Source organism: Myiozetetes cayanensis, unplaced genomic scaffold (genome assembly GCF_022539395.1).
Source record: "Myiozetetes cayanensis isolate MyiCay16 unplaced genomic scaffold, myiCay2020 scf22, whole genome shotgun sequence".
Classification (NCBI taxonomy): Eukaryota; Metazoa; Chordata; class Aves; order Passeriformes; family Tyrannidae; genus Myiozetetes; species Myiozetetes cayanensis.
In genome coordinates, this window is record NW_026087434.1 from 9,048,717 (window position 1) to 9,119,498 (window position 70,782).

Consider the following 70,782-nt stretch of genomic DNA (forward strand, 5'->3'; position numbering starts at 1 on the left):
TGTCATTTCCCGGGGGATAAAACATAAAATTTAGGACTGGATGTGCATGAATCTACCCTGGTGCCTGGATGGTTCAGACCTGGGTTCAAGGGTGGCTGGGGTAGAGCCTCACCCTCGGTGCTGGTGGCCTGTGGAGGAGCTCGTTGCTGGAGGCTGCCTTTGCATTCACATCTCCCTCCTTTGCCATGCAAAAGCTGAGGGTGGGGAAGGAAGGGAGGACCCTGCTGGGTCTGGCCTCAGCCCTACCCTGCTCAGAAAGCTGCTGCAGGGCTGGGGAGGTGGGTGCTGGGGCTCAGGGAGGGCAGAGGGGAGCTGGCACAGTGGAGGAGCAGCAGGAGAGGGAACACTTGCATCTCCCCAGGTAACCAGCAGCTGAGGGGAAAGCTGGTCACAATGGAGGGGGTCACAATTTAGAGGAAAATAAAACCATTTTGGAGCATGAGGAGTTAAGAGAAAGGATGTTATGGTGTATTGGAGGAAAAAGTGACTCTCTGAGGTGGTCATTCCAGCCTGGTACCTCTGATACCCTCTAGAAAAAGCTTCAGGCTTTTGACAAAAATTTTGAAATTTTGTAATGTTGCCCAGAGCCCTGTGTACCCCTCTCCTCGCTCAGGTGGGCTCCCACCAGCATTACATTCCTGGGTTGCTGCTGGTGGAAGGGAGGTAACAAGCCCTGAGGGTTTGGAGCATGCTGGAGGCTCTTCAGGGCATGGAGGTGGGTTGGACATTGTTCACTTGTCTTTATTATCTACAGACCAACAGGTCCTGCTGGCTGAAGTTCTACAGCCTGAGAGACATAGGGGCCATGGTTTGGTTTCACCCAGCCTGGGTGAGTTTTTTGGCTAGCAGAAGGTCTTTCCTGAAGTCTGTGCTGCTCAAAGAGTTTTGAGGGGCTGGTGGAGCCTGAGGGAGTGAAGGCCATTTTGCTATGCCCAGTGCTCATCTGCAAGTTCAACGTGCTCCTTAAGGTCATTTTTTTAGGCCAGCTTTTCTCAGGGGACAGAATCAGGACTCCAACCATGGCTTGTTCCAGCTGAGGGTCCCTATGGTCCCCTCAGACTCAGGGGAGTCTCATCCCCAGGGGCTGGAGGTGTGGGAGGAGAATTGAATTGGCTGGGGAGCCTGTTCCTCTTACACCTCCCCACTAAACAGCTCCAAAGCCTCAGGTTTAACTGATCTCCCACCAGTCCTGCTCTCCCACACCCTGATCCCAGAGAAGAGGCTGAACACCAGTCAGGAGCTCTCCCATCACCTTATTTCAACTAAGGGCTGAGTTTCCTTGCCTGAACCCACCAGGATGCAACTCCTGACCCCAGATCTCACACCCCAGAGCAGACAGCAAGAGCTGTGGTCCCCCTGGGGCTGATACTGGGGTTTATAAAGCCCTGTGTCTTCCTTTGGGCATTGCAGGGGAGGTAACACAGCTCCTGCACAATAGGAACTGTGCCTGGGGAGGCATTTGGTCCTTGTTAGCAGATGCTCAGTAGCTGTTTTGTCATTTTTCTTGTTTGTCATAAAAAATAAATACAGTTTAATGGATGATCTTACAGAGGCAGGTTTTGGCAACAAAATAGACCGTGTCCCACTATAAACTTGATGTGTATAATTTAAAGCAAGATGGAATATAAAACCATTTCCAGCTCAGAGGAGGGAGAGGGAGACACAGATTTAAGTCTTGATTGTGCTGAAATGAAAAACAGCACATTCTTGGATAGTGTATTAAATCAGGCATTTTATTTTATAGAGTCCAAACTATAAACAGCCTTTTTAAGAATAATTAATCACATAATTTTTTGTTTGTTTGTTTACAAAATTCAGGAAGCGGATTTCTTTCATGACTTTGTGTATATTTCTAGAGATATTGTGTGCAAAAGAGCAGCTCTAAACACCAAAGATGATTATTTGGAGAGTGGGGAGGACTTTTAAGGGGATGTTCCTGACAAAATCCCATCCATTAGCAGAGATTTAAGGAATGCTCTGAGGAGTTTTTGGGAATGATGCCTCTGATGGGGAAAGCTGGGCTCTGGAGCCAAGGGCAGGGATGTGGTGTGGTGGTGGGGAGGTGAGTGGAAGAGGCAGCTGGTGATGTGATGACCATCCCTGCTGTCACAGACTGCATTAAGGAGGTTGGTGGGGACTGGGGGGCTGTCTGTTTGCAGAAGATGCTCCTCTTCTGACCTGTGGGGTGTTCACCTTCCATCCAGATGGGAAAATCCTGCCCACTGATGTTACTTAACCTGGACAGTTCATTCCTACTGGGTTCAGAAACGGGACAGGTCTGTGCTCTCAGCACCATCTCCATCACCCCACAGAGCTGTGGGCAGAGCACCCCATGCCCCTTTGCTGCAAATCACCCCAGCTCTGCTCCAGCTGGAAGAGGGACGAGGATTTCTGCCAAGGAAGAGAGAGATCCAAAGTGCATTTCCTCCATGCTCCTGTTGTGTAAAGAGCCCAGCCCCGCTGGTTTTGGAGCCTGGCTCGCCTCACTCTGCTCTGGTGGTTCAGTTCTGGTTTCAGCAGAGCCAGTGTAAATCCAAAACAGCTCTAGGGAAGTCAGTCAAGTTCCCAGAGACAGGAGGCTGGAGGAGATAGGAAACTATTCACAGCTTGTCTGTAGCTGCTGACATGACACATAAAAAGCTGGCTGAAGGCAGCTCGATGTGCTACAGGCGCTAATCTCTGCTGTTAGTGGGTTTCCTGACACTTCCCATTGTCAGAGCTTCTTTACAGTTGTTTGCAGGACTGCAAAACTTCAATCTTTTCGGTTGAAATGCATCCCCCCTTGTACCATCCATGACACAGGTAGTGCCACTGGGTGAGATTCTGCTTTTTCTTGATTTTGCTATGACCTAAGGAGCTGCCCAAACCCCGCTGTGTTAAAAATAGCAAATGATAAAGCTTTGAAGTCTTGCACCCTGGAGGAGTTCAAACCAATGTTCCTCCTGCCTGAGCAACCCTTGTGCCAGCCTAGAGAAGAGAAGGTTCCAGGAAGACCTTAGAGCCTAAAGGGGCTAAGAGAGCTGGAGAGGGACTTTGGACAAGTGCATGAAGGGACTTTGGACAAGAGGGAATGAATTTGAGCTGAAGGAGGGTAGATTTATATTGGATATTAGGAAGAAATTCCTGACTGTGAGGGTGGGCAGGCCCTGGCACAGGTTGCCTAGAGAAGCTGTGGCTGCCCCATCCCTGGAAGTGTCCAAGGCTGGGTTGGACGGGGCTTGGAGCAACCTGGGCTGGTGGAAGGTGTCCCTGCCCATGTCAGGGGGTGGAACTGGGTGGTCTTTGAGGTCCTTTCCAACTCAAACCATCGTGTAATTCTATAATTAAATAACCCACCAGGTCCCATATGAAACCCACCCTCCTTCTGTAGCAAGGGGCCATACACTAATGTGCATGTAGCAGAAGGTAAACTAACCTTTTTTTCTCAGCTAAAAAGTGATGTTTTACTGGAAAACCAAACCAGTTTTCTTTGGCTGTGCTGCCACCCGTCCTCATGGCAGCTGCACTGCTGCTGTTCCCTGGTTGGGGTACTTATTGCTGGAGGTGTTGTGGCAATATGTTGGAGCTGAAACATATCGGCTTCATGCCAAAATAATTCGCTTCAGGCTGTTTGACTCTTTTTTTCCGATGAAAAATCAAGATTTCCTCTGCAAGATGAGACATGATTTCAGTGGGGTGCGGGAGGATTGAGTGGTGGTGGTGTGGGAAGAGGAAATAACTGTCATTTAAAAAAAAAAAAAACAACGAAAAAACCAAACCAAAACCAAACTAAAAATTACTTTGCTTTTGCAAAATAAATTCTGTGACACATTTTTTTTTTTTTTCTACCAGCCCTAATTTTGAACAGTGTTTGCTGTTCGGTGCCAGCACGATGAGTGTTGGAGCAGCTCACATTCCTGGAGGAAAAGGGTATAAATTCTAGCACCAAATTTGAGGCTGGGAATGGACTTTACTCGCTGGGACCTTGTGCCACCAGCAAGGCATGGAGCCACTGTGGTGTCCGTGGTGGGACCTCTCTGGACCCTGCTGGGTTTCACCAATAAGCCAAAGGAGAGCTGCAGGCTCTGGGTGCCCTTGGATGGGTCAGGGGGTGTGTGCATGTTCTGAGCCTCCCTGATCTCCAACCATTTGTCATCCCCAAACCCAGGAGGAAAAAAATCACAGCTTTCAGGACAGAAAGAGCAGAAAAGGTTTCACCACTCGCTGGTTTGCTTGAAGAAAATGGATCAATAATACTTGTTACTTAACTAAATAAAACCAAGCCAGACTCCAGCTTGCTGGATCTCCAGGGGTGTATTTTGTGGCTGAAAAGGTGCCTTTTCTCCTTGGAAATGGCATGAAATGTTTTCTATTTTGTGTGGGTATCAGGGGAAAGAAACAGGAACTTTTCTTCTTTCTGGTTTGTCCTGACTTGTGATGGATGACCCCCTGAGTGCTGTTTATCAGCCCCTGAGCCCCTGCCCCTCTTTGCAAGGCTGGTGCAATGTCACTGTAGTTGCTTGTCCATGAGCAGATCTGATTCTGAGGAGTGATGTTTCATAGAAGGTTTGCTTCAGAGAAAGAACAGCTGATGGTTCATCACATTTCCTGTTGAAATTTGTGGAGAGAAAGGAGGTATTGAGCAGGTATTTCTGCAGAAATCATCTTGTGAAAGTTTCCAGTTTGGTATTTTTTTGGTAGAGTTTTTTGTTTTCTTGAAGCGGAGTTTTGGTCAATGGACTGGCTTTTTTCCTACCATCGTGGGACTACTTTTCTTGATCAAAAACCTGTTTTTAATTCATGCTGCTCCTTCTCAAAGTGCTGCCCAGAGCAGGGCCTTCTCAAGCTGTACCACGGCTTCCTGATGGAAAATGATGTCCTCCAGCAGTGAGAAGGGCCTACACATTTATCACACAACTGCTCCCATGGAGCCATGACAGGAGGCTGTTTTACCACCAGGTGAGATCTCCCTAGCACTGACAAACGTGGTTCTTTTGGTGGGTCTGGAGACCTTCCCATTGTGGTGGAGCTTCCAACCTCCCCCTCCCTGGATAGCAGGACAGCTGTGGCTCAGCCCCTGTGTCCTCCCCATCTCAGCTGTGCTGTGCTGTGCTGAAGGATGTGAGCAGGGAGCTGAGAATTCCACAGTGATGGTGTTCATTCTCCCTCTTGTTTCCCGTGGAGCAGCTCAGGAGCAAAGAGCCCGAGGGGACCGAGTGGTTGTGCTGAGCTGATGACAATCTCTGGCGTAGGAGCTCTGAGGATTCCCCCTGCTCTGTGCTCTGCCCCCAGAAGGAGTAAATAAAAGCCTCCTCATTTATTTATGATGCAAATAGTAACTGTGTGTTCAGCTCTAGGATTTGTTGATTATTTATTTAGAGCCTCTTGTCTCAGGGGCACTGGCTGTTTGCGTGCAGGAGGCATCTGTCTGGCCTTATTACCCACAAATAGACATCTTGCTCCTCAGCCTCTGGCTGCTAATGTTTTGAAAGTCTGCTGTGAAAACATAAATCCTTACAGGGAGACACAGATCCCCTGGTCCTTCCTCTTCAGAGTCAGTAGGAGCAGCTTTTCTGAAAATCCCACTGTGTCCCACTCCCAAAGAGCAGGTGAACACTGAGCTCCTCTGGGCAGGAGTGTTTCTACTGGGGTAGCACCAAAGAGGAAAGGCTAAAATCTGGTTGCTGTAGGTCCTCAGCCCCAAAAAGCTAAAGGGAGGATGGGTGGGAGGTGGATATGGGCAGGTATGAAAACAAGGAGACAGTATTTGGCCTAAAATACCAGTGAGGGCTGCTGGGATCCCCTTCTTCAGTGTTGCTGTGTGCCAGAGGTGCTGGGTTTGTCTTGTTCCACAACCAGACACAAAGAGGAGCTCTGTTGGGTTCCAGGAGACCTGGGAGTGAATCAGTGCTGCCTTGTGAATGGTGTCCCAAGGTGCCTTTAGATACTCCTGGTTCTTCTCAGGTGGGTGGCTGATTAGGTTCTGGCATTTGGCTTTGGGAAGCTGATGACACTCATTTGATCCATCTCGGGTCACCTCCTTGGCTTTGACAGCTGATGGAGCACAAGCATTCCTGCAGAGAGCATCCGTCTAATGATCCAGGGCATGGAGCAGCTCCAGAGCTTGATCAGTGCCACCCTGACAGTATTTTCAATGGGTGCAAAGGCAGGGAGGGGAGGGCTTGTCCCAGCAGATGGATGAGCCCAGAAGGGTTAGGTTGTGATGAAGGAATTCTGTCCATCCCAGCTGGCCACAGCTGTGGCACCAGGACAGGGCTCTGTGAGGAAAGGCACTGACAGCTCGCCCTGACCCTTTGCCACCATCTCATTATCCACCAAGTTATACTTGCTGAAATGCCCCGTGCAGGAATCCCCTTCTTCGTAAAATGATGCCACAGTCAGGGGTTTTAGAGGCAGGAGTTGGTTTTTTGAGATTTTTTTTCAAAAAGCATTATTTACCCTTTTATTTGACTGCCTGTCTTGCAGTCTTGGGGCCCATAGGTAGGAATTATTTTTCCTGGTACCTCCATGGTTTGGTTTTTGCAGAGTAAAATCATTTACATCTGTTAAGTCTCAGAACTGTGAGGCAGAAATAGAAGAATTAATCCCTATCCCATAGCACAGCTGGCCAACCTGCAAGAGAAGACAATTAAATCCAGACCTAAATGATCAAACTTAGCACCTAAATGAGTGACCAAAGGCTCAGGTCCAAGCTCAGATCGTTGTAGGTCTTGGATCTCTTCTCTTACAGACTGAGAAAAGGTTGCTGTGAAGCAAGACAGATTTTGCTTGGCTCCTTCACTCATGGCAGGATTTCCAGGGTTTTCCAGGACTTCAGCCATTCTCACGGGTCTTCTCTGAATCCTCCTCCAGTTTCTCAGCCTACATTTCAAGGTGTGCAGCTGCCCAGGACTTCACAGACAGGATCCTACCTGAGTTCTGGATCTCTTGTGGAGACAGCCACCCCTGTGGTTGGTGGTGGAAACTACAGCTGCTGATGACAGAAGTCTTTTAGAACTGGCAAAATTGAGAAAAGGGGGATGTCCAGCAGCCCCTGGGCTTGGAGAAGGTATTTAGGGATTTGGGGTGGTGTGGCACTGCTGTGGCAGATCATCAGTGTGTGTCCTGGAGGGACAACAGGGGCTGGGTACAGGTAAAGAGCAGAGTGGTGGATGTTGTGTCTGCTCTGTGCGTGTCCCCAGATGTGCACACATCTGGAGGGATTTGGGAGGTATTAAAATACTGAAAAAAACTTACAGGGGTGCACAAACAGGCCTTGGTGAGTGTCAGAGTCTCACCACAAACACATTATCAGCTGCTCAGGAGAGCTGGGGTGGGCCTGGGCTCTGCAGCGGGGCAGGATCTGAGTGGCTGCGTTCCATGGGCAGCTGGGATGCACACATGGAAAACCCTGGTGCTGCAGCTGCCACTGGGGCTGCAGTGGGTTCTCCAGCCTCTTTGGTCTCTGGGCTTGGACTCAAGCCAGGGTGAATCTCATGGAGGGGCTGAGATGAGGAGGAGGGGAACAAACTGTTTAGAGGGCCATGAATAGGAGCTTTCATGAGCTGTCATTTCCCATTACAGCTGACTCGACATGGAAACACAGCACAGGGCCCTGGCAGGAGAGGTTCCCCTGCCTCCAAATCCCAGCCAACTCCATCCACAGCCTCTTCTAGCTCTTTGGAGACTGAACCTTTCAGCTTGAACCCGCTACAGTGACTGCTGGACCCACCAGCTGCAGGACACTTGCTCAGCTCTTGCTTGGTGACCTGGAGAGGGGGTCAGAAGGACCAGGACCTTGCTGTGCTGGATGTGAGTTGATGTGGGTGATACAAGGGGTTCTGCAGCACCTACCCTGAGTGCAAGGATGCCAAGTGCAAGAACCTTCAAACAAGACCTTATGTAGTGAGAGCCTCCTGCCAAAAGGTAGCAGGGAATTCGATGTAAAACCAGAATTTTTCTCCATTTGCCTTGGAACACAATATCCTCCTGAGCTGGCTCCCCTATTGCCTCACAGAGATCAGCTGTCCACCAATCTACCAATACCTCCCAAACTTGGCTGCATTTCAGTGCTTGTGGGATGTCATATAAAAAGAACAGGAGGATGATTGAGAGGCCCCGTTTCCGACTGACTGTGGCACAAAGTGCCTGAATCTGAGCCTGAGGATGGAGCTACACCCTGTGTGTGTGGATGGCTGCAGGAGTTCTTGGTGTCATGTCTGGTTGGACACGGGTGTGGTGGTGCTGGAAAGGAAAGAGAGCTTGGAAAAGGAGTTTCCAACAGGGAGTAGCCAAGGGAAACTGGTAGTTCGGATGCCAATAAATTGGAACCGAGATTACAAAGGCAGGGAGTAATTTTAGTGCCCTGAGGCTCATTCATCTGCTTAATTCTGGGTTCAGGTGGTTGGTACAGGAAAGGATGGGGGCCAAGGGCTGAGCATGGAAATCCCCAAAGCCTATCTCTGGCAGAATTAGTCCCTGTTCCTCCCTGAGCGGGGCGTGAGGGCAGCTCTGAGTGAGCAACATGCTGAGTGTGGGGCTGGTGCTCCCCAGAGCCCTGAGATGCTGTGGGTGCATGGGGAGAAGGGCTGGGAGGAAGGACAGGGTGGAAAAGCTGCACTGCTCCAAGGCCAGGCTGAGGATGGAGCAGAGAAGGGGTGTGAAGCACAAATGACACCTCTGCAAGGGCGAGCCTTGCAGACACAGCTGCTGCTCTCCAGTTCTGTGGTGTGTCCCCACCTGCAGCTCCCTTCAACCTCCCCTTTCATCCCTCCAATCTTTATTTCACTTGATTAATAAAAAACTCCTTTCCTCCTCTCAGCAGAGATACTGGAGCACAGCCCACGTGTTGGGAGGGGAGGGAGGGAATAGCTGCAGCTTGGCTTCTCTCCTCTGACCACCAGCCAGCTCCCTATCTCGGGATGGATCCAACAGGAGCACAGGAGCTCACATCCAAGAAACCCCAGTGCTCTGCCAGGGCCACACAGGTAGCAGAGAGCCTGATAGAAAGTCAAGTGAAACATCTGGGAGTCTTTTTTTTTTTTTTTTTTTTTCTGCTGCCTCCTCTGTATTTCAGGGCAGGAACTCTCTGATGTGCACAGTGGATTTGCAAAGCTCCAAATGCTCCAGTCTCCCACATGAACCCCCCTGTGTGGGCACAAACTCGTGCCTGTGTCTGTCTAGGAAATCTGGATCACAGGACAACAACAATATTCTGCAGCCAAATGTCAAATGATTTAATAGAATCACAGAATCAGAGAATGGTTTGGGTTGGAAGGGACCTTAAAGATCATCGGATTTCACCTCCCTGCACTGGGCAGGGACACCTTCCACCAGCCCAGGTTGCTCCAAGCCCTGTCCAACCAGGCCTTGGACACTTCCAGGGATGGGGCAGCCACAGCTTCTCTGGGCAACCTGTGCCAGGGCCTGCCCACCCTCTGAGTAAAGAATAAAACACTGGTTCAAGAAACCATCAGATCAGATGCATTTTTGCCCAGGGCAGTGGTGGAATCACCATCCCTGGAAGTGTTCAAAAATGTGCAAATGTGGCACTTGGGGACATGGGGGACCTGGTAGTGCTGGGTTAATGGTTTGGACTCGATGGTCTGAGAGGGCTTTTCCAAACAATGATTCTGTGATTTTAGGAGGGGAAATAAAGCATCAAAAATGCACCCAGTAAAGCTTGTTAGCAACTCTTTCCCCCTTCTTTCTTCCTGAGAGATGTCTTATCCAGCCTGGGAATGGGAGTCCTGCCATGTAACATGACTGAGTAATCCCTAATACCAACAAATAGCTTAAACAGATAATTTCCTAACAACACAAGCAGCAAATTCTGTTCCTGTGAGCCATCCAGCTGAGAGACAGTGAGAGAAGTGAAAAAAACTATTTCAGGAATTAATTGTGAGCAGAGAAGGACTCCAGTGTCAGCAGTGCAGGAAAGAGAGAATAAAAACCCCTACAGAAAAATATAATTTAAACATCCACAGAAGACATGCAAATGCAGGCACAATGAGGGGCCTCTGGATTTTTCCTAATGAACTCTAATGCAAAGGGGAAATTAAAGAACTCTGTTTTCCACTCTGCCCAGTTGCAGAGTGCCTGTGCAGGAGCTGGAGCGTGAGGAAGGCTGTGGTGCTGGAGGGTGAGGGATGGGGCCAGGGAGGGACTTTTCTGCTCTCAGCCTGACAAGCAGAACTTGTCAGGATTGTATTTTTGATGGAATATTCTTGTTTGTTAAGCAAAACTAACAACTCACTCAACAAAACTGGAACTTTAAGCAGGAGAAGATCAGCCTGGATAAGCTTCTTGACTGAGTGTTTTTGTTTTTTCATTTTTTTTTCTAAAAGGGTCTTCAAGATGGTTCAATATCTGAGGCCATTTATTTTTTGAAATAGAAACATCCATTTTTCTACTCCATAATGCTTCTCATTTTGAATCATAAGCCAAGTATAGCATGAATGGGCCTTCTCTGCTGAAGGCAGAATTGAAACCAAATGTTTAAAAATTATCTATTCAAAACGCTTGGCTTGACTCGACTTAGACAACTGTTGCTTTTTTAAACTATAAACAATATTGAAATTCTGGCTGTTTATCCCCAGATGACTTGAGGATTGTTTACAATTTTTCGACGTTTCTCAGGAACTCAAAACCTGTTTCTCATGTATATTTATGCTGGCAGCTGCTATCGAAAGGACAGCTCAGCTCCTCGAAAAGTGGAAGCATATGACAATTTTCTCTTTAGTAAAGCTGGTAAAATATGGGGTGTCAAAGCAGGATGAATTTCCCTGGCCAGTTTGGCTGTCCAGGCAGCTGTTGCATCTGGGCAGGGTCCTTGGGGTCGTTCCCCTCAGGGGTGATGGTGCTGAGGGTCCAATGTGCACCATGAACCCCATGCTCTCCTCACACCTCCCCCCCCATTCAGGGCACGTTGTGTCTGAGAGGGGTTTGGTGGTTGAAACATAAAACTCTGACTCTGGGTGCACATTCCTGAGCTGCCTGGAAAATGAGCTACTGTTTGACAGAGGCAGGACCCACACCGGGGACCCCAGAGAAGCTGTGGTTGCCCCATCCCTGGAAGTGTCCAAGGCCAGGTTGGACAGGGCTTGGAGCAACCTGGGCTAGTGGAAGGTGTCCCTGCCCATGGCAGGGGGTTGGAAGAAGATGATCTTTAAGGCCCCTTCAAGCCCAACCCGTCCTGTGATCTGGCCATGCAGAAGTGCAGGTGCTCTGCCTGGGGCCAGGATCTGCTGGAAATGGGTCAACTCTGCCATTAATAAGCTTTTCTGAGGTGGTGAGAGCTCAGATGTGATCCCTGTGGCAGCTGTGATGAGGTATGTGGGCAGTCCATTGCTTCTTCCAGACATCTCCTGCGTGAGTCTCTGCTCCTGCTGACACGGTTTGTGCTGGCCGGGGTCACTGAGGGGCAGGCAGAGCTCACCCCTTGCTCAGCAAGGCATACAGGAGTAGCATCCAGCTCACATGAGCAGAGCTGGCCATGTCCTGAGCCCCAGCCCTGCCAGCAGCTCCCCTGGGTAGTCACACAAATAATTTTGTCATTGAACCTTGAATCTTCTCATTGTGGAAGATGGAGGAGTTTGGTCTCAGGCCAATACTGGGTTTGTCACAGGAAAGGGTAACAGTGAGGGGTTTTTTAAATCATGGTGTAGCATTGCTGTTGGTTTTATCTTTGTAATTCCCATGGCAGGTGGCTAGAGACGTGCCTGTGGTATAGGATGGGCTCCTAAACCACAATCCTTGGATTGTGGAGGATCAGCCTACTCTGATTGCAGAGGGAGCCTGTGCTCAGAGCACAGCCAGCTCTGCACATCCCAAAGCTGTGGGTCCTGGAAAGCTGCTGCAGCCTTTTCACACAGGCAGAGCCCCACGAGCTGCAGCCCAGGCAGCTGTGGGAGTGCAGAGAGGGGGGTAATTAGATTGTTTGCCCTGTCGATATGATGCATTCAGCCACTTTCCTCTGTGCTCTTGAACTTGTCCTCCTCAGGAGAATGTTTTCACTCCATTGCCATCTCCTCTGTGCCCCGCCCCGGGGGTCCCCAGCAGTGAGCTGGATAGAAAATCTATTGATTGTGTTCCAGAAGCCCTGTACAAGGGAAGGTAAGTGCTCCCCAGCCAATACCTCTCAGTCATTTCCTTTAGGTTGTTGCTCACATGCCCTAAATCACAGCAGGTGGTGAAAGAACAAAAGAAATGAGCTGGAGAAACACTGGCCCAGCAGGTCTAATCCCGTCTGCAGCACCACCATTGCTTTGGCGTCAAGGAAGGAACTCAGAGAGGCCAGATGCTGGTGTGACTGTGGAGAAGGACCCTCCATTTCCAAGAGTGTTCCGAGTTTCAGGAGAGGCAACAGCAAAGAAAGCAGAGAGATGTACTTGGGGCTGATAAGCTGTGTGTGAAGTCCCTCTGCTGCACGCTCACACCGGAGCGTTCGGCCTCCAGAAGTTACACAGTTGCCTTAAGAACCGTGAGATGATGACGACCATCATTATTCCTAATTAACCGTGCTGGAAGGCCGGTGCCGAGCCTTTCCCGAGGAGCTGCGCTTGGCTCCCAGCATCTCTCCCGGCGAGCCGGACGGTCCGTGCGGCATTTCCCGGCCAGCGGAGCGGGAAGGTCCGGGGCCAAGCGGCGTGGTGGAGGCTCAGCAGCGCTGGCCTCGGCTCTCAGCTCCACAGCCAGGCGGTGATGATGCCGAGCTGCTGTCGCACAGGGCAGTGCTGAGCCCGAGGGCAGCGCTGGCGCTGATTGAGCCGGAGCTTTCCCCGCGGAGCTCGGAGCTGCCTCTGGGATGCAGCGCTGCATCCCCCGCCCAGCCGTGTGGACAGGCACAAGATGAAGGAGGTATAATTTTTTTTTTTTTAACAAAAGCCACGGCTGGCCAACGTCTTAGGTAATAAATGCTGTGAGCTGAGGAATGCAGCCTTGTTATTGCCCGGCCGAGGGGAATTAATTCCGCGCGTTGGCTCCTCCGGAGTTTTCTGCCCAGGCGTCGCTGACTTCTTACCACCACATAGATATTTCTGTGTTTCAGCAAAATTCCCCACTTCTAATCTGGATAGTCCTGGCTGGGTGGAGTGCAAAACCCACATTGTTAACTCCGGATAACGGTAATTAAAAGAAAATAAAATCAAAGGTGCTCAGAAAAGAAATGGAAAATTTTTCTGTGGAAGCCAGAAGATTATATTAAACTTCAGTGGTTTAATAAAATATTATGAAGTTTGGGAGCGTATTTTCCCTGGGACCTAATCTGTTTATACATCTAAAAAAGTAAATAGAATATCACTTTACTTGACCACACAGCAAACCTGATATGGGGGGGGGCTGTATATATTTCTTGGGGAATTCCTTCCCCCTTGGGTTTCGTGCAATGCACCATGAGCTGGGTCCATTCCTGAACTACCAGGTCAGAGGAAGCAGGAATTCATCCAGCTCGGTGGAGAAATGCTGTGGATGTGGCAGGGCCAGGGCCAACCAAGGGGTGAGTGTTGGGGGAGCTGGGAAGACCCGACTGCTCAAGGATTTTTGCAATTTAAGAAGTAAGACACTGACCTTGCTGGGGAAACACGTGGTGGAAGACAGGAGGTTGTGGAAATGATGCCAGCAATGCCACTGGAGAGTTCATAGGGTGAGTTAGGTTTAGGAGAACTGAAATCAGACACAAGTGGGCAATTTTGTGTTTTTTCCCCCCTCTTTCCAGGTTGCTGCTGCCAGCAAAAAGAGAGCACAGCCTCTCAGTACCCGTAAACTTTATTAAACGTGTGCTTTTTCATTCTTAAATTAAATTAAAATCAGTCTGTTTCATACTGAAATGGCACCAAAGGGAGAAGGATGACAGTATCACCAAGAGAAGGGGAGGGAGGAGGGAAACCCCAGAAACTGTTATATATGATCAAGAAATTTTTTAATGGTTAAGAAAATGGGAAATTTCCCCCCTCATCTAGAGACCTGACACTATGTGGGTTAGTGGGGGAGAACCAAGGAAGCTGAGGATCAGCGTGAGCCAAAATCACTCTGAGCAGGGTGGGCAAGGCCAAATCATCACTGGGAATTTGACCCCAAAGACCACCCTGGCATCAGGCAAAGGAGTCCCCAACACTGATCTTCATGGCACCTTGGTGGATATATTCCTTCAAACTGTGTAAATTATTGACTGGCAGCATTTCCAGAGGAGTTGGTTAAACTCCCCACAGCACAAAATCAGCTCCAAGGTCAACGTGGGCACAGCAGCCTGGTCCTTGCCTTTCCAGGAATGGCAGCAATGGAATTTGCAGCAGCAGAGGGGCCTGGTTTTGTCTTGCCAAACTGCACTGGTAAAGAAAACCCCATTTCTCTGAAATTTTTCAGGTGTGGCCAGTTGAAATAGAGTGCAAAGGACCTTCCCACAGCTCAGGTTTGGCTGGAAGCTGCTGCTGCACTGGCTTAAAGGGAGGTCTCACCTTCAATCACCTTTCTGAATCTCTGAGCCTGTCCAAAGCATGTCACCAACACTGAGAAAAACAGTGATTTTTGGAGGACTTGGGGGCAATCCTCGTGCTCAGCACCCCTGAGCCCAAGCTCCTGGTGGTTTCAGTGCAGGAGGGCTGTGGTGCCATTTGTGGGGCTGGGCAAGGTGCTGTGCAGACCCCCAGGGGCACCGGTGCAGTGCTGCAAGCTGGGGGGATGGGGGTGTGTCTGTCTGCTCAAAGATCAGGGAATCACAGAATGGTTTGGGCTGGAAGGGACATTTACAGGCCATGGGCAGGGACACCTTCCATTAGACCAGGTTGCTCAGAGCCCTGTCCAGCTTGATCCTGAACATTTCCAGGGGTGGGGCATCCACAGCTTCTCTGGGCAACCTGTGCCAGGGCCACACCACCCTCTTTGTAAAAAATTTCCTTATGATGGATTTGGCACTTGATGGTGACAGGATGCCCCTAAAGGTGGGTGGGGTTTTTGTTCTGGTCTTAAAACAAACATTCTAAACTCCAAATGTCTCATGGCATATAACCCTAAGCTTCATCAGTGCCTAATAGCAGATTTGATAATTGAGACCTGAAGCATTTAACTACACCTAATTAGTATCTCATAGTTAATGTATTGGTTTTTCTGCTCTAAATAAATAAACAAATAAATAATCACTTTACAGGTCACCTTTTCATTTCTAGCTACTTTTACTTTCCCCTCCAATGCACATGCTCAGCACTGCAGGCCCACAAGGGGTGCAGTTTTCAACAGTTTACTTCCAATTCTTCTTAGGTTAAAATAATCTAAACTTCATGGCTGGATTTTCAAATAAGCCTAAAGAGTTTAGGGGCTTAAATGCTATTAGAGTTCAAAGCAATTTGCTTGCATGACCTCCTTTTAAAAGCCATTGTTCATACGTGGAGGGATTTTCGAAAATACTTCGGGCCCAGATCAAAACCAATCAATCACAGTCTCAGATCCCTAAATAGTTTTACAAGGTGTGCAGCAAGGGATTCAAACCCTCGGAAATGAGGGGAAGTCAAACATTCAGGCATTTAGGGGAAAGTATGTCTGTGTGGCCAGGCTCAGTGTGCTGGGAAGAGTTTTTTTTTAAAGGCACATACGATGGCCTTGGGTGCCATATCAAAGCTCTGCTGATTTACTGGCAGGGATTTGGTGGCAATTGTAGAAACTCGTTTGTATGACTGTGCTTGGTATTGCTGTGGCTCGTGAAATATGGGCAGAATGATCTGTAGCACTTCAAAGCTGCTTTGTGCGAGTCTAAATGTGGCTGTATGGGAGGCAACAGCAATATAACTATATTGATTTTTTTTTTTTTTAAATCATACTCGTAAGTGATATTTATCCTGGTGTGCTGGTTTTGGCTGGGGTGAAGTTAATTTTGTTCACAGGAGATGGCATGGGACTAGGGTTTGGATTTGTGCTGGAAATAGTATTGATAACCCAGGGATGTTTTCATTGTTGCTGAGCAGTTCTCACATGGAGTCAGAGCCCTTTCTGCTCCTCACCCCACCCAGCAGGGAGGAGGTGGGGATGGACAAGGAGCTGGGAGGGGACACAGCCAGGACAGCTGACCTCAGCTGAGCCAAGGGATATCCCAGACCACATGGCATCATGCTCAGTATATAAAAGTGGGGAAAGAAGGAAAGAGGGGATTTTTGGAGGGATGGTGTTCATCTTCTCAAGTCACCGTTACGTGTGATGGAGCCCTGCTGTCCTGGGGATGGCTGAGCACCTGCCATGGGAAGTGAGGAATGAATTCCTTGTTTTGCTTTGTTTGCATGCATGACTTTCTCTTTACCTATGAAGTGTTTTTATCTCAACCTGCAGGTTTTCTCAGATTTAATCTTCCAATTCTCTCCCCCATCCCACCGGGGGAGCGAGCGAGTGACCATGTGGGGCTGAGATCCCACCTGGGCTTAAACCAAGGAAACTTGTCCAAGGCATGTACTTATTATCCCATCCTTAATTCTCCTTGAAATACCAAAGAAATGGCGCACTTAAACCTTTTTGTCAGCAGTGAAGACCTCAGACTTTGTGCCTCACTGGTGCTGGCACACTTTGGTCGTGCCTGTGAGTGAACAATGCCTTGTCCCTCTCTGCCACCTCTACTTTTGCATTTGAATGGAAGAGCACAGGGTGGGAGGGACGGTGTCCATCTCCCATTCCTGCTCCAACAAGCCTTGCTTTCAGAATATTTTTCCCAATAACTGCCTCCCATCCTTTTGTCTACATCAGAAGCCCATTCCCCCTTGATCTGTCCAGCATGGGCAGAGAGCAGGTTGCTCCCCTCACCTCCAGTGACACATTGGGGACACCATTACCAAGAGCCCAGCAATCTTCCAGCTTCTTCTGATTTGAGCTGCAGAGGTGCTGGGAGGGACCATGACCCCACAGAGCCAAAGCTGTGTGACCATCTCTGATGTTCTCGTGTCATTTCTTGCATGAACATTGAGGGGCTGAAGGGAGAAAGGGCTGTTGGGGGTCTGTGTGGTGCCTTTCTGCCCTAAGGTGTTTCCAGAAGGCAATTAGGCAGGATGACCATTGCCAAAAGGGGGTTAAAAAGGGACACAATGGAACAGGAATGGTGGGGAGGGGGTGAAGGGATCAGTGGAGGTGGTGAGGGTGGTACTGAGCTGTGCCAGGCCAGGACAAGCTGCTGAGCACAGCCCAGCTTTGGTGCCACCAACCCATCACTTCACCAGTTAGGACACAGAAACCTGGGCTCAGGTAGAGCTTTGGGAGAAGCTCCTGGAGCCTTGCAACACTAGGGGAGTTATTTTAGAAATGGGCCTGCCTTGGGAAAACCCTGTGGGTTTGTGTCTTCAGGGGATAGGAAGGTCCCAGGACTCTCTGCACCCTTGGGAACAGAGGGAGGTGTGTAAGGATGAGTTGGAAGGTGGCTTGGGGTAGCCAGGAGGGGATGTGGCTCAACACCTGCAGTGGACTCGGTACCTTGAGGCTGAGTGACCTCCAAGCTGTTTTCCTTAACTTGCCAAGGTGGAAATGCCTCCCTCATGGGTTAACTCATAATTCCAGATACAGTTCTCTTTGGACTCCTTGAAATCTCTGCTCTGTTGTGATTTTATTAAGATCCTGGCTGGTGTGTTAGCAGCCAGTGAGTTTCATCCTCAGGCTTCTTCTTAACCACATTCCCAGACAATCCCTGACTTTGTTTTACCTCATCAGGGTCTTTTGAAGGCTGGACTCACCCTCCTGTTGTGTTTATGCAGCACAAAGCAACAATTGGGTGCTCCTTTAGTCCAGAAAATGCTGAAGATCAAGAACCAGCAGATAGATGAGCCCATGGTAACACAAGATCCTGCTTCACTAATAAATTTCTATCACTGAGACATTTCCACCAGCCAGAAAAAGATAATAAAGGAGATTGGTTTTGCCTGACAATTTTTAAAGCCCTTCACAACCAATGTTCTTGTTCCTGCTTCCCACTCAGTTCTCAATTAGGGAAGAACTATTATCTTCTCATTCCCCTTTCTGGACATGCATTTTGTTGACTTTTTCCCAACCAACCCTTCCTCTACTGTATTTAAGACTGGCACAACTTAAAATATTCATCATTAGGGATTGAATTGGATCTGCCAGACACAGAGAAGTTTCCTACATACGTGTGGTGGGATGGTGGGTCCCCCATCACCTTCAAGACTTGTGTGCCATGAACATCACCTTAGTGTGGACCTTCCCTTCCCATCCCCAAAATCCCTTCAGAGGGGCCCCCCTTGGAAAAGGATTCTGCTGTCAGTGTAGCAAAAGGGATGCAAAAGGGAACTCTGGTTTAGAGCCAGCTCCTGTGAATGAGGCCTTTTGACTACCTGGCAATTTTCATCACAGAGTCAAAAGAATCATTTGTTTCCTTTCACTTTTGGCCACCAAAATTATTTTGTCTGAAAACAAAACAAAGGATTATTGGTTTTGGCTTCCATAAGAGGAAAAAGAAGTTTGGTTGATGAAAAGAGCTTGATTTAGGGGGGTTAAAAGTAAAACAAAAAATTGGATAAATGAAGAAAAATTGACCAAATGTTTCATGCAATAAAAAATCCCCTAAGGTAAGGTTTGGAAAGCCAAATTAGGTATTAAGCCTCCTTTGTTTTATTGTCAGAAGTGGTGAGGTCGGCTTAAAATGGCAATTGCAAGCCAAAATCTGGATGACCTTTCAGGAAGACTCTGAGCTCCCCCAAGGACCCCGTCACTTCTAAAAACTTTACACCTGCATTTCTTTTACAGGGGCAGTGCTAAACCCTGGACCCACTGAGGGAAGCAGCCAAGCTGCAGGTGATGGACAGCACCAGGTTGCTCTTCACAACCTCCTTTTTGTGGGTGGACACATCACCTCTTCTCTGAGAGAAGCAAGAAAACAAAGCAGCATTGAAAGAAAAGAATAAATCAGAGCAAATCATGTTTCAGCACGACTATTATTTTTTTTTCTGTATTCCCCCCCTCTCTACTGATACGTAAAAAAAATATATATTATATTATATTTTCCTTTTCTTAAATTATTTTTTTTTTTTCCTCAGCCTCAGTCCCAGCCAAAGTCCTGCCCCGTCATCTGGTAGAACTTCATGTTGAAGGGCCGGTAGAAGTCCCGCAGCCTCTGCACCACCTCCTGGTCGATGTCGGGGTGGGTCCTGCCTTTGGTCTTCCCCAGGCAGTGGGGTTTGCTGCTGCCTTCCGCCTTCTTCAGGCACGGGAAGCCCTTGGTTTTGTTGAAGTAGAAGTGTTTGTCGGTGATGATCCTCTTGAGGCCCAGAAAGTCCTGGACCCTGCCCAGCTCCCCCGCGGGGTCGCTGATCAGCCTCTCCCCGCTGACGAAGAGGATCTGCCCGATGGGGAAGTAGAGGAGCCAGTTCTCCAGGTGCTTGGCGTAGATGCCAATCTGGATGGCGCTCCACGAGGTGTCGATCAGGCCCGTAGTCCTGTTTTTGAAGGTCAGGCTCTCAAAGGTGGGGATGTCGGGCTTCTTGGAGAGCGTCTGGGTGTAGTCCGAGATGGCTCTGGTCACGGGGTCCCGCACCACCACGATGAGCTTCGTGCCCTTGGACATGGAGGAGATGCGGGCTGGGGCCTCCTTGGTGACGAAGTAGCTGGGGGTCTTCTCCATGGTGATCTGCCCCTCCAGCGTCCTGGGCATCAGGTCCCTGGGATAAGGGGAGAGAGGGGCACGTTAGTGCCAGAACTCCCTGGGTGGGGTGGGGGAGCTGGCTCTGGGCAGTGCTGTGGGCACATCCCAGGTATCAGGGGCAGGATGGTCCTGAACCTCACAACTCCAGCCCAGCTCTTTCCTCTTCAGGAGGCCCATAATACTCTGAGATTCTGCAAAGATCTGAGCTCACTGCTGATTTCCCACTTCCTTTACCTGCCTATTTACCTGGAATTAGACCTGAACTCATTTGGCCTCTTCAAAGCCTCCCCTCTTGATGGGATCCCACCTCCCTCCTTGCAATGGCTCTGTAAGAACACAGCACACCTTCACGATCCTAATGCCCTATCCCTTTAAATTCCTCCCTGCCCACACTGGGGTTTTCTGCACAGTGGCTTAAATTCCCTGGAATAACAGTGAATTCCTGGAGTAACAACACTCCCTTCCTGCCGGACAGAGGGATTTTCAGGGGCCCGGATGCAAGACTTTATCTTTTGGTATTTTCAAGGTGGAAGCAAGTTGATGCCACATAAAAATGTGCAACAGCAGCTCCCTGACCTCAGCAATTTCCTTCTTTCAGCTAAAGACATCCTACACACAGGTTGCTTCGGGAAGCTGTCCTAGATGGAGTGGAAGGGCCCTGGGGCTCAGGCCAGGGTTCATCCTGTTCCAGCATCTCCATGAGAGTTCAGAGCCCTCCTGGCCCAGGAATGGGTGTGGTTTGCTAAAGGACCACGGGATTTGGTGGTAGGATAACCTGAGGATAAACAAGGCAAGCCAGGAAGGTGCAGGAGCCATATGAGCATCCGACTGCTCCTCCTGGGCACTCCCAGCTCCTCTCCTTGCTCCTCCTTGCCTGCCACACCACATCCCATCCCCTCACACACATCACCCTGTGTATCACCCCCAGACAGGGGCCAGCATCTACAAAACACCAGTGATTCACACCACCATCACTTGGTTACACGAACCCATCCTGCCTTCCAGCCTCTCAGCAGCGCTTCCCTCTCCCCAGCTGACATTCCGACGGTCCCGTCCTTCCCAGGGGGAATGGGAGATGGATGGGAGCTGGTTGCTGCACCAGTGAGGTTCACTGCCGTGCCACCAGCAGTTCTCATGGCAACTGCAGCCCCCCAAGCCCTGAGCCCTCAGCTTTGACCCCTCTGAGGCCGTGACACCCGCGCTCAGTGATGAACTGCTCCGTCCCTGCTTTACTGCCACCGTCCTGCAGCAGCAACAACATCTGCTTTGCAAACCTGTGCAATATGCCAGCAAAATTAAACTCATCTATCAAAAAAGCAACAATAAAAAGCCAACAATGGCTAAAAACACCAATAACAACCAAACCCCAGGCTGTTATGTTACAAATGAGAGAGCAAGGAATGACCCTACCCTAAAGCAATTCCCTTCGCAACCATATTACACAGAGGCTGAGCAAAGGCATGGTCCTAGAGAAGCCAAATCTTTGCTGAGGGTTTCTCTTTAGGGGAAACCCCAAGAATTTGGGGCACTCAGAATGGAGAATAAATGAGCTGAGAGGTATGAGAGAGCCCTCGCACGGCCTGAAGGCTGTGAAGACATAAAGGGAATCACTGCTGAACTAAAGATGGCCTTTGCCAAGCAGACACATAATTCTGCGGTGGAATTTGCCATCAGTTGATGCTGAGAAGGCCAAAAGCATAACTGGTTCAGAAACAGACTGGCCAAATTTATGGTGGCTGAGATGAAGTGGTGGCAGTGAAATGTGGGAGTCCCAGAGCCACTTGAGCCATGGGGAGAGCCCCCAGTCCTGACTGCCCTCAACTGGGAGGAGGTAACAGGAGGAGATCTCCAATCCCCAGCCTTCATACACTTGTCTGTGGATACCTGATACCAGCCACCATCTGGAAGGAGGCACTGGGCTGGAAGTCTCTTTGCTCTGGCCTGGTGCAGCTGGTTGGATGGGGTTTTGCTCAGGGCAGCCTCACTTTTGACAAGGGCATGGAGTGATAGGACAAGGGGTGATGGCTTTAAAGTGAAAGAGGGCAGGTTTAGATTGGATATTAGGAAGGAACTCTTCCCTGTGAGGGTGGTGAGGCCCTGGAACAGGTTGCCCAGAGAAGCTGTGGATGCCTCATCCCTGGTTCAAGGTCAGGTTGGACAGGGCTTGGAGCAACCTGGGATAGTGGAAGGTGTCCCTGCCCATGGCAGGGGGTTGAAACAAGATGATCTGTAAGGTCCTTTCTGACTCAAACCATTCCATGAATCATTCTATGAATCACCTTTCTCCCCCATGTGCATCAAACTCCCATTTCTCTGATGTGGTCGTGTTGCCCTGCAATGACTGAGTCATCTGCAAGCACCTGAACCCTTGGAAGGGTGAAGGAACCAGGTCATACCCCCTTCCCCACTGCCTGCCAGCTCAGTCCCCACTGTCCCTGCCCCTGTAAGAGCCTCCTGCAGCTCAGAGTTGCTCTTGAGCAAGAGCAGCAGCAGGACAAGGGCAGCAGGATGGCACTGACTTCTGTTTGTGTTCTGGTAAGTGTTGAAATCTCAGCTGTGCCTTCCCAAGGAGCAGATTAAACCCCTTCCACGGCAAGGCTGCAACACAAAGTGTCCCTCAGTGCCCAGGAATGAACACACACCTCCACTGCCGGGCCAGGACACCCCGGGAGCCCCGGGAATGTGCTACCACAGCGTTGGGGAGATTAATTAATTACAAAGGGCATCTTTCATGGACATAAACAGTTGCCTGGAGGCCTCCTTGGACTAATGGCATCTGGGTTTTATTGCAAAAGAGCCACTTGAAAAGACAAGAACCACAAAAATGTTTCTGGCAAGAGCAGCCACCAGCGAGCCCTGCCAGAATAAATGGATTCTGTTATTTTAATTTTAGTAGAGCCCGGAGCTTTATTTAATTACTTAATAGGGGAGGAAGACTTTCCTCAAAGACAGCATTTCAGCCAGGCATGTATATTCATATCTGGCCTTCCCCAGGTCCACACTTTCTTCCCAACACCAGTGTCCAAGGTCCAAGACGGCTCATCCTGTGTCTGGCCAAAGACCCTGGAGGTAGCTCATGAGGGGGGTTGTGACCCCTTCCTCACCCCAATGAGCTTTGCAGGACTTCACTCTGGTCATGAAACAGCTTGGATTTGTCTTCCCTGGGAGCTGATGCAGCAAAGCCTCCAGCCCCTGGCCAGAGCAAGACAGGCACAGCTGTAGGGTCAGCAGCCCCAGAGGATCAGGATGGGGTGGTGCTGAGCAAGGGCTGAGCGCCAGGATTAGGGTGACAGGTCCAAGTGATGCACGTGGGGCTGCTCAGGGATCTCCTGATGCACTTGGTTTGCCAGTCCTCAACACAGGCCCCACTGGGGCATCCCAGTAAATGGTTCCCAACCCTCAGGCCCTGCAGGTGTGGGAGCTGACCTTTGGTGTCATGTTTATTATGGCTTTTGTAGCTCTTTGTGGACTCTACAATGCAGCCCTTCAAAAGCTGGACTCTAAGTTTCCCAGGGTGTTGGCTCAACCCCTGCCCCAGAGATCAGAGTCCACAGAGACACCCTCTGATCTCGAGTCTCTGTTCTTATCAAGAGCACAACTCCAGGGAAGAAATCATGTCCAAAAACCTCCCTCCTCACAAGGCTGAGCACCCAAGGGTTGTGTTTCTGGCAATTTAGCTTGGAGGAGCAGAAGCAATGATGGGTGTTGGTGGTGTTTGCCACCAGCTCGTGCTGGGAACACACCTCGGCTCCATCAGGGGCTGGGAAATGGGTCAGAACAGCTGGTTTGCCCTCAGCTGACCTGTGCTGCTGTCCCACCAACTCCAAGCAGCAGGAAAAGCTGGTGACTGGCAAGAAAACAAGCACTGGTTGTTCCAGAAATGGGATTTCTGGGAGGGAACAGCCTGTTCCATGTAGGAGGAGCAGCCCTGGGCTGCTGTTTCCCACAGAGGTCGGAGCAGCTTTTGGTCACTGGATTCAGAAAACCCGACGTGAGTTTGCTGTTTGAAGTCCATCTGCTGCTTTGCTCCCAGCTGGACCGAGCCCTGTCCTGCTCAGGACCTCCTGGGCTCCTTGGCAGCAGGCAAGGCACGAAGAGCAGCTGTGGATGGACTCGCTGCAAACCTTTCCCACATAAATCTAGTCCAGCCCTCTCTCCAAGGGAGGCTGACGTCAGTAGATAAGGGCAGCTCCTCACCAGACCTGATGCCACTGCAACCCAGAGCAATAAATAAAGCTGCTGTGATTACAGGTCAGCCCCATGGGCTCTCTGGGCTCCAGTAAAACCTGCCCTTGACCATGTGCTGAGGGCAGGATTCATCTCCTCTTAACCCCAGAAGGTGAGTTCCTTCTTCCTGGCAGTGCTTGTATGACTTCTTAAAAATAATCAGCCTGCCAGAGCCTGGGTATCCAGGCTGGGTGGACTGAAAGGATCATCCAGAAGGAGGTGTGCCAAGCCTGATGCCAATGATGGTGTCATCTCCCTGCCCTGTGCTGGCATGGAAGGGTCTTGCACCCACCAGCCTTGAGCTCAGCTGCAGCAGAGAACTGAGTCTGTGCTCTGCCTGAAATGGCAATAACAATGTCCCTGGGGAGGAGGAGGATGCAGGGAATGGGTCTGGACCAGCACTGGGGTTTGCATCCTGCAGCAGCACAGCTGCAGTGCCAGAGCAGGGAACAGTTCAGGAGGAATGAGCAGTGAGCGAGAAATATCATCAAATGCTGATATCCTGCCCCAGCCCCAGCAAGCTGGGGGTGGCACACGCTCCCCCTGACAGGCTCTGCTGTCCCTGGGACAGTGACAGGTCACTGGGTGCAGGAAGGTGAGCAGAGGGGTCTGCAAGCAAACACAGCACAGGTACAGCCTGAAGTGCAAACCCACCACCACCGAGCCCTGAGATGCAGAAAACTCCACAGCCTGGGCATGTGCCTGCCAGTGGCAGCTCAGGGACAATGCCTGTGTCCCTGGACCCCTCCACCAATGCTGCTGGGCCACCTGAGTGCTCTCCCCACCTGCCTGAAGCAGCAGCAGGAGCAAAGCAGGAGCTGCTGTGGCCGAGTCCCTTCTCCCCACACTGATATTCACCCTTATCTTTGGCCATGTTCCTGCTGCTCTGGCCTCAACCCCGAAAGGGCACACGGGACAGGAACTGTCCACAGGATAAAGGATGGGAATGAAGCAGAAACACAAAGCCAGAGCTCCACAGAGTCTGTTTACACAGCCCTGGGCTTTCCCAAAGGTGCTGGTGACTTGGGCTATCAGGATCTTCCCATTACACAGCCTGGGAGGTGCTTTGGGCTTATGAGACACGGCAGAAGAAAGAGGACACTGCTGACCCCTACCCTGCACCCCAAGACACCTTCCCTGGCCAGCCTGGCCTGGGTCACCTTGCTTCAGGTGCTTTTCCCATCTTTGCCAGTAGCCTGAGCTACTGGTCCAAGCAGTGGGATACACACAAAGAAATGGTGGGGAAGGAAAACCCCTGGGCAGGTATTAGAACATCTCAGGAGCCTCCTTGAGTAGTTGTCAATGAATGGGATAACAAACTTAGGGCAAACTGCAAAGGAAAAATCTGCCCCCTGTTAGTTTTTCCCTGCTCAGCTGGTTTGCTGCAGTTTGGTTTTGCTCCCAAGGCAAAGTCCAGGGTTCAGTTGGGATTTGGAGCTCCCTAGCCTGTAGCAACAGTGGGAAAGGAAGTCTCTCTTGGTGGCAAGTGCTGTTTTTAGGGAAGTGCCACTGAAGAGGTCATCACAGGAAAAACCATATCAAAGAACTGTTGCTCTTTCTGAAAGAACCCGACAGCTCTGCAATCAGCTGTGGGACCTTGGATCCCATAGAAGAGCCTTCCTGGCAAGGAAGGGCCAAATCTGCTCCCAGAAATGCAACACATGCTCACAGGGAGGACTGGACAGAGCTAGGGAAGCAGAGCAGAGAGGTAAAATCGGCTGTCGGAGGGGGTTTATTTCACGTCTCACTTCTCTATAGAAACACTGCCAGAATTTCTGTCCCCAGGAAGGAGCAGGACACCAGGGTGATGGGCAGGTGACACAGCTGACAGTCCTGGGGGAAATACAGAGCACTCTCCAGCATGAAGAACAAGGGGGATGGGGAAACTGAGGCACAGCCAGCACTGTGGCTTGGTGCAGCCTCACGCCCCCGGCGTGCTGTGCATCCTTCCCTGGGCCACTGCAGCCACCAGCAGGTTGTCTTCTCCTCCCCCCAGCATTTCTCTTTTTCTTTCAAATCATTTTTAAGTAGTGACTCTGCAACAGAAATTTATAAAAAACCCCGAAGTTGCTCTCACAGGCGCTTCCCTTCCCTCCCCCTCCAGCCCACACTCCCAGAAGTACCATTACAGCATGTACAGGAGATGATTGAAAAGAAAGATGCTCTGGCAAGAGTGATAACTTGATGTAACCAGGAGCGGGTATGTATATATAAATTAGAAAAACACTGCCTAAAGAGATGAATTCCTCCCTCCCATGAGACCAGTGGCTCAGCCCAGGGGCTGTGCTGCCCTGGCAGCTCTAGCAAGGCTCTAAATTTGCTTTGATGAGCTGTGAGGGTACATCGGAGTTAGCTGAGCCTCCTGCTCTGCCTTCCTTCAGATCTCAGGTGAAATCAATACATGGAAAGAAGCATTTCAGGAAATGGAGAAAAATGAAAAAAAAAAAAAGCAACCCTCCAAGAAAAGCTGTGGGACTGAGGCAGCTGAAAGGAAAGGGGCAAAGGATCAGAGAGGTCTGCAAGGAAAAAAGAAAATCACTGGTGTTGCTGGATGTAAAATCAAAACCAACTGGCACTGAAATAGCAAAAGGACACCATTGCCATTGCTTTTAATGAGGATGGATTAGGCTGAGCTTGGAGCAAAATAAGAGGCAGGAATAGTCCTGGGAGAGGACAGTGGAGACCGTGGGTCTCTCCTACCCCTACCCATCCTTTTATCTGGGTAAAGATAATACTCAGGGAAATCTCGGTACAACACAGCCATCATTTCCTGGAGGACACTGCACCCTCACAAAACAACTGCAGTAGAGTCAAGGGCCTTGAGATTTCCTCTGGCTCTGCCCTTCTGCCCCCACAGAAACAGTGCAAACTGTGCAGGTTGAGCTCATCACCTGCTAGGATAAACGTGGTCTTATTCCCTTGGCTGTAGTTGGAAAGGTGTCCAGGAGAACTCCTTCATTTCCACATGCAGGGAATGACCCTGGGTTATTTGCTTCCCCAGGATGTGCCCCTAGAACACAGGGTTTTTATCATGCCCAATATTCCAGAGGGCTTAAAAAAATTAAAGCAAACATGAAGTGTGAAGAGAGTAGGTTTGGAGTGATTATTAGGAAGAAAGTCTTGCTTGTGAGGGTGGTGAGGCCCTGGCAAAGGTTGCCCAGAGAAGCTGTGGCTGCCCCATCCCTGGTTCAAGGCCAGCTTTAAGGTCCCTTCTGACCCCAAACCCTTTTGGGATTCTATGAGTACTGGCCCTTGTTGGACTGGGCTGTGCTGGGATGAAAAGGGCAGTTCTCAGAGCGCACAGGGAGTATCACCACTTTTAGGAACTCGAGAAAGTAGCCCAAAAACCAGACCTGGTGGCAGAGCCGAGTGTGGGCATCACCCCCTGTACCAGAGCCCAGGCTGCAGGGACAGTCACTGCTGGGTGCTGCAGGCACAGCCCTGGGCACAGCCATCACTGCTGGGGACAAACGTGGCACACCACTCATACAGCACCTTCCCAAAGACAGCACCCTGGAAGAGGCAGGGCCTCTCCTGCCCCCAGCCCCCAGATGTGCCCTCCCTGTGCTTGCTGCTGGCACACAGGAGCAGCCTCAGGAGCTCCCCGGCTCGTCCTCACGGCGGATGCTGGAGTTTATTTGAGCAAGGCCTGGTGTTTAGGTATCTCATTACATCTGCAGCCAGCAGCAGCTGTTTCCACGCTGTATCTGTCAAGCAGCATCTTATCAGCAGAGCTGCCTTCCCGTCCCTGCCTCCACTCCTTCCAGTTAAGATCCCTCTGAAGTCTAGGGCTGGCTGACAGCCTGACACAGGTGCAAACCTCTGCCTAAACTGCAGCCCACAGGGCCCCCCAGGTGTTTTCCCTGTCCCCATCCAAACCCCCATGGTCAGCGGTGCCAGCCCCAAATCCAGCCCGCCCAGCAGGGCAGGGGTGACAGAGGGACAGGGCAGGCAGCTGTGCCCATCCAGGCACCCATGCTGTGCCCATCACAGGGGCTGAGCCAGGCTCTGGGGGGTCCTTAGTCCTCCCCGTTGCACACCGAGCACGGTGGGCAGCTCCACTCACTCCAACAGTGGGTTTAACCACCTCAGCAGTCAAGAACAAAACACGCCAGGAATCTCTGGGACACTCAGCTCCCAGTGCAGCATTTATGGGGGTAACATCCAGAGTCACCCCATCCCCAGGTCACAGCCAGGAAGCCTTTCCCCTTCCGAAGGAGCTGGGAAACCCATCAAAGGAGCGCCGCGGAGAAAACAGCTTGTTTGCACGGAGCGTCCCTGATAACTCCAGAGGTGGAGAGCCTTCCTGGATCTCGGGCTGTGACCTCGGTCAGGAAGAGCAGGAACAATCCTGGGCCAAGGGCAGGGCAGCCGAGCAGGAAGTGGCAGCGTCCCCAAGATAAGGGGCTCGTCTGCCCCCAGGAGACCCCCGTGGGACCAGCCACGCGTGTGACTTCACGTTGGCTCCCGTGACCCCGGAGCGATGGGAGCAGGAGGGCTGGGAAGGGCAGGGGAGGGTTTGCACGCAAAGAGGGGCTGCACAGGGGGCTCTGCTCAGCAGCCCTGTGCCCCCACTGTGCTTTCAGCGCTCAGCTCCTGCCTCGCTGCCCCCCCCGGGAAGGGAGATTGCACTGATCAGAGCTCATTACAGCACACAAACCCTCTGCCTAATTGCTCTGATTAATTATTGATGGGCAGAGCTCAAGCTCTGAGGGCAGCAGGTAAGCGGGAAGCCCCGGGCTCGGGCAGGTGTGTCCTTGTGCTGAGAGGTGATCCTGCTGTCCCAGCATCTCAGGACACATCTGAGAGAGGGAAACATAGTGAGAGGCTCCCAAAAATCCTCAGTGCTGGGAAACACATCTGGGCATCTCCTGGAGACCACCAGTGCCTAAGTGCTATCGACAAGCAGAACCCCCCAGATGCCATTAGCTGTGCAGGCCATTGATTTTCTCTGCTGGAACAAGGAACTCACTGGAGATGAGGCAATCTGGGGTGGCACCACCACCACTTCCTCCAAGCTGACCAGCTGGGCTTTGGAAAAGGGGAGTTTTGTAGTTGTTTTCTCTCCAGAGGCTAACTGCTGGTAAATCCCAGCCCTTTGCCTACCAGGAGCAGATGAAGAGCTCTGGAGCCCTCAGCCACAGCCCCCTTTTACCAAGTCTCCATCCTTTATATGGGAATGGAGACACCACTGGGCAGCTTCTAAAGGAGTTCTCTCTGTTGGGTTGGGAATGGGCTCATCAGCCATCTCTGCCACTGCCCTGCAGTGATTCCCCATCACCCTGCTCTTTAATCCACCCTGAGAGCTCCTCTCATGGCATTCCCAGCAGCTCTGGGGAGTGGTTTGGGGTATGCCATGCACTGGGGAGCACAAACTCTGTCTGTCCCCATCAGACCTGGACCTGCACTCATCCAGCCTCCCCAGCACCACGTGACAGCTTAACCCAGCAGTGGCTGGAGCTCCATGTGTAAGGCACAAGTTGTTTGCCAAAGTCCCTGCAGCACCAGCTGATTCTCACAGGGGAGCAAATCAGGCCCACAGTGATTTCATCATATTTCCAACGTGGTTCCCAAATGAAAAGTGATTCTTCATTTCCCAGCTGGATTTGCTTGGGTAAATTCAGGCTTCTGGTGGTTGGTTCTGTTGGCTTTTGGGCACTGCTTTATTGTGACTGTGGTCCCTCTTAATGAAAACAGACACTCCTGCTGTCTTCCACAGATGCCTCTATTACTGGGGGATGAGAGGCTGGACATGACTCAGCAATGTGAGTCTGCAGCCCAGAAAACCATCCATATCCTGGGCTGCATTCCCACAGCGTGGGGTGAGAGAGGCAATTCTGCCCCTCTGCTCTGGTGAGATCCCACCTGGACTGCTGAGGCAAAGTCTGGGTCTCCCAGCATAACAAGGATGTGGAGCTGATGGAGGGAGTCCAGAGGAGACCACAAAGGGCTGGAGCCCCTCTCCTCTGGAGACAGGCTGGGAGAGATGGGGGTGTTCACCTGGAGAGGAGGAAGCTCTGGGGAGACCTGAGAGCCCCTTGCAGTGATCCAAGAGAGCAGGAGAGGGACTTTGGACAATAGCCTGGAGTGACAGGACAAGGGGGAATGGCTTCCCACTGATGAAGGGCAGGGTTAGATGGGATATTGGGAAGAAATTCTTGGCTGTGAGGATGGTGGGGCGCTAGCACAGGTTGCCCAGAGAAGCTGTGGTTGCTCCATCCTGGAAGTGTCCAAGGCTAGGTTGGACAGGAGCTTGGAGCAACCTGGGCTGGTGGAAGGTGTCCCTGCCCATGGCAGGGGGTTGGAATGAGATGAGCTTTAAGGTTCCTCCCAAACCATTCTGTGATTCTCTGATTCTGTGGTTATTCTACAACCTGCTGACTCCCCTTTATGCCATATTATGCCAAAGGAGGATTTTCCAGCTGAAACAATGGTCATGATCCTTTTCCATCCCTGCATCCTGCCCTTCTCCCTCACAAGTGCAAACCAGGAGCTCCCAATTGCATTCCCACCATGCACAGGGTCAGTCACTGCTGTGTGGGGCAGGACATGAGGTCCAAGTGACCCAGCATCTGATATAATTAAACCTCAACCTTATTGTTCCTCCCAAAGGGCACTCCTGGAGTTTTACATAGGTAAATCCCCCCAAACATCCTCCCAGGTGCTACTGGTGATTTTGGAGGAACCAGAACTGCACCTTCCTCCACCTGGACCCAGGTGAACCCTCCTGATGGGCTCAGCCTTGGCATCCCAGGGCAGAGGGGTTTGTACTGGAGAGAACATGGAAAAACCTCCACCCCCAAACCAATAACCATCTCATGTGCCTCTCACTCGAGGATCTCCAAGACCACACATTTCAGCCCTGACTAAGCAAATCATCTTAAAGAGGAAGGTTAAAGAACTGTTTGTTATTGGAAGTGTCTCCCTCTTATTTTTTGATAAATTACTCCAGCTTCATTACTTCATGATATATTTCCCTTGACATTTAATTATACTTACCCCAAACACATTAAGCCAATCAGTCTGAACAGCTTCTTATTAATATGCAAATTTCTCCTTTGAAAAGACATGAATCTGTGAGAAATCTCTTTAGGCTTCAATTAGGCCCATTTGGGAAGTTGGGAAATCCCCAAGAAACACCCTCCTGGTGCAAGGCTGGAGGGGATTGGGGGTCCAGCCCCACGGACCCTCCCCAGTGCCTGGTTTGGGGATGGAAGAAGGGGATGCTGCCACACCCTGCAGCACTTTCTTAGGCCTGGAGACATGAAGGTGGGAAGCTGAATCCTGCAAACCAACGTGGTGTTGGCAGCTTATCCCCATCCCAGCCTCTCTCTGTGCCATCCCTGGAGAGGCTGTGACCCTGAGTGACCCTCTGCTGGGACCACAAAGAGGAGCTTCGCGTGGGAGCTGCAGAAGATTCCGTGAAGTCTCGGCTTTCAGCGAGGCAAACAGGAATCGTGTTCCCCCGGCACCACGGGCAAACGGGACATGATTTGCATTAGGCAAATAAATTGAACCACACAATTAACCATCTGCCCTGCAACAGATTTGGGTTCTGCTTTAAAGCATCACTTCCAGCCTCCCCGCGCTCTCACATCCGCCCGAGCGCCGCAGGATTTTCTGCTGGGAAACCAACAGGGAATAAATCCACTGAATCATTCCTATAAATAATTGGAGAGAAACATCAGTGTAGGTACTACAGCTCCGGTGGCCTTTGGCCTCCTGGATGCGTTTCCCGTGGATTACGACAATGGGCAAACCTCAAAAACCGCCTCAAAACCTTCCAGAGCCTCCAGTTCCCACCAGAGGCCTTTAGCTGCTGAACCAACATGATTTCCTGGGAGCTGCCGAGTGCCACATCGTCATCTCGAGAAAAAGTTACCCATTTCATCTCATTTCAAAAAAGGTTGCAGGTTTTTTTTTTTTTTTAAAACCCCACAATTTAGTGTAGGTTTTTTATTCCCTCCAGTCAGACATCAAGATCGGAAATACATTGCAATCAGTGTACTATATAAATAGTCCAATTTTGGAAAACGGCTCTCATGAGCAATAAAGAAACCTAATTTACTATGCACTATAATAAAAATATCTCTTTTAGCATATAAATCAAACCAAAGTGAACAGATAAAAAAAAAAATAAATAAACTCGGCCCCCCCTGGTTTCTGCCCACAGGCCCAGGGGAAGGGCTCGCCTGCCCTGTGTCAATATAAGCAAGAGCAAATCTGTTAAAAATTGCAGCCACCACTTTGTTTTCTAAAGGTCCCAGTTTATCCTTCGGCAGAAGAAGGAGGGCTGGGGAGAGGTCGGCCAGAAATACAATCCTTTCCTGTATAAACACTGCAGCCTGTGCTGATTTTAAGTGCATCATATGGTATGTATTTTATGTGTGTACAGAGAGAGAGAGAGAGAAAGGGAGATTTTTCAAGCCAGTCAGAGACATGAAGTGATCTTATATCATCTAAAACCAACAATCATACTTGGACTTCTGGCAGTTTTCCTTGCAGTCGTCCCTGCCACCCCCCTGCCCCTTCCCCCCCGCCCGGCTGCCGGAGCGCGCTGTCGTCTGCCCCCATTATTTTTCACAAAGGCATATAAATCACTGTGGAAACTCTTATTATCTTATTTTCCCTCTGCTTCTCTCTTGTCTGTTTTGAGAAAAATTAATGCATCGGTCTCCAGAAAAATGTGCAGTCTCTATAATTCAGTTTTAAACCAAGCACAACTAGCAAATGGATAGACCTCGGTTAGGAAACTCATTTTTCATGCGAGTAATTGAACCCTTCCCTTCGATTTTTCCTTTGGGTGTTAAAGGCAACTGATGCCTTCCTGGAATTTGCTGAGGTCTCAGAAAGGTGGAAAGACAAGACAGACAGACAGAAAAAGCAGAAGAGAGAAAGAAAGAGGAGACAGAAGGAAAGAATAAGAAAAAGGTGAAAAGGAAAAAAGAAGGGAAGGGAAGGGAAGGGAAGGGAAGGGAAGGGAAGGGAAGGGAAGGGAAGGGAAGGGAAGGGAAGGGAAGGGAAGGGAAGGGAACCATGTGGTTGATGCCAGTGCCTTCATCCCGATGCCTCTTTCTGCATCCCAAACTCAGGAATCTCCAGTGGTTTCCTCCCACTGCTAATGGCACACCTGCCCCACCGTGAAATGGGATCCCAAATCAATACAATTCTCTGGACAAAGTCCCTCTGAAAGTGTCTTCACAGCCACAAAAATCACATCCAGCTTGAAAATAATCCCCGTCCCTGGTGCTGGGGGTTCCTGTGTGGACCAAGCACCACCCCTGAGAACAGTGTGTAGGCCAAGGGCTCCTGTATGGAATGAGGCACATCCCCAGCACAGCTCCTGAAAGCATCCTGATCCCATATCAGCTCTGAGGTTCCATTCACCACTCACACAGAGGAAGCCAGGAATAATTCCAGAAAAGCCACAATCAAGTGAGCACTCAGGCCAGCAAAGTCTATTGTTCCTTTGTCTCTCAGTATATTATCTCTGTCCCCTGGGAGCTACATTATTGCCTGCTACATATAATGTGATTTGCTTGTTTTCCATGTCTGCCTCATTTTTCTTAGGCACAAGCAGAGGAGCACCTTCAGCCATGCACTCAGCACAGTGCACGTGTTCTGCCCATGGAAGAAGAGGAAAAGGATGGGAGAGGAGCTGGGATGGGACCTGGAGCTGGAGAGAGGGGTGGTGGGTGAGAAGCTGCAGGCAATGTGAAGGGGGACAAAATGTTGGCCAGAGATTAGAAGGGCATGGAAAAACCACTAAATGGAGGTGGTCTGGGAAAAAACACTGTTCTTCCATCCTCCTTCCCTCTGGAGAAGGAGAAATCCCACCAGGTCTCAGAGACCAAAAATCAGGACCTAGTGAGTGCAGGGACTAAAGCAGCTAAATTAAAGCAGCTGAAGTTGGAGGTAGGGAAATAATATTGGAAATGGGCAGTGGATGCAGCAGGCTGGGGCCACATGGGCTGCATGGCCACGCTCAAAGAGTTCTGGACATCCTTGTGACCCTGCAGGTTAATGGACCAGCTGCTGGGGTTTGTTGGGAACATGGAGGATCCATCCCCTGGGACATGGTTATGGTGTCCTAACAGTTAAACAGAGACTATTATAAAGTTTAGGAAATTACTGTGAAATATACTGCTGGAGATGGGGTGTGTGTGGTGTGTGTGTGTGCACATCAGCAGAGAGGTTTATGAAAGACCCAGACACCTCAAAGGACCTCACTGTTGAGAACAGAGGTTGTGCCTTAAATTATGCTGAGAAGTGCCTTCTTTATATATCACTACACATTTCCTCCTGCTGCAAGGCCAAAAAATCCTCCATCTGTATTACAAAAAAGGGAGCCTGACCTCAGGCTATGATCTAAAATATATAGAGTCACACAAGTTTACCCTTGCAGTGATTCTTCATCCTTCCCGTGCCAATTCTTTGTCCTTTTGCTAAATGAAACTTTAATGGCTGGGAAAGGGCTCCCCACTTTCATTCCTGGAGAAAAGCAGTCAAGTGCAAAGAGGGCAAAAGTCTCCAGAAAATAGAAAGCTTAAAAAGATTCTTCCTGGCCTAATTTGCAAGTTGTGGGCAAGGCAAGGGCTGTTGCTGGAGGAGCTGCACAGAGCACAGGTCCCTCCGGCCCCGCAGTCTGTGCAGGGAGTTCAGCCACTGCTCACAAGGTCGTGCATCAAGAGCTCTTTCCTGTGCTCAGCAGTTCCAGGGAATGCATCACTGTCTAACCTGGCATCGGAGTCATCTGACATATTTCAGGAAGTTTTAGTTGATAGCAGATCTAAATTTCATGAGTAAATGATACAGGTCTGGCTGGGCTGTAGGTTTGTACCACGCTCACCTTCACCATGCTGCACAGGGGGAGGCTGGGGGGGATGTGGAGGCTCTGGCTTGGATATCAGCATGACATCAAGGTTGTTAGGAGTGAATACAGCTCAATAATGGGAAAAAAAAAAAAGAAGAAGAGGGAAAAAAGTCCTCTCCAGAATATGAATGGATGAAAAAAAACCCGATTAGTGACCTCAGCTTCATGAGTCAATTTGAGTCATTTGGATCTGGGTCAATAAACATTCCTCTGCCTCACTCAGCACTGCACTGGCATGGGCTGGGGTTTCAGATCAGCTCCTGAAGATGACCCCCAGCCTCTCCTTTTCCAGGGCTGCCCTGCTTAGCAAGATCAACCCTCCTTCGCCCTTCATTTCTCAGCATCCCCAAAGAGGAGAAAACCCAGCCTGAGTGTGTTCCCTCTGTCATCGTGCTCCCTTGGGAACACACAAGAAAATGCAGGAAGAACTGGCTAAGCCCATGCTGGTACTCTTTACAACAGCAGGGATTTCAAATCCACGCTGACACCACGGCCCATGTCAACAGCTGGCCATCCCCCTGTGCTGGGGACTCACCTTGGAGGGTGAGCAGCACCAGTGGCACCCTTGGCATGCTGTGATCTCTCCATCGCAACATGGAGAGCCATGGAGGGCTTTGGGAAAGGATTCTGTGTTTTGGGAGCCCAGGTCTCCCAAGGAGCAGTGAGATTTCCTCTCTTAAGCCCCTTTGGAAAGCCCAGACAGGACCCCTGGAGATGAAGACTTTGCAGTGTGATCAAAGAGACTCGTGGAGATAGCAAGGAGCATTAATGCTTCTGCAAACACACAGTGAAAGCTTCTTAGTCATTCCAGAGGAGCTTTCTCTAAAGGGGCCTAAGGGAGTTGGGCACTTAGAGATCACTTGGATCCTTTATTTAGTTTGCAAATCCTGTGCTGGAGCAGTGCAGCAGTGTGACCCCTGAAGCATTACTTTCTGAGAGTGTCTGCTTGAGTGAAAAGCTGAATTGATTCTGGCTGTGTTGGTGGCCTCTCACAGCTGCTCCTTCTCCGTGTTGGAGGGAGCGAGATTGCCGGTGGAAACAGTTGAGGGTACAAAGTATTTAAAGAAATAAATAAGGGACCAACCCAACACTGAAACCACGTGAGCTGTGTGTTCAAGGCAGTCACTGAGAGTGGCCCCAGGTCTGATTCCTTCTACAGGGGTTTATGCTGGACAGCATGTGCTGGAGGATGCTGCTCCTGGCAGGTCCAGGCAGTGAGTGATCTCCAGGTGGGTGAGTAGCATCCCTGGTCCTCCCCAGTGGATCCCACCACTATGTCTAAGAAAGCTGCAGGAATCCCTGCAGTTCATGAGTTTGATTACTCTTCACATCTCCCTGTAATTTTTTTTCCCCTCCATCACCAGCCTTTTACAGTTAAAAACTGTAGAAAGAAGACCCGGGAGGGGGTTTTGTTCTCCAACTCATTACATGTTCACGGTGTCCTAAATCATTCCTACCACCACTTCTAATCCTACTGTGGAGGGTTCCAGCTCGGGGAAAGCAGTATGAGCAAGCTGGAAAAAAAGGCAGAAAAATCAACAAAGAGTCTGTTTTTGTGCAACTGTTCCTCATGATAATAACAACAACAATAATAATAATAATAGAAACTCAAATCATGGTCAGGCTGCTTTCCAAGCCTTCCCACTGGGTCCCCTGGCTTTCATTTCATGCCCCTCCCACCACCACAAACTGGACAGGGAGCCCCATCCACTGAGCCCCCGGCACAAAGCAGACGGGTTCAGCATTGTTGGGAAACATGGCACACATGTGACACGCTATTGTCCCTAATTTGATTAATGAAGCCATCACACTAACAGGGCATCCCACACCCCCCCCGCCCCAGCACCTTGTTACTAACCCACGCCAGGAACTTCCCAGCACAGCATTAATTCCCCAGTACTTGCCTTTCCCAACCTTGTCAGGTAATTGTTTATGAAAAGATGAATGTATACAATAATAGTGGGTGAAGGGAGCTGATGTATGTGGTGTTAATGAATGAAATAATCAGTTTGGTGATAACTGGCATGTGTATTTGTCAAAAGGGAACCAGCAGGACATTAGCATTCTGCAGCCACCGAACCTTTATCTCCTGGTCTTGTGTTTGACAACCGCCCCCAGATAGTCCATGAATAAAATACAGAGTAGTACCCAGACATAATTAAACTGCCAATGTGGATGTACCTAAATGAACTTGATATCTTAATGACACTGGATAGCACGCGAATAATGAAGGCGGCATGAAAGGGACGTGCATAATGAGCACAGACATCCCGGCTGGCGCTGAGGCACGGCCCGTGGGGACTGTCCCTCGCCAGGGCTGGCTCCTGGGCTCCTTGTTAGCATGTGGGGCACTGCTTAGCACGTGGGGCATCTCCCGTGATCCCACGCTGCTGAGGGGACCCGTGCCAGGGCTCATCCGTGCACTGGGGATGGAGTGCTGCCCCTCCTGGGGTGAGGGCTGGTGTCCTGCAGTGCTGGCCCGGGCTGTGGTCACAGAGGGGTTCTCAGACTGGTCCCCTGACACGTCTTGCCCTCCCCCTCCAGAAATCCCTGCTTTGCCCCGTCTCTCTGCACCTAATTCTCACTGCTCCTCCAGAGACCTCTGGCACGCTGCTGTGCGGCGCAGACGTGATTTTAGGAGCACTTTACATGATTAGATTACCAGGCATGTTCCTTTTTCTTTCTTTTTTTTTTTTTTTTCCAGCATGGAGATGGTTTTCGAGGAAAGCAGCCGCTCCTTGGGGACGGGATGCTCAGAGGATGTCCCGAGATAACTCAGCGGCACGTGCAGAGCCACAACCCCATCATCCACAAACATCAAGCCAGATATGTCCTCTCCCAGCACCCATGGGTGCAATCCTTCCTCCAGAGGACGCTGGGCACCCCTGACAGCTATTCCAGCTGTCCCCACGAAGCTGCTCCAGTGAGATGCTGCAGGTTGAGGGCATTTGCTCCCAAAAGGCGGGTTTGATTCCCCCTCCTTTGGTGTAGCATCCCACTGGGCTTCTACTCCACCCTGCTCCGAAGGTAATTGTTACTTATTGCTCTAATAACTCTAATTTTAGCAGCAAATGAGTGATGTACGAAGTATCAGTCTCATTAAAGAAATAATAATGGGAAACTGGAGCACGCGCTTCAGGGGAAGGAACACTCTCCCAGTACACATGGGATGCGGCCGTGCTGGTATTTGACAGCAGCAGAGTCCCTGCCTGCTGCTGATGGAATTCCAAGATATTTGAACACAATGAGCTCAGCATGTAGGAAAGCAACCGGCTGGATAGGGCTCTGTCCTGACGTAATCGACTGGGGGCCCAGGGATTGTCACAAAGGACCTGGAGCAGGTCCTATCTCCCTCTAAAAAGGAGGTTAGGGAAAAGTGCTTAATGGAAATTAAAAAAAAAATCACAGCAGGTTTTGGGGAAAATGTCTTAAATACCTGTCAGTGTTCAAGGCCAGGCTGGATGGGGCATTAAGTAACCTGGTCTAATGGAAGGTGTCCTTGCCCATGGCAGGGGTTTGGAATGAGAGGGTCTGTAAGGTGCCTTCCAACCCAAAACATTCTCTGACTCCATAAAAATCCAGTAGACAGCACAGCTGGAACCAGCACAGGGAGAGGCAGCACCGAGAGCAACACACTGCAGGCAGCACAAGCAAGTGTGCTGCAGGATGGAGCACTGAGAGGGGTTAAAAACCATAACTCCTGTTTGGGCCAGGAAAAGGGACAAGGTAGCACCGGTGTGATCCAGGCTGCTCAGGGAAGGTGATGGGAGTAACTTGGACATGTGCTCACCCCCACCACGTCTTGAGCAATGACAGTCACCGTGAGAACGATGCAGCCAAAGAGCTCTGGGTCACTGCCAGGTGAAACCTTCAAGTTCCTGCACTCAGCCCCTTTCCCCCACTGGATATTTGGCCCTGACTGCCAATTCTTTAACCATTGCTTTCCTTCAGACATCCCCGTGGTGCCCCCTCATGAGACAGTAATGGGGATTTCATTAGATTAAATAACTCCAGCGAACCCCAGAGACCAACAGCACTTTAAACAGGGAGCTCGGAGTCAGAATTACTGTTATTTAACATTGATTAGATTACAAGGCAAATCAAATTTTTCCCTAACCATCTGATGGCTATGATTTGTCTGGCAGGAGAGGGTAAGGACGGCATTCCTGGAAATCTCTGCTGAGGGGGGGCCACGCCTGAGTCAGCAATGTCTGGGTGACCCACGGGCTTGTGTCTCCAAGTCCTTCTGTGGAGAGTGGGAGCAGGGCTCAGGGAGCATCCCCATTGTCCCTGCTCTAACTTTGCTCCAGAGCTGGGGGGGGACAGATGGATCTGTATCTGCCACGTTGGCTTATCGCCCCCTCCAGCAGGAATATCACCAGGAAATTATTGGGCCTCTTTGACCCATGGCCCTGCCATGGCTGAGGCCATTAATCACCGCCCAAAGCTCCCTCCTGACTCCTTCCCCCCTGAGTCCCAGAGCAAGGGATGTGCCTGCTGCCTGCAAGGAGAGGAGGGTGTGAGAGCACCCAGCTCTCTCCCTTCTCCTCGTGCCCAGGATCCTGCTGGAATCTGTTTTATGGCTCTGGGCTTGGAGCTGGTTGGGCAAGGTTGGTCAGGGCAGGAGTGGGACCATCTCAGGAGGTGTGGCAGGTGCCCCCTCCCTGAGGACACCACGGGATGGCTTTCAGTGAACACTGCACTTCCCTTCCTAGGGTGTGCTGGGCATTTAATGCCTGGTCTGGGAGAACAGCCAGGACAGAGCTTCCCCTGGACCCTTTGGCTGACCATGTTTGGAAGCCAACAGGTCAAACAACCCCTAAATGCATTCCCGACATCGGGCAATCCCAGCAGCAGCAGCCAGGCAAGAGCACAGCCCTCCCAGACAGACAGACAGACAGACAGACTCCCAGGAGAGCTGGCTCAGCTGCTGGTGTATATCTCACTGGTCTGATAAAGCTGGCATTATCCTGGGGATGTGTAAGGAAAAGGGGAATTTCTGCTAGAGTTGGCTCCCAGCAACAAGGTGACCACAACCAGAGGCCAGACCCACCAGGGCACCTGCCCTTGGCTGACCACAGGCTATTCAGCAGAAGCTCCCAGGGATGGAGGGGAGAAGCAGGATGCTTGTCCTGCCATGCTGGAACACCCAGTGGGCTCCAGTTTGGGTCCAGGCTCCTCCACCCCACTCACCCCCACATGTCCCCAGAGGGGTGACGGCCAAGAAAGCCCCCAGGAGCAGCCAGGGTTGAGCACAGCCCTGCAGGTCACCTTACCTTGGGCTTCTTCATCTGGGTGTGGGCTCACAGCAGCTTTTACTGGGCTGCTCGATTTGACCAACAAAACCAAGCGCTGCTTTCAGGGCTTTAATAAAATCCAGAGTCGCTCATAATTTTAAGCCAGGTTTACTCCAGAGGAAACACACCCAAATTCCTTCCTCGCCTCTGCAGTCACCACCCCTGATGCCTTTCCCATCTACCTTCCCAGGGCTATAATGTGACCAAGCCCAGGCAGCTTCCAAATGAGAGTGGGACTGGGACATAGCTGAGAGAACAGCAGGAGCATGTGCTGGGGAGATGATTATATTGTCCAAAAAATGATAATAATTGAAAATTCCAGTGCTGTGATAGCATATTTCTCACATACCAAAGGATCCAGAGGTGTTTGCATCTTTCTTGGGAAAGGTGGTGGATCCCAATGGACAGATAAAGCCCATGGCTTCTCCTGCAGCAGGAAATTGTGGGTGATGCTGGTGCCTGGCTCCGGAGGGTCCAGTGAGCTGCTGCCTCACCACACGGCCTGGCAGAGGCAGGAGGTGATGAGGAAGCACCAATTTCTTCCTCCCACCTCTGTTTTGGGGCAGTCTTGGAGGGGAGGGCAACAAATGCTGGATTTTACTCTCACAAAGCTCCCTGACCAGCCAGGCTGCAGGGATGGGAGCACCAGGCACATCCAGGCATCAGCTGCGAGCCGGCAGTTTGCTGTCACTCGGCCAGACAACTCCAGTGCAATCAGGAAGCAGGGAGCAGATGAAGCTGTAAACTCGAAACCCAGCGCTCCGAGCTCAGCTCGCCGGCCCTGCCGCCTCACACCGTGGGGGCAGCGGGTCCCCGGGGTGTGACAGAGAGGGCCACGACCCCCCCGGGTGGGGAGGGCAGAGCTCAACCTGTGCCACAGCAAACAGAGCAGCCCCAGTGCCTGGGCAGGCTGTGCTGACCCCGACCCGGGGCGCTGCACATGGTCAAACTCAATTAACTCAATTAACTGCTGTGCGCGGCATCTGGGTCAGGCGGGGCAGCCTCTCCCCAGCTCAGCCCCTCCGGAGCCTCCCGGCCTAACTGCCTCTGTGTCCTGCTAAGTTCTTCTGCAGGCTCTTCCAGAGGGTTTGCTGGTGCTGGGAGGGAGGGTGGCAGGGCCAGGAGTGGGCCAGAGCAGCACTGTGACTTGTTACAAAGGCGGCTCTGGGGGCTGAGCACCTCTGCCCTGGGTCTGGTGCCTGGGCTGGGCTGGGCTGAGCAGGGATCACACCCTGGGAATGTGGGAACAAGATTTCAACTCGATATGACTCCATATCCAACCCTCTGGGCATCTTCTGCATCTTCCTGTGGTTGGAGCAAACACAGCCCAGTGAGGGCGATGCTGGAGGGACATCCTGGTGTTCACTGGCTGCAAAGCTGGCCTGGGTTTAAGCAGCCCTGGATGACACAGGAGAGGGCAGCACATGCTGTCTGGGCCATGATGTCCCCAAGAGCTCAGCTCTCCTGTCACTGCAGGTGCACAGCAAAATCCCACCTCTGGCCCAAGGTCCAGCTGAGCAGCTGGGCAAGAAATGTCTTGTTCAGTCTATTTAATGTCTGGGCTTTCACACCTTCATCTCTTTGCTGTGAAATGGACCTCCTGCCACAGGGACCAGGTGATGCAGCATTCCCATGGGACATGTATTGTCTCCCAGCCATTCACACCCACTCCTGGACTGGGTCTTTTTGTGGTCGCTCAGAAAGTCAGCCCTTGAACCCAGCCAAGTTTGCACAGGGCAGAGGAGTGGGGCTCGTGCCTTCCATCCAGGCAGCAAAACCCTCCAGCAGATGGGCAGGAGTGAAAAGCCAGGGCAGCAGTTGGACTTCACACCACTCCAAATGTTTGCAAAGCAAATGTTGGTCCTGGCGGGGCTGCAGCAGCCCAGCCCACAGGTCACTGCCAACCCTGCTGCCGTGGCACAGAGGAGCAGCCTCAGCTATCCTGGAAGCCCATAAATCTGAAGGGATGCTTCAGAAAGTTCAGCTGTGCTTACCCAGCTCTCACCAGCCTGTAAATGATGTATCTTTCTTTTCTTTGAACTGACACAGTTCACACACATCCAGGCTCTTCAGCACTAGAGCTGATGGGGAGCAAGGGTTTGATGGACATTTATATCCAGATTACCCAGACCATGGTGCAGAGTGCACACGTGCCTGTGCTCAGCATCTTCCTCCTCCTCTTCCTCCACGTGGCCCTGCCCTGCTGGGGAAGCTGGCTGGGACAGGGCACACAGGGCAGCCAGGTGCTGGTGGAAACAACACCCAGAAGCCAAGGCTTCCCAAGCCCCGCACAGGAGGTGTCTGCACCAGCTGTCAACCCCAAACCACACTCCTCTGGCCCGGCTCTGCATGTCACTGCCTGTGCTCTGCTTGCTGCAGGCAGTGAGATTTGCCTTTTGTGTTTTTCTCCTCCTTTAGACACGATGAAGGGCACTAACAACCTTTGTCACACAGGTACAAGACTGCTGAACACCAGGCAAACATTTATGGGCAAATACTCGTATTCACACAGCGGAGTTCAGCAGTGCAAGGGGGGGCAGGGTTATTGCACAACATTCTCTTTATGCCTTGCTGTGACATGCAGCTTCTGCACAGAGAAAAAACCCCAAATTATCTTTCACAAACAACCACTTCCCAGCCATCAAAAGCCAACCACCTTGAGCTCAGTGGTGGGTCTGTGCCAGCAGCACAGTGCCCAGCAGGTCTGTGGACAGGGAACAAAGATGATTGGAGCCAGCAGAAACGGCAGAGTTATTTTTTAGAGGCAGAAACTAGAATTACCTGAGCTGGAAGTTAGCCCAGACAGGCCTGGTGAGAGGAGTCAGGGGAACTTTTTCCTGACCTTCAGCAGCAGGAGCAGGTTGAGGGGCATCCTGCAGCAGTCCTTGCAGAGCAGCACCTGGGGGATATGGCTGGTGAGCTCAGCACGTGCTCATCACCCAGACCTGATGCTTGTACCAGCCAACCTCCCTTCCTGCCACAGTCAGAGGGGAGCAGCAGCAGCTGGAGGTACAGGACAAGAGGTCCCATGTGCTCAATCTTGCCCACAGGCTCTGGGTGCTCTGCTGCCTGTTTCCCCACTGGCAGAGCGGAGCATCCAACATTCCACCAATGCTGCTGATGGCCATGGCACGGCACTAACCCGGGAACCATCTGCCAGACCCACAGCTGTGCCCTGGCTCTGCCAACATCTCCCACCAGGGAGGTTTTGGGAAGTGATGAACACCACAGATAAGGCCTCTGACCCAGCACTTGTGTCTCAGAGGAGGGAGATCTCCCCCACTTCTGCCATCACCAGTTCTACCCGTGAAGATCACAGTGTGTCACTGGCACAACAATAACTGCACCCAGGATAACCCTCTGCTCCCCCATCCAGGCCTGGGGACCATGGGCACAGGTTGACTAGGGGCAGGGGAAAGATGTGCCTTGCTGCACCAGGAGACCCAGAGTTCTTACTGAGGCTTAAACAAAACTTGGCAAGGCTCAATCTGAGAGTCCAGCTGGAGACCAAAGGGATTTAAGGACCAAATTGCCAACCAAGGAACAACTGGAGGCAAAGTCCAGATGCAAAATGGGGTAATGTCCAGCTGCTGGACATTATGAAGGCTTGAAGCACATCAGCAGCGTGGGGTCACTGATCTGGAGCATGTTTTGGGGGTCTCAGCTGAGCCAGGCACCTCCTTTGCTCCCTGCACACCCCCTCTCCTGGGTACTGCATCCCCTGCCTTTCACTTGCTAACCCTGCACTGGAGGGGTCAGGACACAGAGCTTCCCCCAGGTGAGAAATCCACGTTTCCTCACTTGTTTTACTGAGCTGGAGCATGCCAGTGCTTGGGGATTTCTCTCAGATTGGGCTTTCCAAACAGTCCAGTTCAGACAGTGCAAGAGTGTTTAAATAATGTCAAAAGATGCTCAGTGCTATAAGACCATGAAAACAGAAGTGAAACAATAATGCCAAAACTCAACACTGAGAGCCTAAAGCTACAGATGTGAGCACACAGACCCACATAAACCAGGGATAAACATGGAAAGCAAAACCATTGGATTTGATAATTTTCCATAAAAGGCTTCCCCAGAGAGCATGGGCTGTGAGAGGGAGCCCTGTTCCAATGGGGAATGGCAGGAAAAAAAAACTCATCAGCCTGGCTTTTTGGAATTTTCATCAAAAACAACCCCACTAAAGAGAGAGGTATAAAAATAAATAAATAAATAGCCAGCTTGTGCTTGAACCTGAACATCCCTCCCCAGGGAGAGTGGGAAGGGCAGCTGTGGTCAGACCTGATCTGACTGTTCACATCCCAGTTTCCAGCCAACAGGAACTGGAGTCAATGGGTAAAACTGGAGCAGGGGAAGCCGCTCCATCTCCCACAGTCGGGAGCCAGGCAGGATCCCACTGAAGCTGCTGTGCTGGCATCCACAAACTGCAGGGATTGGTGCAAGCAAGGTGTCCAGATGCCTGGAATTGCCCCCGTGGGATTTTCTTACGCGACGCTTGGGCACAGCTGCTCGGCCGTGGGGAAAACAACCACACGAGGCTTCCAAAGCTCCCCCGGGGCACTGATGGGAAGTTTCTCCTCCATCTCCCACCAGAGACGTACTCGGCAGCAGCCTCGAGCCTGGGGGAGTTTGAGCAGGGATCTTTATGTCCCTGCAACAGATGGTGTTGCAACAGAAAGAGCACGTAATGAATCTCCTCACTTCCAGGAAGCAAGAAGGATGGTCTTGCCATGCACGAAGGGAACCGGCGATTTCTTTCGCTGAAAGATTTCCCTCCTGCAGAATCACATCATTTGGTGAAGGAAATGCCAAGAATAATTCACCTCCTCGAGCAACTCTATTTATATTCTCACTGCAGGCACCGTCCTGCTCACGCGCCCCTCGGCAGTCACAGGGCTCAGGTGGGCACAGTTTGGAGCTGAACATGTTTAACTCCAAACCATCAGAAAATGAATTTCCTGGGGGTGGGGGGGTTATTCAGGGGACAGGCAAAGCCACCAGCCACTGTCACACTCCCTGGGATGCCTCCAGACCCTGAATGAACACCCCCATTGCCCCGCATGGGGCTTCGTAAACAGGGTAAGACCCCGGTATCCAACTCCAGCTACACAACTTTAACTGCAACCTAATCCACTTCCCTCCCATAATACCTGCACATAAAGAGAATTTGCCAAGATTTATGGCCACAACACCCTCCCCTGCTGCCCCTCACCAGCCTCTGCTGCTTCCCTGCAAAAGCAGTTTGGGTTACCTCGGGATTCTCCAGGGGAAAAGCACAATTAGCAGCTCAGGAGTTTCAATGACTGAGTCAGGGAGGGGGCTCATGGGGGGTTATTCTCAGGTTTTCTGATCACTTGTTGTTTGCTCTGAACTCTTTGGAAAGGCACCAGCTCCCTTCCCCCTCCCCAGACCTGACTGCTCTTATTATAGACTTCAAAAGGTCGGGGTGAAATCCTAGCTGGGCTGTGTTGAACTGACATACTGGTGGTGATGGTGTGGCCAGAGCATGGCCCTGGACCCCAGACTCCATATAATGACTCCCAGGAGCCCCCCCACCCCCCAAAGGCAGCACAGCCTGGCAGCAGGACAGGCTTACATGCATAGGTGAGGATTTGCAAAATCCGGCCTTAAAGGGGGACTAGTGGTTTAAGCTGCTTCTCTCAAGTGTATCCCAATTTTTGCCATAAATGGGCTCCTGCCCCAGCCAGCTGGAGCTTTGTGCTGCTTTCCACAAGAGCCAGCTCTGGGAATTTTACTGACAACATCTTGGACAGTTGAGGCCATATTTTCATGATTGCTCAGCACCAGCAGGCAGGGCTAGGGGAGCCCCATTTCCCAGAGCCCCAGGCTCAGGCAGAGCCATGGGATGGATGGGGAAGGTGCTGATCCAGTCCAGGGACTCTGTGAAGCAGTGCTGAAGAGGAGGATGTGCCTGTTGACTTCTGAACCTCCCTGGAATATCCCTGTGCAGACCCCAGGATCTGGAGAGAAGAGTCCAGTAAAATCCCAAGTACTTATTTTGATGCCTTCTGATGGGAATGTGTTTGACTTCTCCAAATATGCCAACTCAGGAGCTCATTCCATCATTAGAAACAGACCCAAACCCTGGATTGAAATTTCTCCATTAACAGAAAACAGAAGTGATACAGAGAGATGCAAAATGCTCAAAAGAATCACCAGAAATAATAACCCCTTTGGAGTCTTTTTGAGGAGTAAGAGGGGGAAAAGCCCAGCCCCAGGTCTTTGCAGGAAGATCTTGTGAGGAGCATGTGCCTGGACAGTGCCATCCCTGGATGGTCCATCCATCAGGTGTCCACTCCACCTTGCAGCAGGAGGACAGCCAGCCAAAGCCATGCCAAGGCTGCAGGACCTCTGCCAGCAGCTCTGGTGGGGTTCACCTGCTTTGGGTGTTATTTAACCCAGAGCATAGCCCAACAAGCTCAGACTCCATATGCCTCCTCCCCTCTGTGTTGGAGAGAAGTGCCACAGGGCCACAACGCTGCTGTTCCACCCCTGCAGCACAGGGCAGTGACTTCCCTCCCACTTTACAGATGGGCAAACTGAGGCAGGCCAAGACATCCCCCCAGTCAACCTTCAAACTATTTCAGGTCTTCACTGAAGTACCTTGGAGTGTCCAAGGTCCTCAGATCACACACAAAGGCAGTGGCAAAGCACACGAGCACCAGAACCAGTTACTGTCTCAATGACCCCAACCCTGATCTCATCAGCATTTTCAACATGCTCCTTCTCCCCCTTGCTCTTCCCCAGCAAAGATACGTCCCTTTGATCACCCATAAACCCACCTCATCCTCCATCTCCAATGTCTCCTTGCCCAGGAGACCCACACCACCCAACCAAGGCATGCTCTCTCTGCCTGTTCCAGGCTCAGCCCCTCTCCACCTGTTGTTTACAGTGAATTACCTGCGCTCTGGGGCCAAGACCACCTTTTGTTCCCTTTTTATACAGCACCTGGCCCCGTGAGCTCAGTATGGGAGGTGTCTGATTACACAGCTAATAAATAAACAAGGGCCTTGATCCTCTCCAGCGTGTGGCTGTCCAAGGCTGCAATTTCCAGAGAAACTGCTGCAGGCTGCACTTGAAGCTATTAGTAATTCAGATGTGTTTGGGAGATGAGATGTTCCCAGGACAAGGAGAAGGTGCTGCTAAACCAGACGTTCCTACAGGCAGGAGTGCACACAAACAGGGAGTGAAAAACCCAAACCGGCTCAGACTCAACGTTCAACAGCACAAGCCACGTTCTGGGCTGGGCACACCCTGAACACAGTCAAAGACCTGGTGTTCCTTGCAGAGGCAGCAAGGATGGCTGGAAAAAGGTGGGGAGATGATCACTTAAAGGCAACTACTGCTACAGCACCTCCCTTAGGCGAGGGGCTTTGACAAGGTCTTTCCTCCCGATGGCCACCTGGTCCTGCTCCACCTTCCACAAGTTGTACTCAGTGCCCTGACATCCCCCTGGCATCATCCACGCACTCCTGCCCGCCATGCCCACACTCCCACCCTCCTTCCCATGCTTACACAGCACTCACAGACTGTGCTGCTGAATTATGGTGACCTCAACCCCCTGGGACCTCCAGGCCATCCATTGCTGCAGGAGTGGCCGACTCCTCCATCCCCAGCTCTGATTTCACCCTGACTTGAGGCACAGAGGATGGGAGACGGCACAAGGAGGGATGCAGCTGCTCGCAGCTGCTGTAAACACATCCCCTCCCCACAAACCTCCTTTCCTCCATCCCAGACCTCTTCAGCAACTGAGATGTTCTCTGTTCCCTTTGACTCAGAAACATCAGTGCCTGCCTAGATTACAAAGAAGTAAGGAAAAAAAAAGAAAAAGAAATCCTTGGAGAAAAATCCCAAGGGGACATTAATTAGGAGCCAGAACTCCCCAGCTCTGGAAGCATCAGGGAGGAGCGATACTTAAACTCCCAACCTGCCGGAATAACTTTGAATCATCTTTCATCTTCCCCTGGATCGAGTGTGATCTAATGACATTAGCTTGGCTTCGCTCTAGTGAAATTGGCATCGGTGCTTCAGAGGCAGGGAGATTAAAACATACGAAATAAACGTTCCCGGGGTGACTGACAGTATAATGACATTCCAACAGGCAGCTCAATCAGCGCGAGACTAACAAAGGATCAGAGGGAACCAGCCAGATTCGCAGTATCACCCGCAAACACAGATATTTTCTTTTAATCCAGACATTTCTTTTACATGACTGGCTCAGCCCCTGTTCTTGGGAGTTTTCCCCGGGCTGTGCAGCCGTGCTGGGGTGGGGGATGGCAGTTGAACTCTATTAAAGCCCGTGCTCACCTGCTATTGAACTCTGTCAGCTCAATAGCCTTGTTCAGGGCTGCAGCAGCGATCTCGGCGCTGAAGTCAATGCGAGCATTGTGGGCTGCCCCCTCCCTCCTTTTGTCCCTGTACGGAGAGGGGACTCACAATCCCAAACCAGAGAGAGCTTCTTTCGGCACTCAAATCTCCCCTTGACATTCAACCCACACACGGGCACGCACGGAGGTGTCACACTCGCCAAATCAAACCCCTCAGATGGATTTTACAAAGTCAGCCTCTCGGCAGGACAGCTGCCCCTTACCCAGGGCTGGAAGAGCCGAGCCGTTATTCCACTGGATTTAATGGATAGTGCTTCCATGCACTGTGTGGCACCCCAGTAGGTGACACCACTTGCTGTCACCAAGCCTGTGCCTCACGAGCCGCTGCCCCACAGGTACCACCACCTGACCAGCTGCTCCAGGAGCATCACCCTCCTGCTGCAGCCACAGCTCAGCCAGTTTCTCCATCCTCACAGCAGCTGCTGCTGGAGCTGCTCTTTTGTTTCCAGGAGGAACCGTGGTCCCCCTCCTGCCGAAAACCCTACAGTCACCCTTGCCATGGTCCTGGTGTGGCATCCTTGACACAGCCCACCTCCACGCTCCGGTGACAACAGCATCAGCTGCAAAGGCTGGCTGGACCTTCCAAGCCACAAGCTTGAGTTGCTGTCACAGCCACCAGGTTTTTGTTCCTGGGACAGGGCTCTCTCTCCCCACTGCTTCCTGCGGGCGCTGAAAGCAAACCCGAGTGTTTATACCTTGTAACGATGCTGTTTAGTCTGACCGCTGGGAAACAGCAGTGCACGTGAAACCTAAGCCTCTGATGCCAGAGATAAGGAATCGGGACCCCTGGCAAACATCTGGCCATTTCCCCGGCTCTGAACCCTCACCAAAGATCACAGCAGACTCGTGGAGAGACACGGGGAGTTTTTTAAGTGAGTATTTCTAACAGGCTGGTAACTGGTGAGCAGCGGGCTGACACTGCAGCTCTGCCACCACACCGGGACCCCGTGTGTTAGTAAAGATTACTCATACAAGCAAAGCCAGCAAGATTAGGTCTCAAAGGAATAATCCCATACAAAGAATTCACTGTACCTCAGCCTCCACAGGGCTAATAAAAAAGAAGAAAAAACAAAAAAACAAAAAAAAGATGAAACTCAGTACATCAAATACCAGAGCAAACAAACTGCAGCTCATGTGCCAACTGCTAAAACATAATGATTACACAAAGAGCGCTCGGGACAGCACCTCCAGTGAGTAAGAGCTGCAAGAGCAAGACCAAACCTCTGGAAAATTAAATCCCTTACACCAAGGGCTGTACTATGCCCTAAATGCCTGTGGCTCCTCCTCTGTCTAGGTCTGCACTCCTCGCTCAGGGACTGCTTCCAGAAGCGGGTCTATCCCACTGCCATCTGCTCCTCAAGGCTTCGAGAGCATCTTTGATAAATGAGCTTTTCTGCATATCCACCATAAATTGCAGTAGATGCCACCCCACAGCCATGTGTTTATTTTTCAAAGTCAAGACTTGATTAGAGTTCTTGAGGTTTCTCAGATTCGTTTTTAACGTTTCCTTTCTGCTACAGGGTCAGCATGTGGAAATCGGATAAGCACAGACTAAAAATATAATTCTGTAGACAGCTTCAGCCCACACGAAAGGAAATCTTTCTTCTCTGAGAACCCACACTCTGCTGCCTGCAGAATCCCATCGTGTTCCTGACACTGGCGGATACACAGGGAAGCTCATCCCTTCCACGTGTTAAGACTTTATATAAACACTCGGACTGTCAGTACTATCCTACTCCACATTTCAATACCGTCACCACAAGCCGAGCCAAAATCATCATCTCCTCTCTTATAATAGCTGGGCTTAACACTAAAGTAAAACAAGCTCCAGGGGTACTCGAAGCCCTCTCCTTTTCGCTTGTTCATTCAAGAAAGCCACAAAACACAGGCACACTCCGAGAAAGAGCAGTGTCGCCCCCACCCCAACCAATCCCTTCCATAGGAATCTGCCAGGAGACGCCGCTCTGTTAACTTTAAAACACACAAGGAAAACATCTAAACAACATCAGTGAGAACCTTCTTGGCTTTAACATTTACTGGCTCGTTCCAAAAGGGGCGCCTTTTATTTTGTTTAAGGCAACACAAATTCATTGAAAGCCGAACCCCGTCTACCTTTCTGCTCGTTTCTCGGGCAAGGTGAGCGCGTGGGGTCACGCTCCTGGAACTGGCATTTTTGGTTACTTATTATCGGGACGCTGAAATATTTACATGGGAAACAGGGTTTTTTCTCCACACTGACTATAGGAAAGCGGCTTCCAACGGCTGCATCGCTGGGCTGGGGGTTGTGGGAGGTGACGATGCGATGGTTTGCAAAGGGAGGCAGCCGGGGCTGCGGGGCGGCTCGGCTGGGAGTCAGGGTGAGCCACAGGTTTTGTAAAGCCCCCCTGCCCCGAGCAAAGTAGGGGAGCGGCAAGATGTTGTGGGGCCCGTGCTCTTCGCGTGGGGAGGAGGTTACCTCTGCCTCAGCATCCCTGTGCATCCCCAGGGCGATGGGGCACCCACTGCTCTTCCCATTGTGTGCGGGGTCCACCCCCGGGCTGCAGCGGGACACCCCCGGAGGGACCCTGCATGGGGCAGGAGGCCTGGGGGTGCGCTGGGCAGGGAGAGGAGAGCCGGGGAATTCAGGGATGGGGAGGCGGAGAGCCGGGAGGGGGATGCGGGGACGGGAGAACGGGTGGAGCGAGGGGCTGGTGGGGAGAGAAGAGGGCCCGAGGAATTGGGAAACGAGCACGGGAGCTGAGGGAGGGGGGCGAGGCGGGGAGGATCGGTGGATGAGAAAAGGATCGGCGGGGGTTTTGCGGAGCGGGGACAGGGCTGCGGGTCCGGGAGCCGGGGGTGGGCGGCGGGTCCGGGCGGCCAGCGGGGGGCACTGCCGGCTCGGCCACGGCCCCATCGCCATCCCCGTCCCCATCCCCGTCCCCCGTCCCCATCCCGTCCCGTACCTGTACCAGGCGAGTCCCCGCTCGTAGTTGCGGTCGAAGAAGTGGGGCTCTGCGCCCACGGCGCGCACGTCGGGGTGCACCCTCAGGAACTCCAGCAGCGCCCGCGTCCCCCCCTTCTTGACGCCGATGATGATGGCCTGCGGCAGCCGCTTGCTGCCCTCGCCCAGCAGCAGGGTCAGGGTGCCGGCCGTGCCTCCCCCGCCGCCCGAGCCGCCGGCCCGGCTCCCGCCGCCCCCGCCCGGCACCTCCGCGCCCGGCGCCGCCTCCTGCCTTCGCCGCCGCTGCTTCAGCCGCTGCAGGAGCCGCTTGCGCCGCGCCGCCGCCGCCTGCCAGGGGGGCAGCTCGGCCGAGCCCCCCAGCAACCCTCCGCCGCCGCCCTCCTCCTCCTCCGAGGCGGCGCCCGCGGCGATGATGGGCCCGGGCAGCGTCTGGCAGCGGTCGGCCAGGCAGTAGAAGACGTAGAGGGACATGAGCAGGGAGCAGAGCATCACCAGGAACTTCTTGAAGATGCTGCGGGGCAGCGGCTCGGCGGCGGGGGGGGCCGCCGCGCTCACGGCCATGCTACCCCGAGGCGGCGGCCGGGCCGGGCCCTGGCCATGCTCCGCGGCCGCCCCCCGGCGCGGCCCCTCCGCGCTGCGCTCCGCGGGGCCGGGGGCTGCGCGCTGCCGCATCCCCGGCGCGGGGGACCCGCCGCGGCCGCGCTTCAGGGGGGCATCCCCCCGCGGGGGGGTTGGAGGGAGGAAGGAGGGGTGCAGGGGCGGGTTTGAGGGGAGAGCGGAGCCTCTGCCGCTCCGGGGGCTGGAGGGGGATGCGGGACCGGGGCTCGGCGCGGGGCTCCCACGTGCGGCGCCCGCCGCGGAAAAACTTCGGCGGAGACATCGCCGGGCGCGGGGCGGAGCGGGGAGGGCGGCGGGGCCAATGGCGCGGCGGGGGCGGGGGGCAGAGCCGCCCCCGGACCGGCCCCGGCAGCGCTGGGGGGGCGGACCCCGCGGGGAAGGCGCTGCCCAGCCCTTTCGGGGGGAGCGCGGGTGTCCGGGAGGTTGTCCCAAGGGGTGCGAGGATGCTCTGGAAGCTCTCCCGGGAGATGCAGGGGCGGCCGAGAGGCTGTCCCGGGGGGTAGAAGGATGAGGGAATGTCCCTGAGCCTGTCCCGAGGGGTGCGGGGGTGCTCTGGAGGATGTCCCGGGAGGAGAAGGATGCGGGAATGTCCCTGAGGGTGTCCGGGGGTGCGGGGGTGCCCTAGAGGCTGTCGCGGAGGGTAGAGGGATGCGGGAGCTCCTCGGGAGGCTGTCCCAGGGGGTGCAGGGATGTCCCGTAGGGCACACAGAAGAGATCTGGGTTAGCTTTTCCCTCGGTGCTATCCGCTTTCCAGCCCCAGCGGGAGCTCCCGCTGCCCGCGGGCAGGCTCTTTTGGCAGCCGAACTCCACAGGACTTTTCCGTCCAGCGAGTGCTGTGTGACGAGACCCCGGTGTCCCTCTGGTCGTGCTTTGTCCACCTGTCTGTGGATTTGATTTTTGAACTCCCCCCCACAATCCCACCGGACCTGAGAACAAATTCCTGATTTGCCCAATGATCACATCCACCCTCCCAGACACAAACACCTTTACAAGGAGGAACAGTCCCGGTTAAACCCAGTGAAACCACCGAGAAGGGGGTAAGAACACAGTTGTGATATCACAGCCAACAGCTACGCCGAGCTCTGTGCTGAACACAGCACAGAAAGACCTGAAATCAGCCTTTTCCCTGCTCTCTTGCACGAGCTGCCCCCAGGCTGGCTGCAGAGTCTGGCCCGCAGTTGGTAAGAAATATCTACAAACACAACACGATGTTGCTCTCGGAATTTGCTCTTCTCCTTTGAGAGTACATAAAATGTGGAAATAGCTCTCAGCTTCATGCCTCGGCTGCCTGATTCTAAGGGCTTCATTATTTCATTGCCTGTGGGAATGCCCTTTTAATTTGAAATGTTTGTCATAGATTATAGAATTTTTAAACAAACTTGCACATGAAACACTTGACTTAGATCTTTTTTTTTTTCCCTGCTGTTTGGTGTGGACCTAACTGAGGAATTAAACTTCAACTGCTTGGAAATAAAGCTGGTGTATCCACAAATTATTCAATGAAAAGGAGAGGAAAAATTGCAATGAATTATAATCAGCCATCTGCAGAGCTGGATGCCTAATAAAAATGTGTTTCCAAATAGTAAACAGGCCAAAATTAATAACAAATGTTATTTGCAATGAATTATTCTATCAGATCTTCTCCCTACTTTGTGGAATTTTCCTCTCTAAGAAAAGAACCTTATCCTGAATATATGAATTTCCAAACCCATACCCACTCCAGCTGCAATGCAGCCAGATCACTTTATCTAAAATTAGTGAGTGTGATTCCAGCTCTGTTGTGTTTGGTGACTTCAAGATACTGTAGCATTTCAGGTATTTCAATGCTCCAACATGTAAGTAGATGCCTGGTGTGTTTTACAAAAGGCTATAAGCAGGTTAGGCCCCCAACACCTCTAGGCAACTACTTACATCATTAGGAACCTAAATGCCTTTATAAATCTGTGCTCTGATCCAGCTCATTGAAGTCAATGAAAAGACTTTGCTGACATCAATGGGCTTTGGAGTGGGTCCTGCAGAAGGAGCACGATCAATGCAAAGTGGTTTGACTTCTTTATGCTGGTTATTATGATACTTTCTTTTTTTCCTAGACACTTAGAACAATGCTACATTTTCTGTTTGAATAAATGGTCCTTCCAAACAGAGAAAAAATGGGAAAAGAGAAGTGAAATCGGTGTGAAAGAGTGTAGAGTGTGTATCTGCTGGGCTTGTATCACAGGACTCCTGTTTGCAGCTTTTTTCCTGGAAACATCGGTGAGAATCTCAGCTTTCCTTTAAAAAGTCACTAGTTGCCTAGGGAAAATGTGACCAGAGCCTATTTAAAAAGTTTCGGTGTCTAGAAAGCAATAAGCTAAATATATCTGTATTTAAAACAGCCCCACGATATTTAAGGCAAACTTGTGATTTTTTTTCAGACCCTGACTCATCGTTTCTGCCTTCTGGGGCTGAAAAGGGACCAGAGGCTCCACAGCCAACAACAGCTCTCAGAGAAGAAAGGTGTCTTACACCTTAGAAAGGGCAATGCAGGGGAATAGTGCATAATTTCACCCCTCTGTACCTCACATTGCTGTGGGCTCTGTTAGTACAGCTGCAAATCTGAGATTCTTTCTTAGCAGATGGGTTTGGGCCTTATTTTTGGAAGAGTTTCTCCCGCTTTGAAGACCATTTGATGAACAATGTACTATAAAGCCAGAAAAATTATGTGGCTGACGTCACGGCATCCAGGGCTGAGAACTTACACTTCTTATCTGTTTCAGCCCTGTTGCAAAAATAACCCTTCTCAGGGATAACTTAGAGGGTATTTTTAATGTCTTAGAGCTTGGAGCAAAAGGTGCTTTTCATTTTACTCATCCTCTTGCTCAACTGACTTGCCGTTTTTAGCGCAGCCTCTTTTTTTTTTTCTCCCTTAAATTTGTGCCACGTTGATCGATCTGCCCGTCGCAAAGCCTTTCCCTGCATCCATCACAGACCCGAAGCCTGGCAGCAGCGGGGTGCCCCGGGGTGCTGGCATCCCTGGGGCAGCTCTGCTCACCGTGGTGGGCACGTGGGTGTGTGGTCACTGTCCCCGGTGGGCTGGTGGGGCAGAGGGGAGCGGGGCCACCCCGGCGTGCGGGGCCGTGCGCCGTGCCCGTGACTCACAGCTCCCTGGCACCAACCCTGCTGCTGGCACGGGCTCAGCCCCGGGATGGTCCTGGCAGGCTCTCCTCCGTGCTCCTGTTTGCACTCGCTCCTTACCTTGCTCGTTGTTCCCTTCTCCTTTTACCTATTTACTGTTTTATTGTTGCTCCCCTCCTGCCTCCCCCCACAAATGCTCTGCTGCACCAGTCGTTTCTGAGAGCAAGCAGGGCTCTTCTCCCAGCACTGCTGGTGCCAAAATCCCCCTCCACCAGCAGCAGCAGCAACGCTTCCTACTCCAAAAGGGCTAGTTTGGGATGCCCTTCCCGGGGACACTGAATAAACAAACCTACTCACCAGGAGAGAGCCCTTTGGCAAGCCAGTCAGCGAAGGCTTAAACTGAGCAACCGAATCCTCTGTCACTCTGGCAAACAAGGAGCTGAAGGCTTTGCTTCCACCATCTATTTCCAGGTGCTCCCACACAATCAGGACGGGGGAAAGCTCCCAGCTCGGATGCCCCGTGCACTCACAGCCCGCGCCGGCCCCGCTGGCACGGCTGTATTTTTTCCCCTTTCCCAGTGACCCGTAGCACAGATGGGATCAGGGGTTAAACTGGGAGTATGGTGGAAAAGGGACGGGGGAGCCCGAGGCTAGCACAGCTTAACAAGTGATTATAAGGTCTGAAGGCAAAGGGAACCGCTGCCTGTCAGGAAGCTGCTGCCGAAGAAAACATCCCATTGTAGTGGGGAGATGGAGTATGGGACGGAGGGGAGAGAAACAGATTGATAACCGAGGGGCAATGTGACCCCGCATGGGCTCCTACAACAAAAGCCCCTTCATCTAAAATGAATAGGAACAATGGCTAATGGGGACAGGCCAGCAGTGGCCCAAGATCTGAGAGCCCGAGCAGAGGGAGGAGGCGATGGCGGGTCCTGTTCTACCCAAATCCTCTATTGAGCTCAGTAATCTTCTGGGCTTTCCCCCCCTCTTGAAATCACACAGAAAGTTCAAGGACTTTTTGCCTTCAGATTGTAGGGACATGCATTGTCCTGGAGAGATGGAGAGGTGTGCAGGGATGGGGTCAGCTGCTGGGAATTGTCCTGGAGCAGGGCTGGGGTGCCCGGCAGGAGCTGCTGCTGTGTCCTGAGCAGCTCTGGGATGTCCCCAGCAGTGGTGGCAGCAGCACTGTGGCTGCTGGCCTTGTCCCTGTGCTTGCTGGCTCCTGGGTGGGTTCCAGATCTACTGAGCTTTTTGGGGCAGAGTGTGGATGCACAGATTCTGACACAGAGAGGTCCCAGCTGAATGCTCCTAAATAATTATAAAAGGAATTGTAGTCTTTCTCTTGTGGGGTCAGCAGGGCCTCCTTAGGTGCAGCACATGCTGAGGTAGTGCAGGGCAGTGGTGGAGCCACGAGGGCACTGGGAATGGGACTTGCATCCCCATGGAGCAGTGGCTGAGCAGGCAGGGATGGCTGCTGGAGGCATGTTGGAGAGCTGAACAGTGTCTCCAGTGCTGGGGGTTTTGTTGAAAAAGTATCTTTAAATATTGAGCCAGAGACACTAAAAATGTAGATATTGGATGTTGCTTTTATTTTTAATAATTCTGGAGGTTTTTTTAAGAGCAAGAGTATCCACAGGAAATATCATATCACCCATGGGGGTGGGGGGGGGGAAGATAAGGAAAAGAAGTTTTAAGGGAGTATTTTCACCCTGCACTCACATAACCTGACAAAATTACCTGGCCTGTTGCAGAATTTGCAACACCTGTGCCCAAAAAGCATCAGACCTGGGAGCAGAAAGCAGATGAAATCTGAGTCCTGCTTTGGCTGAGTCAGGAGGCCGCGTCACTCTGTGCCTCTGTACCTGATGCCTGGCCATGGCACTGTGTCCACCTTGTACCTGATACCTCCTGCCCAGCAGGGATGGAGAACAGGCCAGCTTGATTAGGGAGCTGGCACAACACATGAGGACATCTGGGAGGCCTCGGATGGGGAGCATGAATTAATAAGAACCGGTAAGAAGAGGAGGCTGAATGGGATTCAGAGCCCCGATGGGAGCTCGGTGCTGCCAGCCACGGAGCCCAACTGCTGCAGGCAGGGTCCTGATTTCTGGACCTGCCCTTCCCAAGGCAGCCACCCTGCTCAGGGTGATGCCTCTGCCGTACAGGAGGGCAGAGCATGGGGGCAGCTCATTGATGGCTCAGCCTCCTGTGCTTCCCAGCACCAGGGTGAGCTATGGACCCCCAGGGCCAGCAGGATCACACCCCTGCCTTCTTTACTGAAGCCACAGCTGAGGGTCTGAGTGGTACATTGAGGGGGCTGGGGAAACAAGGAGGTGTCTAGGTGCTGCACTGAGAGGTCTGGGTGCTTCATTGAGAAGTCTAGGAGCTACATCGAGGGATTTGGGTGCTCATTGAGGGGTCTGGGTACTGAGCCCAGCTCTCACCCTGGCTTTTATCAGATGGGGGAAGGCACCATGCCATTCTGTGGACACCCACCCCTCCCCAGGCAGCAGGGGGCTGTGGGAAGCGATGGGTTGCCAACTGGAGGGCCAGGACAGGCAGCAGGGGTGGGGATGCTCAGCACAAATCCGCACACAGGGGAGCTGCACATCGGAAACAACCTGTTACGCTCCAGTGCCTATGCATGAGCTGCTCTCATCCATGGAAAAACACTCGGAGTAGCCGAGCACTGGGCACATCCTGAGGTGTCTGTGCCTGCAGTGCTGGCCACCCCAAGCAGTGGGATGTTGCTGGGCTGGCAGCCCGGGATGATGAACACCTCCCCAGGATTCCCAACAGCCCTCAGCCACTGCAGGCAAATATTTACAAGAGCTCTCCAAGGGAAACCCATAAACTGCTCCCTGGTATAGCTTCCTGAGGATCACTCCAGACAGCTATATTAGCTGGAACATGAAGTAGTTACACTCCTGCTGCTCTTCCAGTGCTTTTGAAACAGATACTTGTCTCTTTTATTACCTTTGTTTGTGTCTCGTTTTATTTGTGCTCTGCGTGCTTCCTTGTGCTGGGTTTGATATGGTTGTGAGTGGCTATGGGTTGGAACAACAATAAATACTTTCCAGGCCTTTTGTGCTTTTTAATATCATCCTCTATTAAAAAAAAAAAAAAGGAAAAAAAAAAGAAAAAAAAAAAAAAAAGAAAAAAATTCCAAGCCAGGCAATGAAAACAATACAGGGAAAATTAAATCCTAAATCTGCATTTATGGTTCTACATTAAGCACACAGGGAAAGCTGGCTACTGTTGATAAAACTTTTTGTTTCTGTTAAAAATGTGGTTTTGGGTAAACTGGTGTGTTTTATGGGAAAGGGTTGGCTTTGGTGAAGATATATATTTGGAAAGGTTTTCCCTGTCCAGGATGGACATGTCACTTGGAGAAAATGTTCCCAGTGACTGGACTGGGGACAAGGTACACCCTGTGGGAGCTGCCCACACTCACCTCCAGGTTCCCTTTGTCCCTGCATAAAATGCCTTTTCTCTTTGGAAGGCTCAACCAAGCAGCTCTGAAGCTAAGGGAAGTTTTTTAATTGACTTTATTGGATATCAGGCAATGCTTGGAGAGCACTGAGGGCTGAATCAGTCTCCCAAAAGGCTGGGAAAAAAAGAGCCAGGGATCCACCAGTGAAGGGCTGGGTGTAAAGCCTGTGAGCTCCTCCCTTCACAGCAGGTTTTAAGGAATAATTTGTCCTCTGCACAGAAATGGTACATGCGTGGGTTGAATGTGGAGGCACTGATTTGATTCTCACGCCTTGCTCTTTCCATGTGATCCCTTTGGAATATCTCCCTGCCCCCAGGAGGGCTGAAACCACAGCTGGAAACAAGTGGCCCAGCAAGAGGACCTGACCCAGAGCCCTGGGGTGTTTGAAACACCCAGAAAACACCGTAACCATAGGCAGGGAGGGGCAGTGCTGCACCCCCAGCACATCACAGCCCTGGGTGCCCCCTCCTCTGCAGACCCTGCCCTGCTGCTCCCACTGCTCCGTCCCAGCTGAGAGGAGCTGGTGACAGCTCCTCTTCTTGGCTTTGCTGGGCTGAAGAGAGCGCTTTAAAAGGAAGCAGAGCAGTAACATAGCGTTAGTTCCTGCTGGAAGGGGGGATGAGATGCACATTCCTGCCTTGTATGGGAAATTTGGCCTCCTTGCATCACCCCGGGAGTTTGGGCTGAATATTGTGCTCTTAGCACCCCATCCTCAGGCAGCCCGTGCTCCTGCCAGGCTGTGCTAAGCCCCACTGCTAAAACCCACCGGGATGGTTGGGCTTCAGCAGAGGGTGAAGTCACGCCTGGAGAACTCGCTGAGGCTTCGAGGCCGGGCTGGGGGGTGCTGAGCAGAGGCAAGAGCCGCCTTAAAGCCACCCAAAAAAAAAAAAACCCTGGGAGGGGAAAACTGCCCTGCTGTGTGTTTGGCAGGGTGTGCACACCCACCTGTCAGTGTGTGCAGGGGGATTCACACCTGCACACACCTGCCTATGGGTAAGCCCATCGCCCCACGGGGATGAGGTCTGGATAAGAACAGAGCAAGGTGTGACTCGTGGCCCTGAGATCCAGTCCTGGTGAGCACTGGAGGGGCTTGGAGGCAGTCCCAGGACTGAGCTTTTGTCAAGTTGGGAGCAGAGCATCCCAGTGTCATTTTGGGCCTAATTTGCATGTAGAGCACAGCGCTGAGTGTGTAATTACTGAGCTGCACAGGCAGTCGTCAGCCCGGCTGTTTCCAAACATGATCTTTAGTGCTTCACGGAACACAAGCAGACACTTTTCCTCAACACAGCTGCCTGGGAGGCTTGGCTAAGGGAAGCAGAGGGGCTGGGGGGAGGTTGGACAGGTCCACCTGACCAGCCTCAGCTGGACATGCCCTGGGAGATGTGGTCAGCTCCTCCAGGCAGGGGAGAGGCATGAGACAAGGACAGGCTAGTCTGGATGTGTTACGCAGTGATGGCTTTTCTTGGCCTCCACATCTGCCATGGACTAACCAGATCTGCCATTTTCTGCCTCTCCCCAGTCATCAGGCTCCCTCTTCCCACTGTCTCTACTCCCTTCCTGGCCTCCATATTCACCCAGGAGCCCTTCTGTCCCTGCTGGGATGTGTCAGAGGCACCTGCAGCACCAAGCTGGGAGGGCTCAGGCAGGAAAAGCTCATTCCTGAGGTTCCCCTTCATGGTGTGAGCTCGTGTCCCAGCTCAGAGCTATCCACACAGACACAGAAGGGAAAAGTGAAGCTCAGGGTCCAGAGTGTGTGTGTGCAAAGGGATGCTCCTGCCTGTCTGTAACCATTTGTGCTGCACACACAGGAGTGCAGGGGGAGGTGTGTGCAGGGCTGTGCATGTTTGCACTTTGTGCATCTGCATTTCATGTGTGTCTTCAGGGGTTTCTCTGCATAGATGTTCACAGAAAAAGGGTCTCATGCCCTTTTAAGACACATCTATGTCTGGGTGGGCTTCCCGTGCAAACAGCCAGCAGAGTTCTGCAATTCCAGAGCCATGATGAGCAACAGCAGAGTCAACAGAGCATCACCCCACATCTGTGTCACCATGGGGGTTCTTCTCCCACCAGCCTGGTTCCCCATCCCGGGTGCTGAACGGGGCAGTGGGGAGCAGGTGATGGGCACCCGTGCTCCACCAGGGTCAGACAGAGCAAGGGCTGTGCTTTCCACTCGCCTGGTTCTTTGCACCAGTGGATTTTTTTCTTCCTTTCCATCTGTTAATATCAACAAAACCTACCAGGGCACCTCATCACCGGGGCTCCCCCAGAGCAGGCACCACATACTTGGAGCATGCAGTCAGCTTTTCCAGCCAGTCCTCACGGCCCGCGTAAACCGCCTAAGTACCGTCAGAAACCACTTTATAAACTGAGGACGGGAAGGGGGTGATTGATGTCTCCACGCTGGACATGACACAGCTTCTACACTTCCCTGTATTTATAATATTTGTGTATTGCCCCTACCTCAAAGCCTGACAGGGCCGGTCCCATTCACTTAGAGATACGAATTTGGCACAGCCTGACATAAACTCCATCGCTTCGGGCCACCAAGGGAGAGCTATTGTTATAAACTTTCTCCCCCCCACACCCTGCTTGGCCCCTCTTTTCCCCCCATTCCAGTCACACTATTTCTTTACAAGCCAACAAGAACAGAACCAAATGTTTCACATCTGTTCTCGCCCGTCCGGCCATTTGCATGAGAATCGCGGTCAGTGTTTCAATGAGCACAGCTCGCTGGCCAGCAATGGGGACAGGGACAGCCACCACCAGCCCCTCGTGCTCCTGCCAGATGTCCTGGCTCTGCACAAAAGGGACCGACCCAGGGCGTTAACAAATCACCTTCTTTCAGGATCTGATCACTCCAGAGATATGCCAGGTGATTTTCCTTTCTGGGTGGTGTTGTGGAGCTGATCCTCACCCTTGGGCAACCCTTTGGAACCTCCTGTTTAAGGGGTTTGGTAGTGGTGTTCTAGTTTTCCAACATCACCATCACCAAGGGAAGGTGGTGCACCAGCAAAGCTTAAGGCAGGGCCCTGTTTTGTTTAGTTTTGTAATTTTAATGGTAGATCTTTTCCAGTGATCTGGCACCACTGGGAAAGATCCTTGAAAAGTTTCACAGGGAGTTCTCACCTGAAAAAACCAAAACCCAAGTACAAAATCTCCATCAATCTGCTCTTTTCCTGCTTGCCTAAAGCATCTTCCTCTCCACCTTCACTTCCCCTGCATCCCCTGCCCTGCCCTTCTCCAGGTCTGTTTGGCTCCTGCCCCTGCCCTCAGCTGGAGGTGAGACTCAGAGCTGGGATTTTTGGAAGCTGTTTTTTCTCTGGGCCTTATGAGCTGCTGGTTGACTGACACAGGAATGGTTGAAAGACTTAAGCTGTCAGCATAAGCTGACAAAAAATGCCTTGGAAATTCTAGCAGGGAATTGTAGTGTGGAAACCCTTCTGCACCATCCACCTCCCCATTTAGTGGATGCTCTTAACTCTCAGAACCACAGGGTTCTCCCAGGAAAATTAACATGTAAAGAGAGGTTTTAAAGGCATCATGGACCAAAGGGCCTCTGAGGTTAGAGGCTGTGGTTGTGACCTCCGAGCAGCTCTGTACAGCCCTGGCATGGGAGATGTTGGATGGCTTGGTGCTTTCAGCTCTGCTGGGGCACTTGTGCATGTGAAAGGCTTCAAGGTCGGAATCACACTCCAAAATGAAGATTATTCCAGGTGATGGTTATTTGGTACAGCCTGTTGGATCTGTGCATGGGGCTGCCTTGCCTCAGGATGGTAAACTGATATCTATGTGCTGGCATCCCAGCCCTGCCTGTGCAGCTCACAGTCCTTCCCATGAGCTGGGAATCACCCTGTGGGGATATTTGGGGAAGGCAGGGTGGCCTCACGGGAGCAGGCATCTGCCAGGGTCATGATCCCCAGCTGCAACATCCTCCTTTGGGCCTGTCCAAGCATTTAACTGTTTTTTTCCTGAGGACTCCCAACCACAAAGGCAAGACAGATTGTGTATCGACCCAGCTCCCTGCAGTCAATAGCTGCAAACCACCCACAGCCGTGGCAGGAGCCTTCTCAGTGTCACTGAGAGGGGCTGGGCTGGGGGGCAGCTGTGTTTGAGGGGCAGCAAAGCCCCACGAGACACCACGTGCCACAAACCCCTCCCTGGCTCAGCCCCAGCCCCACCAGGGTGGGCATAGTGCATAGTGCCCCCAGCCCATGCCCTGCCCTCAGCTGCAGTCAAGCCTCTGCAGCCCTGGGTGATGCCCTGGGCCAAGGCAGGGAACAGGACATGGGCAGCCCCAGTCCCTGCCAGTTCAGGGGGCTGCAGCAGAGATGGGTGCCCTCAGCACCCCCAGGGCATCTCCACCAGTGTGGCCGTGGCCTGGGCACAGGAGATGGAGCACACCCCCAGCTTTCCTGCCGACATGCAGAGCTGCCCATCCCAGCTGAGGCTCCGAAGACCCATCAGAGCCAGGGATGTGCTGCAGGACATGGGGGGTGGTGCAGATTTCCTGCTTGGATATCATCTCCGTAGGGCACAGTGGAACCAGCGGGTCAGAGCAGATCTCTGGGGATTCAGAGCACATCCCTGTGAGCACTCCCACACTTTGATATCCCATGTCTGAAGGGCAGCCTCAGGAAAGCCAAGCAATCCACTGGTGCTCCACTGTAAGGTGGGGGACAGAAGGGCAACTGGTATTGACTCCACAGGCTTTATAGCAGGGAAGGAGAAAATTTTGGAAGAGACTGTATGCTGGCTGTGCAAGTGAGAGGGGATAGTGCAGAGATGCAGGTCAGCTCCTTGTCATGTCTCTCCCAGAGTTTCTCCATCCAGCACAGGGAACCAGGGGTCACTGCCATCAGCCTTCCCACACTCAGAGCCCACTCTGCTCCATAGGGTGGATGTCCCTGGCAGATGTGGGTGTGCAGCAGGGACAGGGACAAGGCTTTCTGTCCCAGCTCAAATGGGAGTGAAAACAAAGTACCCCGAGGCAGCAGAGGTGTTTTGGGGGACTGCTGGTGTGTGGCACCTGTGGCCAGTGGCAGGACCTTCCCAGCACATCCCTCAGCTGTGCCTTTCACTCCCTGGCTGGGCCACTGCTGCAACACATGTGCTGACCTTTAGGGACCAAGTATTTTCTCAGGCTGCTGCCTGGTGGGCCAAAGGTCTGGAATGCACAGGGGGATCCCTTTGAAGCTGACATTTCTCACCGAGCTGCATTTTCTGCCTTTTGCTGGAGAGATGTGTTCAGAAAGGCTCATCTGTGCTTCCATGGGCATTTCCCATGAAGAAGAAGAACAACATGGGCATTTCCACTAGTGCTTCAGAGCCTGGGGCAAGTGGTTTTGCTGTCGGGGCTCTGTGGTCCCACCTGACAATTCAGAGTTTATTTTCATATAATCACAGAATAGTTTGAGTTGAAAGGGAACTTTCAAAAATCATCTGGTCCAACCTCCTTGCCATGGGCAGGGGCACCTTCCATTAGATCTGGTTGCTCCCAGTCCTGTCCAATCTGGCCTTGAACCCTTCCAGGGATGGGGCAGCTGCAGCTTCTCTGGGCAATCTGTGCCAGTGTTTTATCACCCTTGATCTGTCATGATGCATCTTGGGCTATGGGAGAGAGGAGGTTGAGGAGGGTGATGAGTCTGCAGCTGCCATGGGTCCCTACCTCCCTGTGCACCACTGCTGGAAACACCCCGTGCATCTCCCTTGCCAAGAAAACAGCTCCATCCCCCCCCCACCTGCTCCAGCCCTTTCTCTTTCAGATGGTCTGCATTTCAGAAATCCTCCTTGCCTTAAAATAAAACCAGCAGAAGCAGCTGCAAGAGTCACCTGCTCCATATTCATGCTGATGGTGATGCCTTGGATGGCTTTGTGGTACCCAAACTCCCCTTTCCTGAGCATCCAGTGAGAGTAGGTACATCAGGCTGGAGGGCTGCTGAATATCACAGTGAGGTCTGAATTCATGTTAAACAAATACATGAGGTGGGTTCATTGTAAGAGATGGTGGCTGGAAGCAGGAGAGAAGACGTGCAGTATGTACTTGTGAGCACAAGAGGGAGAGCAAGGAAGGAGGAGAGTTCATGAAGGACAGAGGCGAAGGAAATGGACTTGAAACCTGTTTGTAAACTGGGTCAAGATTAATAATGATTTGGGTAGTCTTGGCTCCAGGCCCAATTCTACAGGTTTTGCAAAGGCACATAAAGAAAAGACAATTCCTGCCTGGAAGAATGAGCTCTGGTAGTGATTTACAGAGTCTTCACTTTACACACTCCAGGGGCCCAATTTCCACCTGCATAAACCCAACCACACGAGTGAGGATTCACAGGCTCTGGGCTTGGCAGTTTAAGCCAAGGCTCTGGTTTAATCCTACTTACGTCAGTCAAGGTAAGTCTTGCCCAATGAATGAAAAAAAACCCACCAAACCAAACCCTGCTTGTGAGATGTCTATTTTTATTTCACTGCTTTATACTTTATCTGCTTTGCTCTGCCATCCCCTCTCACCGCTGTGGGCGAGCAGACACGGAAATGAGTGCCCCAATGGTTTAACTGATTCAAGAGAAGTGATACAAAAAAAAAAGAGACAAATGGAATGCTGGGGTTGGCATTTTGCAAGACCAGTTTAGAATTTGCTCCCTGGACACAAGGTTGAGTGGCTGAGCAAAAATATCTTGCAGGAGTCCTCTAGGAAAGAGGGAGTGATGGTGCAAACAGGGCCAGTGCCCGGCGTGGGGCAGAGCCACTCCAGCACAAACCCAGTCCCAAGGCAGCGTTCCCGAGGCAGTGGAGTCCTGGAGAGCCCGATGAGAGGTTTTGAGAGCTATTTAGCAGCACTGAATTGGGACTTGAAGCAGAATTAATTGAGCTCAAATTGCATCCTCCCAGCAATCCGCTAATCTGCTGCAGCAGGAGGATAATGACATCCCGAGAAACCCGCTTCAAAAATTGAAACTTGCCGAGTTTTAATAAACGGGCTGCTTAAAGAGAGGATTAATACTTGCATATAAAATATTGCCATTTCAAGACTTGTTCTCATAGGGGAGGCTTTTGCTTCCAAAAGGAGGGGGATCTCAAGAGAGTTTGTGAGCTGCACGCAGTCAAACACACACACACACACACACATGATTATGCACCCAAAAGCACATGGAACCAAGCTGCTGTCATGTTTCCAAATTACTTTTCCTAAACCTTGTTTATTAGTCCCAGGCAGCTCTTAGCATGCAGGAAGTTTAATAAAAGCTCCTTTCAAGCAAAGACCTCAAAATGCTCTGGAAAGAGCAACAAATCAAGTGTCACATCATCCCTGGTGACACAGGGACAGCGCTGCAGCCTCTCAGAAATGAGTGGTGTGTGGCATATACACAGCAGCCCAGGAACAGAAGCATCTCTGAGTCCTTCACACTCTCCCTCTTCACTTCATGTCTCCCATTTGCTGAGATCTCTGTCACTGGGAGAGAACAGAGAAAATGGGATTGCTGCAGGAACCCTTTTGGGAATACACCCTGTTTTCCGTGTCCACGTGTGGCACAGTGGGCTTTCAGGGTTGCTGTTCAATCTGACAGCAAACGGGCTGGAATCCTGGAAAACATCCATCTGCCCTCCTCATTCCATGGCTCCTGTTTGGGTTCAGCTGGCTGAAAACACCAAATGCCCTAAAGCCAAGTGGCTCCCTTTGCACTCCTGCCTGCACCTTGGAGCAGTGCTCCTCTCCTCAGCTTCCCTGCATCTCCTCACATCTCCCTCTTTCCTCAGGCTTCTGTGCTAACCTAATAAGATGGAGCAGAAGCTCTCCACCAAGCCTTATCCATCACCCTCAATTTACATTTTATTACCATGGGTATCCAGAGCAAAGCAAATAAACTGTAGCTGTTGTTCTCTCTGTTGCTGTCAATAATATTGTCGCTGCCACCGACCCAATTAGAAGCATTTGTCTGCCTTCAGTAATAAGCTCAGAGGTCTCTGTCTTTCACCAGGTGGTTCACAGTCTGCTGTGAAATATTTATGAATGATCTGGGGTGACATCTGTTCGCTGTTTTGCTGGAGATGTTCCCGGTGAGTGGCTGACCTGGGGAGCACACGCTGGTCCTGGCAGGTGAGCCCTGGCTGCTGGATCAGCATGAAAATAAACCAAACCAGGGCTCAGCTGCTCCAGCCTGGAGTGGGTCCTGGTTGCTGCCTTGCAGGATGGCCCTGGGCTGGTCCAGCCACGTGAGAAGCATCACCTGGGATGAGGTGTTTGAGGCTCAGCAGGCAGCACTGGGTGTACCAGGGTTCCAGCCCATCCTGGGGCTGGTTTCCTTCCCAGAAAAGTGCTTTTGACTGTCTCCCTTCATCAGATGCTCCTGGCAGGAGGGGAAACTTTATCCCAGAAGCAAGTACTTCAAGGCTGAGCTACTTGAGGTTTGAGCAAGGCAGTGAAATACCATGGCCAAACACCAAAGTGTCTGTGCCAGGAATGAGAGTTATTCTGCTGACACAATTTTTTGCCCCATGTTCCTGGGTGCTGTGGCCTGGGAGAGGGCAGGGGGTGTTTGGACCATACACCCATAGGAACTGGACCCAGTGCTGGGGCTGGTACAGGACAGACTGAGCAAGAAGCAGCTGTGGAGATGTTGCACCTCCTCAGAGCTCAGTCAAGTCACCTTGGCCAAATCACCGTGGCCACGGAGAGAAATTCTCCATAGCAAATCACAAATGCCCCAAAAACGTCATTGTGATTGTCTGAGCGCTGCAACTTAGAGGGGATCCAGCTCACCTTGTTTTAAGCAATTAACTGAGACCTCTAAGTAGGTATTTATTGTCCTGGCCTTCCTTCAGTGCCTGCAGTGAGTGACTTGCACCTAAATCTGTGCCTGAGGTGGGATGTGCACTCTGGAAATGCCTGTTTCTCTCTGGGGAGCTGTGCTTCCCACAGCTCCCCCAGGGTACCACAAACCCCAGATTCACACACTTTGTCCCACACAGTTTGTCAGTGTTGTTAGAGAGCTGATGACTGTTCAAAAGCTTCCTTCCCATGCTTTGGTGGCCTGTCCATCAGAGGATGTCTGGCTGGCAGGATCCCTCCATGGTGCTGCCTCAACCCTCACCTGTGTTGTGGGGAGGGGAGGAGGGCAGTGAGGGAGATGGGTGCTCTGGCTGGAGGGGCAGGACGTGCCCCAAGGGCTCACAGGACCGAAGGGCTGCCCAGCAGAGAGGCTGGCTGGGCACATGGATGGGTAAAACCCCAGCAAATGCCCCAAATTACACCCTTCTCCCTGCAAGGAGAAAACAGAGGCTGGACTGAAGCTGTAATTTTGCACGGGAATAGCAGAGCAGTTATATTTGTGTGACATCATGAGTCTGAGCACAGCTCATTCCCCACAACTCTTGGTACCACCAGCACTCTCTCCTGACACCTCATACACACCCCTCGAGCCTCCAGCCCACCCTCAAACCTTCCCTGAGGTCACGCTGGAGCTGTCAGCAGCAATAATCATTAGGAGGGGAGTTAATGGCAGGGATGACATGCTGGTGACACTCTGAGGGAGGTGTCAGCTTGTCACGGGATCCCCCTGTCACCACCATGCCTTGGAGAGGTGTTTTCCTGCAGGACAAGCCCTGGCAGACCCCGTGACACTGCAAGAGTAGGGGTGGGGGGCGGGGGGATACCAATATGGGACATGCCAAGGGCCCTGGGGTGACTTGGTGTCAGAGCCAGGTCTGAGATCAGCTCTGGGAACCTTGGATAGAGGCAGCCCCACACACCATGGGGCACAGGGAGCCATGCAGGGCAATTTCCTCTGGCAAGATAAAGCCCAGGGTCTTCTTTCTGTTAATCTCAACTGTCATTTGCACCTCAAGGGTAGAAGGAGCTAATGGACAGTGCTGGAACTGGGATCAAGTGAAATGACCTACCAAGAGGTGCCCATCTGGCTCTTCCTAGGACTGAATCCCCCATGGGAACCAGAGAACCTCTCGGTTAAAAGACCTCCATGAAGCACTTCCCACTTTCCTACCCAGGGCTATGCTGTTAAAGATGTTCCTTCCCTCATTCCTGAGCTCTGTTTGTCCAGAGATGGATAGGTTTTGGTTTGGTTGATGGATTAGTTCAGGCTTTGATGGCCCCAGGGACTTGTGTAGATCCTGTCTGTGTGTAGGGGGCTTTATCTGGAAAGTTTTTGGTGATGCTTCTGAGGGCTTTCTGTTTTGAGCACCCACCTCTGCCAGCTCTTCAAGTGTCATTCAAAAAGTCAGGAACAGTGAAACAAAAAGAGCAGAGAAGAGAGTCTTTCCAGCAGTGCCACTCCAGGAGTTTTCCTGGCTTGGTAGGAAGGCTCCACCACCTTCTCCTACCCCCCAGCTATCCCACTGAGCTGTTTTAATTGAACCCAGCACAGACACCTCTTCACATCAGGCACTTCCTCGTGGTGACTTTGCTGCTGGTGGAGGGTGCTGCTGTTAACACTTCCTCCCACCTGAAGTATATGGGGATGAAAGATGAGTGGAAATAATTTTCCACTGAAGGACATCAGCAAAATGTATGAAAACTGCCTGTCTCTGGACCATCTGGCTGCTGATAATACAATATTAATAACCACAGTCAATTAAGCTGAGCCTCCCTCGGGGAGCAGGGTTTCAGTTGGGCGATGTCACAAGGATCGATGTAATCCAAGTTCTGATGCCATCGATAGCAGCTGGCCCGGCAGCCAGGGAGCCCAGGGGGGTGTCCAGGCACACTCCCAGCTCTCCTGGGAGAGGTGCTGCCACCAGCAGATGCTTTGCAAGGACCCCTGAGTGGAGAAGTGCTCAGGGTGAGCTGCAGGTGCTTGGGGAGCCCAAGCTGAGGCACCAAAAGCCTCAGGTCTTGAGAGAGCCTGGAGTGGGAAAAACCACTGAGAGGTGATGGTGGGCACTGTGTGAGGTGCTGGAGGGGGACTTGGATCAATCCACAGGCAGATGGGAAAGGTTCTGCACTCACTGGGATTTCATGAGCCAAAGGGGGACATCAGTTGTGGACATCCCTCACTGTGAGTGTGACATGCCCAGTGGTGGAGTCACAGCTGCTTCAGAGGAGACACAACTTTCCCTCCTGCCATCACTTGTAAAAAGCCTTTCTTTCCTCAGAGTCAAAGTTTATTCTTGTTTCCTTCATGATTTTTAATGGGTTGAGGCTTGTGACTTGGCAGGGCTCTGCAGACAGGTGAAAAGCAGCTCAAGGAAGAGCTGCCTTCATGGCAAGGACTTTTGTCACCTTCTGTCACCACCCAGCAGTGTCCCTGATGCAGCTGAGCCTCATCACACAACCTGTCCCTTTGCAGGGCTCCTGCTTTCCATCCAAAGCTCTTCAGCACTCCAGGAGCCTCCCCTGCTCTGGAAGAGTTTCACCAAAAAACCCTATCCCAAAATATCCCAAAGGTGAAATCCCAAGGTGAGAGGCAGATGGTGCTAAGGATGGATGAACACTGAGATTCTTGACTCACCAGGCCACCCATGACACCCACAAATATCCAGGATTTATATGTGTGAGCAGGATAATGCCCAGGTAAAACAACATCAATCCAGAAGCAGCTCCCCAGGGAAGTGGCTCTTTGGCTTGTGAGGAGTCAGAGCCTGAGGTGTCCCTTTGGAAAGCTCCTCTGCCAGGCAGGATGGTATTTTCCAGCAGAACATTCCTCCAGGATTGTGCACACAGACTCCAGAAGAAAGTTTGTAGTATAAAAAAATCTCTTTACCGCCTGTCAGGCAAACTCTTCCTAATTAGAGAATCTTGCTTCAAATTTGACTTGCAAAACAGAGAAATTTAGCATTTTAAGGGAGATATACCTAGGTATGGCTAGGATTTTCTTTTTTTTTTTTTTTTTTTTTTGACATCTCACAAAAAATTCGAATTTGGAACCATTTGGCTGGAAAATTCACACTGTGAGAAAATTTAGGGCTTTCAAATAATACCTTTCCCAGCAGCAAAAGCTTCATTGTGACTGACAAATGGTGCCACATGTTAAGTTTTGCTCAAACTTTTATATTGAAATTTTTACCAGGTTTGACCCAGTTTCAAAAATACTGCAAAAAAATTGGGAAGTCTGAGGGGCACAGGGGACTCTCAAAGCTTGAAAGGGTGAGGAAAAAACTCAGAATAACAGAGCAGCAAATGTGCTGGTGTTTCAATGCTGTTCAGTGTACGTCTTTTCTTGTTGCTTCGACCCATGGAGTTGCTCTGGCACTGAGAAGGGCTGCTGAAGAG

General features: G+C 51.7%; 1 protein-coding gene across 1 annotated transcript; it reads right to left on the reverse strand.

Annotated features, from left to right (window-relative positions):
- Positions 1 to 18,878: 18,878 nt before the first annotated feature.
- On the reverse strand, positions 18,879 to 51,901 carry LOC126642106 (heparan sulfate glucosamine 3-O-sulfotransferase 3A1-like). The gene is made up of 2 exons (XM_050319449.1): positions 51,342 to 51,901; positions 18,879 to 19,613 (listed from the first exon to the last, which is right to left on the reverse strand). Exons 1-2 carry the CDS (start codon positions 51,899 to 51,901, stop codon positions 18,995 to 18,997), a joined length of 1,179 nt encoding a protein of 392 aa, XP_050175406.1. The 3' UTR covers positions 18,879 to 18,994.
- Positions 51,902 to 70,782: the final 18,881 nt, after the last annotated feature.

Bases quoted from the DNA above. Each gene is read 5' to 3' on its own strand.
- LOC126642106 (XM_050319449.1), bottom strand. From the start codon at position 51,901: ATGGCCGTGAGCGCGGCGGCCCCCCCCGCCGCCGAGCCGCTGCCCCGC. The intron at 19,614-51,341 runs GTACGGGACGGG...CCCTTATCCCAG, and splicing joins CGGGGACTCGCCTGGTACAG to GGACCTGATGCCCAGGACGC.